At 37.5% G+C, this 72,089-nt stretch overlaps 1 protein-coding gene and 3 long non-coding RNA genes across 10 annotated transcripts; 2 read left to right on the top strand and 2 right to left on the bottom strand.

Moving 5' to 3' along the window:
- Window positions 1-3,173: 3,173 nt before the first annotated feature.
- Window positions 3,174-5,000, bottom strand: LOC136258161 (uncharacterized). Of its 5 annotated transcripts, XM_066051473.1 has the most exons (8): window positions 4,884-5,000; window positions 4,772-4,835; window positions 4,449-4,553; window positions 4,130-4,194; window positions 4,041-4,069; window positions 3,858-3,950; window positions 3,386-3,450; window positions 3,174-3,326 (listed from the first exon to the last, which is right to left on the bottom strand). In XM_066051473.1, the coding sequence occupies exons 3-8, from the start codon at window positions 4,457-4,459 to the stop codon at window positions 3,251-3,253; spliced, it is 339 nt and encodes a 112-aa protein (XP_065907545.1). In that variant the 5' UTR covers window positions 4,460-4,553; window positions 4,772-4,835; window positions 4,884-5,000; the 3' UTR covers window positions 3,174-3,250. The 5 variants fall into 5 exon arrangements, with proteins under 5 accessions (XP_065907545.1, XP_065907547.1, XP_065907548.1 ...); XM_066051475.1 differs by lacking the exon at window positions 4,772-4,835 and having other exon boundaries at window positions 4,884-4,999; XM_066051476.1 differs by having other exon boundaries at window positions 3,858-3,990; window positions 4,772-4,998.
- A 16,855-nt stretch (window positions 5,001-21,855) lies between these two features.
- On the top strand, window positions 21,856-24,573 carry LOC136257802 (uncharacterized). Its single transcript, XR_010702168.1, has 2 exons — window positions 21,856-21,971; window positions 23,749-24,573. It is a non-coding gene; the product is annotated as an uncharacterized lncRNA (long non-coding RNA).
- A 221-nt stretch (window positions 24,574-24,794) lies between these two features.
- LOC136258089 (uncharacterized) lies at window positions 24,795-30,229 on the top strand. Of its 2 annotated transcripts, none has more exons than XR_010702571.1 (5): window positions 24,795-25,072; window positions 26,370-27,362; window positions 29,449-29,487; window positions 29,939-30,039; window positions 30,090-30,229. It is a non-coding gene; the product is annotated as an uncharacterized lncRNA (long non-coding RNA). The 2 variants fall into 2 exon arrangements; XR_010702570.1 differs by having other exon boundaries at window positions 24,813-25,072; window positions 27,316-27,362.
- Window positions 30,230-35,402: 5,173 nt separating this feature from the next.
- LOC136257972 (uncharacterized) lies at window positions 35,403-39,783 on the bottom strand. Of its 2 annotated transcripts, XR_010702476.1 has the most exons (4): window positions 39,510-39,783; window positions 37,313-37,359; window positions 35,593-35,693; window positions 35,403-35,542 (listed from the first exon to the last, which is right to left on the bottom strand). It is a non-coding gene; the product is annotated as an uncharacterized lncRNA (long non-coding RNA). The 2 variants fall into 2 exon arrangements; XR_010702477.1 differs by lacking the exon at window positions 37,313-37,359 and having other exon boundaries at window positions 39,510-39,778.
- Between the last annotated feature and the right edge of the window lie 32,306 nt (window positions 39,784-72,089).

Genomic DNA, 72,089 nt, shown 5'->3' with positions numbered 1-72,089 from the left:
CACTACTTTATGCAGACAAATAAGGTAGAGAAAGGAACGCCCATTAATTTTTACAATGGTATTTGTGGTGGGCCACCTAGACTAGCAAATAGGGATGGCTAGGAGGTTGCTTCTCATTACTTGTTTTTTACTTTTCATGCATCATGTTGGAGCTAAAAAGACAGTGAAGCCAACAAAATATCCTGATATCAATTGAACAGTACAGTTTTACACATGGAAGGTACTTGTTTACGAACTTCTGTGCTTTAACACTAGTGCGTTTCTTGCAGAAACATAAAATCTACTAGTGGGCATGGCTAAATAAATATGGGAGTTGGAAAATACTGCCAAAATTGTAAGGTTCATATATACTCCCTCAATGCTAAAGATATCGAAATCATTTTGGTCAACAGCTACATATGGCAGAATTTCATCACCGACAGTACTGTAACAGTTGTTTAAGCTATAAGTTTGTTCTTGGTTTATTTGCTATTATGTACACTCAGGTTTTGTGCTGTGTATGTAGAACTTTGTGGTCTTTGGGTGTCCATAACCTGCACCTGTGATACATGGTATAGGATCCTAGTTCTGCCCCCAGGAGGGAAGCACTTAAAAATTTTAGTCGATGCATCATTCTAGTCTAAGAAGTGAGTTACTGTATTTTCTCTGATCATGAAGCAAGTTACACTTAATGGAAGGTAGCTAGTTATGGAAGGTTTAGTTTTAGAAAAAATTTTGTGCATTTAAACTTCACAGATCAGTTATGAGATGATGAAAGACAGCACAATGTTGATTACATCCAATAAAACACATTGATAAAGTATACCAAGTACACATTCCACACACTGTTCACTTTATATTGCATTGAATTGAGAGCTCACATTAACTTTTCATATAGCAAGATGAAGTTCATGATAATACACGTAAAAGCCACAGATTGCTTGGTACATACACCAATTTACAATATAACCAAGCCCAATATGATGCTAATGAAATTTTCTACTGACTGATTGCCTCAGTGCCTGCCTGATGATCGATAACGGCTAAAGCTTGATTTTTTCACTGTTCAATATCACTTTAGCCCAACAGGTGCCTTGTGGCATATGGCATGCAGTACTTACAATGCATGTATCATGGACTTGCCTTTGTCCTCATTTATCCCATTTCTTTTTGCTGACATGTACAGCCCTATGTTTGTAAATGGGAATTTTCCATATTTTCCATGGTGACTGGCAGAGGCACTTCTACTGTTCTTCATTTGTAGCGCTGTGTAATGGGCTGAACAAGAAAGCGAGGCGAAATGGTCACTTCACAGTCAGTAGTTGATAGTTGGGTCATGTGTTCAGACGAAAACATCAACTCTGATGACATCTTTTCTTTCGATGTGGTATGTGTGGGTTCACCAGTCATAAAAAAAAGTAAACAAGCAATTATAATGAATTTTAAACTAAAGTAGAAATTAACTGTCCACTAGTATATCTGCAGGTGTAGACAGCCTCTCTTGTTCCCTACTTTTTTATGTGATCCCTAATTGAATTTCAAATTCCTTATACTTGTAGAAATGTATTACCATTAACAACATTGTAGCCATTTCATGGCCGCCACCTTTGATTTCACAACTTTTTTCACCCAGACCTTTAAAGGCCGCACCCTTTTATACAGCTTGGCTGTTTTTACATGGATATAATTATACACTTCAATTGCTTCTGAATGTAAGGCACGACCTCGCCAAAAAGAATTGATTTCACAAAGAATTGGTTTAACAGAATGTTTCATTCCATGCATGATTCTCAGGTAATGGTTAACTTATATACACATTTTGTTGTGTATGATTGCTGGCTATAAGTAGTTACAATATTGAAGCAAAAATCAATGAAGTATTTACATATGTTATAGGTCAATGCCAACTACATTGTGACCGGTTTAGTTGTGATAACAAATACTACTGTTGAGTAAATATAGTATGTATGCGTTGAGCTGGATCCTTTAATAACTCATGGATGGAAATTACACAAATTTGGCACACTTGTAGTACTGCTTGACCTGCTAATAATATTTCAAAATCAGTTTGTTCAAATGTCTGACATAATATTTACGGCCAATCAAAATCTTCACCATACATTTTCTATGGGAAGCCATAAAAATATAGTGTCTATTACAATGCTTTCCAAAACTTGTAATGGACCCAAACTGTACATGTCTGTTGTTGACAACTTTACTATCACCATTAATCATCTGATTGCCTAAATGTTTACTCTCTAGAGAAAAAAATCTACTTGTAATTTTAGCTGTTTTTCAGGATCCAGCTCAACTTGTACATACTATAAAAGTGTTTAATGGAGATGATCAGATTATTGCAATTAATTGTTGAGAATTATGTTCTAAATTTTAACAGAATTGGACAATAGATCAGTAGCATAATACTTCACAGTAACAATTCTAAGAGAAGCAAATCTGTTAATTGAGAAATTTTGATTGGAAGATTTAAGCCCACTAGTTTTCAAGTATATCCTGAGTTTGCGGAGAAAACTTGTATTGAAAAAGTTTTCCAAGTGCACATTTTTCCAGTCGTGCATGGCTCAGTGACACTTGAGAGATCTTTTATGTTCTTATCATAATGTAGTGATGTTTAATAGTAGATGTTAACTATGTGTGTATCTCCACCAAAGGATGCAATAAAGTTTTTAAATTAGCAGTTGTTAAGCACATGTTATTATCACTGGCTCATTGATGATGACTAAAATTAATGTGTCACAACAGAGTTCACAAACTTTGTGGTATAAACTCTTGATTCAGTTGTGATGTAAAGAGTTTGTGTACTCTTACCAGGAATGAAGCCATATCAAGACTCACGGTAGTGAGTCGCGCGGCCAAGAAACTACAAAGTGCACGCCCAATTAAAAGACGCGCGGCCACTACTGTGAGTTATTTACGTGTAGGGCCGGTTTTGCAATATTAGTCCTAGATTATGCAACATCTCTCAATAGATTTGTATTGCGTTACGTGATAAAAAAATCTTTAGGAGTCGTCATCATCATCATAGTTTTCTTGCGACCTCGCTAACATAAAAAAGTAACCATCGCAAAATAAAAAATAGGCGTATTTCACTTTTATTCTCTACCTTATGTTACAACTACTGTCACGTTATACCAGTCAACATAGCCGTGTTTGTATAGTCCACCTTGCACACAATATTCAAATTTCATGATGGCCATGAAAATTTCTTGCCATATGGTAAACATACAACAATGTGTAACAACGTTAATCAACATCACATCAAGACTTGACTAAAAATAGTTCCAACAGTAGTGATGATTTCTTGTATGTCAGCATGACGATGCTGAGACCTGTAAAAGAATAAGCAGGCACTGAAGTTAACCTTAAATTAAACACTCATGCAACTGACCTGGAACATCGGTCACAACACCAAAAACACTTGTTTCGATATCTGATGACACAATCCAGCAGGCACTGAATTAAAAGAGAATGTACAAAAAATCAATATGCCGGGCTGTATCAATAATAGCATATAATCAAAATGAACAAAAATTATATCCCAGGCTAAGTGAATGAATAACATAACTGTTGGGTAAGCATGTCAAACCTGAACATTAGGACATTAGTCAAACAAAAGTACGCTATCACAACTTTGTCATAATACAATGTTTGTACCACTGGACTTCACACTGGTTTCCCAAAAATTGTGCCATTCCGGGACAACAGCACAATTATGAAACAAATAGTTACTACAACACAGAAGGCTTACTGTTGCACTGTCCACACTGATATACCATAATTTAAAAACGGGCATTAAATGCAATACACTTAACATCTGGGTAATAGGAAAAAATCACTAACATCACAACATGTAAACTGACCTGGAAATTAACACCCTTGATGCCACTACAGTCTACACTGGATATTTGTTTGAACCCATCAACACTATGCCCGATACATCTGAGTAGACTGACCTGCAAATTCACATCACTAGTATACAGTGATAATTGATAACTACAAAAACAACAATTGCAATAATACAATTCTTCTGTACGTCAACTGACCTGAAATTCATGACACTCGATACTGAGACCTGTACAAGAATAAGCAGGCACTGAAGTCAACCTTAAATTAAACACACATGCAAACTGACCTGGAACATCGGTCACAACACCAAAGACACCTGTTTCGATATCTGAAGAAACAATCCAGCAGGCACTGAATTAAAAAGAGAATGTGCAAAAAATCAATATGCCAGGCTGTACCAATAAAGGATGGATAATCAAAATGAACTTAAAAAAATATATCACATATGCAGGTTAAGTGAGCAACATAACTGTTGAGTAAGCATGTAAACCAGAACATTAGGTCATTAGTCAAACAAAAGTATGCTATCACAAACTGGTCACTGATAAGTGATAACTACAAAAAGAACAATTGCAATAATACAATTCCTCTGAACGTCAACTGACCTGAAATTCATGACACCTGTATCTTTGTTCCTGCATGGTCTCAACTTACATATGTACCATGATCACATTCAACTGCTAGTGGATAAACCAGTATGACCAGATGGCCTGCAAAAACCAACAAGCAGGTGTTAAATACAATACACCTAAAGCCTGGAATGTGAAAAACATTATATAAGCATTATTCCACACTGATATAGTAATAGATTATAGGATGTTGTGGAACTTGCCCAAACGTTTAAACTTGAACATGAGGACAACTGCATAATCTGGACACTTGGAATTGTCCAATACCTGATGAACAAGTTGGTAGTAATGACATTCACTTCAACATTTTATCCCAGCTGGGTGAATCTCTTGTAACTGAGTAAAAAGGTGTTTATTTTCCACCTGCAACCAAAGTTCTACATTTCTGTGGTTGAGTGTACATAAACTGACCTGGAAAATCAGTATGCCATAGGGGTATGGAAATGGTTCCTTTCCTTCTGTTGTGACATTACTTACAGCTGACTGGTAAATGATCATCGATGTCCCCGTGGGCCCCAACAATGAGTATATCAATAACTGCACAAGTTGGAATGAATTTCCTTTCAACATGTGGTGTTCCTTTCAATATCTGGTGGACAGGTCCAAAAACCCTATCGCACAAACATGGTGAATCAGTGTGTGGTGATGTGACACGTTGCACAAACTTCACTCCTTGTTTCGTTAGCCTTCAAGACCAGCATATATCATAGAGTACCTCAGTATTCTTGACTCTTACTTCTGTGTTCAAGCGTTGCTCAAGCAATGTAGTTTCTCACGAGGGGCTTGAGTTTCTCATTAAAGTCGAGCCGATTAAAGTACGCCTCACCATCCAGTTATGTTCTTAAACCATTCAATTTAAAACCACGTATCACAAGTGTCCGCTTAAGGTAATTAGGGATTTTCCACGAGATTTCCCCTAAATAGATCACGTGTTAGTTGTCAATCCGGTGGATTCTGGTGGCATACATGGTTCAACAATGCGGTAAGTGTACTTTAATATAGTATAAGCTGTCAATAATTGTTTGTGCACTGCTAAACTAAGTTATTTTTGTGTAATAAGCATGCTTGAGGAAGGGTCTGGGGGACGAGACTAATGTTTTGACAGCAGTTGATGATGGCCAGGCAAAGAACTGCGAGAAGAACTACTGTGATAGTGTGATAGTAGGGAAAAATTCCCACCCCTATAGCTCTGCCTAGGGGCATCAACTAGCATTATCTACAGCTACTGTATTATGTTGCTGATATGTACATCCGGGCCAAGAATAAAGGTGAAAATGGTAGTAAGGCTCAATCCCATATTTTCTGCTGAACAGGCAAGGGAGTCTGGGACTCTGGGGGCATGCTCTCTCAGGAAAGTATAAGTACTACTACTTTTTTGTTTTAATTGCTTCATCAAGTATAAAAATTTCAGTAAACAGGTGATGATTGAGGCTCTGGTCTTATGCACTGGTTGCAGTAGTTGTATCGATACTGCACTGTGACATCCTTGAGGGGTTAGTGCTGGCATTGTCCATGGCAATTCTATTCCATCTCCCTGAGTCTTGATGATTGAGTCCTCCATTCCTTTCTCTGCTGCTCCAATCCTGAAGTTGTAACCACAATCAAAAGGTGACGATCGAGGCTCTGGTCTTGCATCTATACTGTACTGCAACACCCTTGAGGGGTTAGTACCGGCATTGTCCATTGCAATACTGTTCCATCTCCCATATGCAAGTCTTGATGGTTGAGTCCTCTATTCCTTTCTCTGCTGCTCTAATCCTGAAGTTGTGACCAAAATATTAAAAAATGGTTATAGCATGATAAATGATTATGATGATAACAATTACAAATGTATTTATAGCTGTGTAGCAACTGTGAACTAAGTAGGCACTTGCAAGTTTAATTAGGTGTCTGAAGCATTTAACATGCACAGATATGAGATATATTCGTCACATGCAGGCAGCAAAGATAGATTTACTCTAATAGAACAGTTATACTACACCGTAAATTCATACTTCCGAATTTACAGTGTTATGAAACAATCATTATTATGTATGGATTTTACTGACTCTCCAAGATAATATTCTGCATTAATGTTAATTGCTCATTTCCAAAAAAAATTACCTTTCAAACCAAATGTAGAGTCTATCACTGACAAAATGAGTGATATCCACCCCAAAAACACCTTCGCTGTAAAAAAGGCTCACCCAAGAAACTACAAGTACCTGGAACCCAATGTAAAAAATAAAAAGAAAAAACAGCTCAGCTGAAGTGAAAAGTAACTGGTAACTTAAAGAGCTGATATCTGAAGCGGCCAAGAATACAATTACTAAAGTTTAATCCATGCAAGAACACCTTGGCTATAAAACAGGTGTGTACATGAAAATAACTGGCAACTGAAATGGCTGATATCTGAAGCGGCCAAGAATGAATGATCATATACAACTAATTCAAAAATTTAACACTGAACCTTTATAATTCAGCTGTGTTCTATATTCACTCTTGCTGCATCGTAAAGTAATTTCTTTTAACTCTAATTGGCTGGTAATTTGGCCGCCTTTTTTTGCTCTATTATACTACCTAAAGGCGGCCAAATTACCAGCCAATTAGAGTTAAAAGAAATTACTTTACGATGCAGCAAGAGTAAATATAGAACACAGCTGAATTATAAAGGTTTAGTGTTAAATTTTTGAATTAGTTGTATATGATCATTCATTCTTGGCCGCTTCAGATATCAGCCATTTCAGTTGCCAGTTACTTTCATGTACACACTTGTTTTATAGCCAAGGTGTTCTTGCATGGATTAAACTTTAGTAATTGTATTCTTGGCTGCTTCAGATATCAGCTCTTTAAGTTACCAGTTACTTTTCACTTCAGCTGAGCTGTTTTTTCTTTTTATTTTTTACATTGAGTTCCAGGTACTTGTAGTTTCTTGGGTACGCCTTTTTTACAGCGAAGGTGTTTTTGGGGTATATATATACTGAAAGTACTATGCATACTTTGACCATGTTTTGTCTGGGTCAATGGAGTATACTCACTGTAGCTGAAATCAGCAGGTGTTAAGTACTAAAGTTTAGTATAATATTTCAAGTATTTAACACAGATGTTCATGTATTTTCACTGCTCATGAAGCAAGTTATGTACACTTAATGGAAGGTAGCTAGTTATAGAAGGTATAGCTTTAGAAAAAGTTTTGTGCATTTAAACTTCACAGATCAGTTATGAGATTATGAAAGACAGCACAATGTTGATTACATCCAATAAAAGAACACATTGATACTGAGTACATCATTCCACACTGCCCACTATTGCATTAATTGGTTCAAGAACTCACATTAACTTTTGCTTGGTGCATACACCAACTTTCAAATCCCTATTTTTATAGTTGTAGTATCAAACAACTGGATAGCCTAGTAATCCGGTACTTCTTGTTTTGTGCTTCTTTAGCAATCTTTATCCACTTCTTTAAATATGTGCATTTGTTTTAATGCAGTATACGTATATGCATGCAGGTTTGATGTTTACCAAGTTAGTGGGCTCAATGTCACATTTGGTCATCATCATAACACATGGTTCACAAACTGACCACTATCTAAACAATGATTATGACATAAGTACATTATATGATTTATGTGCGTCACTGAACTATAATAACTTGTGGTTGTTCTTAAGACTATAAAATAATCTTCATGTCATGTGCCATACACAACTGAGAAAATAGTGGACTTGAATTGAAGACTTTCATCTAGTGACTGGAAACTTTTCTTCTTGACAGCTGTGGTGTGGCTTAGCCACTCAAGCTTTGCCAGGAATATTGGTGTACAGATATCTGTGCACTGAGGTGCAGACGATTTGCTCCAGTTGTGAAAACCTCTTTAACTACACTCGTAAGCTGCTCTAATAGCGACGAAAATATTGGAAAGAAGGCTATAGAATTCAAGATACCTGCTCAAAGGACAGTGCTGGTGATTTGCTCCAGTTGTGAACCCAATTTGCCAGACGTTTTGACTATAATATAAGCTGATCAAGTTGTGACAGGCGTATTCAAGAAAAGCTGTGTTGTATAAGTATCAAATCTGCTCAAAGAATTGATATAGAATGTGATAGCTTACACATATTGATACTCAAGAGTATAGTTAATCAAGTGAATGTTACATACATGATCTTAACACATGTACATGTAATATAGTGGAATCTTTTTGCAATATCAGTATGAAGTTAAAAATGACTCTAATGTTATATATAGCGTATGCATGTAAAGCTAACCTATGTGGCTATATAAAAATTTTCAGTGCGAGGTAAAATTAGAGTATACACTCATCATGTTAATATTTTGCTTTTATAGACTGTTGCAATTGGGAGCTGTGAAGAGCTATGCAGATCAAACATGAATTCATGGTGCACTGTCAATCTGTGTTTGTTGTATAAGAATGAGCATAACGCAATACTTGTGATTCTTTCCCAAGTTTTAAACCAAATCCTATAGGCATCAGGAATGCATCTGTGTGCTGAGCATGTTAGCTAAAGGTGGCAGCTATAAAAGTGGCCATGTACTTATAGTTCTACATAATGCATAAGTGCATGCACCCTTTAGGTTTTATTTTTTTGCACCCTGATTTGTGGGTGATGCTAGTATGGTTAATGCTATAATCATATCATATGCCATACACAACTAAACTAAAGTTTATAATAGTGGACCTCAATTCAACTTGGTTGGCAACTGTTTGCTTCTTGCATTGACAGCTGTGGTATATAGCTGGGCCAACTTTGCCTTGGTAATTGGCTTTGGTATTGTATTGGTAAATATTTTTATTTGTATTGGTAGAGAACTGGTTTGTCTTATATCATTATCATTGTATCTGCCCTGGTATAGATAAGAACAATGGCTTGTGTAAAAACAAGCCTCTAAGTCAGTTTCATGGTGGTTGGCTTTGGGATATTTAAAATACAAAAAGAAGTGCAATCCATGCAAAAACAGCAGTGAAAAAGGGCCCAGCCTTTAAAGCACCCTGGGTGAAAAAAAGTTGTGAAATCAAAAGTGGCCTGGCAACAATGATATGGGCTTATCATATAGCATGGTAGTATTTATTTATTATTATTATTATTATTAGCGCTTTACAGTGACCAGCACTGAAGGTCTGACAGCACCATGTGCTGCAGCCTTAGGATTACCTAACCTACAAGGACTTAGACCTAGTGACTTGACTTACTGACTGAATAAGGTGTAACAGAAAAAGTATTGTAAACGACATCTCTACCAAATGATATATAAAGGTTTAGCAGTTCACTACAGTCATGTTATTATCATTAGTGACAACAACAATTAATGTGTCACAGTAGAGAGTTCACAAACTTTGTGGTATAAACTCTTGATTCAGTTCTGATATAAAGAGCTCTTACCAAAAAATGGAGCCATATATATATTTGAGTACTATAAAGTATATATAATGTACTTTAGTCATGTTTTGTCTGGGTCAACGGAGTACAAGTACTGTATTTTTTATATTTTCACTGACCACTGATAACATATAGCTTTATAGAAAAAAGTTTTGTGCATTGCAGATCAGTTATGAGATTATGAATAGCAATGTTGATTACATCCAATAAAACACACATTTACAAAGTATACTGTGTACGCATCCACACACTGTTCACTTTATATTGCATTGAATCGAGAACTCACATTAACTTTTCAAATAGTGAACTTCTTGAACATCCACATAAACATCATAGATTGCTTGCATGGTGCATACATCAGTTCCTTATTTTAAGTTGAAAGAAACTAGGTGCAGTACCAACCAACTGGACAGCCTAGTAATTCAGCACTTCTTGTTTTGTGGTTTCTTTAGCTATCTTTATTCACTTCTTTAAATGTGCAGTTTTTTTTAATGCAGTATAGATCTCTATTGAAAATAATTGCCTAGTCTAATGTAGTCTGGTAACCTATGTAGTTAAACTAACTAGTTGTAGATCACATCTGCTGCAAACTAAAATCGATGTGTTATAGCATAATACATTCAAGCTGTTGTTACTATAGTAAACACATGCATGAACCATTTATATCAGAACTGAAATGAAGAGTTCATGACACATTTACCAAGTTTGTAAACTCAATGACACATTTAGTCATCATCATAACACATGGTTCACAAACTGACCACTATCTAAACAATGATTATGACATAAGTACATTATATAGTTTATGTGTGTCACTGAACAATAATAACTTGTGGTCATTCTTAAGACTATAAAATAACCTTGATGTTATATGCCATGTACAACTGAGAAAATAGTGGACTTGAATTGAAGACTTTCATCTAGTGACTGGCAACTTTTCTTCTTGACAGCTGTGGTGTGGCTTAGCCACTCAAGCTTTGCCAGGAATATTGGTGTACAGATATCTGTGCACTAAGGTGCTGACGATTTGCTCCAGTTGTGAAACCCTCTTTAGTTACATCTGTAAGCTGCTCAAATTGTGACAGAAATATTGGAATATCAAAAAGAAAGTGTCTATTAAAAATATCAAGATATCTGCTCAGAGTGCTGGTCAGTTGTGAAACCTTTTGACTATATATATAAAAGCTGATCAAGGTCTGGTGTGGTAGGAATATTCAAGAAAAGCTGTGTTGTATAAGTATCAAGATCTCTGCTCAAAGACTTGTTACACATATCAATACTCAAGAGTATAGTTTATCAGTCAACAAGTGAATTTGACATTGACATACATGACCTACTAACTATACTAAAATGCACATGTAATACTATAGTGGAATATAATTTTCTTGTTGCAATACCATTATGAAGTTATAATGACCTTATGAGATTATAAACAGGGTATGTATGTCAGTAGAGCTAAGCTACGTGGCTATATAAAAATTTTCAGTGTGAGGTAAAATTTGAGTATACACAGAGTGGGACAATTAGAGAAATGTATATGCACAGTGACTATCAATAATAGCATCATGCACTGTGTCTATTGTAGTAATCTGCACACATGCTATGTATTACTGTAGCTTGTCATAATCTGCTATAGCTTTACAATTATACCAACCAATTCCACAAGCATCTGTCCATAACTATTTGGATGTTATTAATTTTTTTCTATGATAACTGACCTTACAATACACTGAATTTACCAATTCTGTTGTTAAAAAGGTCAAACACATGTTATCCTCACATAGGTTAATTAGTCAGCTACATAAAATGTTTAAAGATTCACAAAAACACATTTCAATAGTTAGTTATATAGTCATCATGGTGTTCATAATTGACTAACAAATAATATACTTAATTGGCCACACTAGTCCAGCGCCTAAGCCAAATATTCGTTCACTTTTTGATAAAAGCACCAATTTTTTTACAGAGTATATGGAGCGTGCACTAAGTGTTTTAAGAAGGGGAGGCACGTAAAAAGTCCTCAGGAACACCCTTTTTTGCACCCTGACAAGAAAACTATTTGTTACTATTAAAAATCAATCATGTTTCTATCAAGTTAACTGCTGGGCCTAGTATCATAGTAGTACAAAGTATACAGCTGGAACATAATAGCCTATCAGTAATCTATAAAAAAAACAAATAGTTTTCTCACCTAGGCAGTAAACAAAATCACTAAAATTTCCATTTGCAGGGATTCTGTTAAAGTTTTGGACCTTCAATGCTGACGATTGTGTAGTACTATGTACAAGGATCATCCTGATGTGTATTGTTTCTTTATTGAAGGGGTATAACAAAAGTTATTTAATGCTAAAGTCACAGGTGGATAGCTCAACAAAAAACCATGAACTACAGCAGTTCAATTATCAAGTACAGAGCTTGAAGAAAAGGTCTCTTGTCCTTATACTGGGCACCATATGAAAGGTAATTAAATTTCTAGTTTAATGAAGGCAGTTGCAAGTTGTTTCAACATCTTGTTCTCAAGTTACAGCGTTTTCAATTCAGTGTAATATAGCATAAGCAAGAAAAGCACATGGATGCGTCAATAGGTACTTCTTAGTGCTCAAAATCTCACTTCATTGGAACCCAGCTCCTTTATACTTATTTTGAGCGTTATCACAGCACTAAGAAATACCTTAATACTCATCTGTGTGCTTTTCTTGCTTATGCTATATTACACTGAATTGAAAGCGCTGTAACTTGAGAACAAGATGTTGAAACAACTTGCAACTGCCTTCATTAAACTAGAAATTTAATTACCTTTCATATGGTGCCCAGTATAAGGACAAGGGACCTTTTGTTCAAGCTCTGTGCTTGATAATTGAACTGCTGTAGTTCATGGTTTTTTGTTGAGCTATCCACCTGTGACTTTAGCATTAAATAACTTTTGTTATACCCCTTCAATAAAGAAATGATACACATCAGGATGATCCTTGTACATAGTACTACACAATCGTCAGCATTGAAGGTCCAAAACTTTAACAGAATCCCTGCAAATGGAAATTTTAGTGATTTTGTTTACTGCCTAGGTGAGAAAACTATTTGTTTTTTTATAGATTACTAATAGACTATTATGTTCCAGCTGTATGCTTTGTACTACTATGATACTAGGCCCAGCAGTTAACTTGATAGAAACATGATTGATTTTTAATAGTAACAAATAGTTTTCTTGTCAGGGTGCAAAAAGGGGTGTTCCTGAGGACTTTTTACGTGCCTCCCCTTCTTAAAACACTTAGTGCACGCTCCATATACCCTGTAAAAAAATTGGTGCTTTTATCAAAAAGTGAACAATTATGTCAATTTTTTTAAGGGCTTATGTACTGCACTACACTCACCTCACTTTTCACATTATATGTTTCACTCATAATGTTAATATTTTGCTTTTATGGACTGTTGCAATTGGGAGCTGTGAAGAGTTATGCAGGTCAAACATGGACTCAGGGTGCACTGTCAATCTGTGTTTGTGTTTGTTGTGTACATATGAATTAGTATAAAGCAAATTTTAGACTTTTAGATGCTTGTAATTCTTTCCCAAGTATTACAAACCCAATCCTATAGGCATCAGGGAGTACACAAAACATCTGTGTGCTGAGTACGATAAAGGTGGCAGCTATATGGTCATACTTATAGTTCTACTATGTAATGCATAGGTGTATACCCTTCAGTTTAAATTTAGTCATTGGTACACCCTGTACTTTTTTTTGTTTAAACTGTCAATACTGCTTTGCAGAGAAAGTGGTGCTAGTATGGTTGTTTTTAAGACCATAAAAGATCTCTGGATCCGTTCTTGTCATATGCCATACACAACTTACCTAAATAATAGTGGACCTCAGGTTGGCAACTCTTTGCTTCTTGCATTGACATCTGTACTTTAGTTGAGGCACTAAAGCTTTGCCGTGGTAATTGGCTTTGGTATCGGATTGGTAGATCTTTTTCTGTATTGGTGGAGCACTATAGTTTGTCTTATATCATCGCCATTGTATCTGTAGATTAGAAGAACAATAATTTGCATAAAAGTAAGCCTCAACTGAAGCCAGTTTATGGTTGGCTTTGGATTATTTAAATACAATAAGAAGTGAAATCCATGCACATACAGCAAAAAAGATGTGGCCTTTAAAAGCAGCCTGGGTGAAAAAGTTGTGAAATCAAAGGTAGCAGCCATGAAATGGCTGCAATGATGTAATGTTATCATACAGCATGTTAGTACTGTATATTAGGGATCATGGAAATTTAGGTTTCTCTGGCCAAAAATATCAGTTTCACAATACCATCCTGGTGTCTTGGCAGTATTGGTTACAAGCCCAAAAGTGCTTTCAGTAGGCTCTAAATGCTTCCCATAGATTGCTACAAAAATTTTTTACATAGTGGCTATTCATCCAGTTCCGGACGCCGATTTCACCTGGTTATTCGTCCGGTTCGGATCACGTGGTCCTGTTCGTCCCACAGTGTCACCCATAACTCGAGTATCAAACACAATAGTTGTATGAAGGTAAGTTTTTGGGTGAGTTTGAGGCGAGCTGGGGTTGGAGGGGTATCACTCTTTTCACCCTATTTCATAACCCTACAGAACTTAGACAAAAAACGGTGAACCAAAAAGGCGAAAAAAAAGTGCAGTATTGAAGGGGGATCGAACCCAGGATCTCAGTGTGATGGTCCAGTGTGCTACCAATTATGCTACCGCTGCTAGCTCCATTGATTCCCTTCTTTTGTATCTTATAAATGTGACTAACGAAATAAGCTGTATATAGTAAGAAGAACCTAACCCTAAAGGTGAAGAAGAAACCAAAGCTGAACTCTAACCCTAACGCTAACACTACTAGACGCTTCCCCTAAAGTCTACTACCCGCGGCAACTACTGGACGCATCCCCTAAAGTCGACTACTCGCGGCAACTACTAGATGCGTGCCCTAAAGTCGAAGAGAGAGAGCAACAACTACAGTAGGAAGTCTGGATGCTTTTGAGCTTAATATTACGTAAGGGTTATGAAAGGTGGGGACTATTCTACGGAACGGAACGGAATGATGGACTAAACCACGGAACGGAACGCTTTCTCAAATTGAAGCTTGCAACTTACCATTGCTGAAACTTCCCTTATAAGTTAGCAGTGGCATCTCCAGTGGGTGATTAAACATAAGACAAAAAGAATTAACGGATCGATTGTGGGTTTTTGTTGGTTGTCATTAGTAACGAAGTATTATTGTGGGATGAGCTGTATCAGTGATGTTCATCCATACGGAAGGGAACTTTATGTGAGCTGTTTTTATTATTTAGACTTTAGAAAACAGTCTGGGCCGATCTTTCAAGTCATAAGTCAGTGTATAAATAAAGCAAGCAGGAAGATAATGGTAACAGGAAAGAGCCAGCTGAATTAAAACTTGAAGAATTTTGTGCAGTGTGTGAGGAGCAAATATTTTGGCAGACCGCAAGGAGGGTATATTCTGCAAACATCACTGAAGTGTATGCATGGAGTTATTTATATATTAACAGCTGGTGCAGTGGACTAATGTCGTATTCAATAGTGAGCTGATTTTATCTGTTGCACAATTCAAGGATGTGTCTGACTGCTACTGAGCCTTGAATTAGGCTAAATGCCAAAACTCCAAGATTAGCCAAATCTCTATTATAAGCCGCATGTGAAACCATGCCCGTAGCCACCAGGCAAACGTGATTTGGACCAGGATGTGTGTGTAATTTCAGTGTATCTGGTCAGACCTGAAATGGAGCACACATTAAGTACATACCACCTAAGAATCCTAGGTGTAACAGTTCACATTCTTCACTTCAAACAAAACAGATTAAATTTGTTCGTCTATTTTCAAGTGATTGCCAGTCCAGCTGGTCTATGAAATTACAATGGGATCACATGTATTTGTTACAGTGCGGGTTGTCCTGTGTTGGATCTACTCTAGAGTTGAGATTTCAAGGTAGACTCACTGCCAATGTACTGACACTAGTACTGTTGTAGCATGTTTAAGTGGAGGACAAATGAAATAGTAATGCTAGATTATTTATGTATACAAATTTTTCATAATGAAATTGATATTCCATTTTGATTTGTACTTCCACTTTGTAACATATTCAAGAACAAGAAGCTACCACACTTAATCTCCAACCACTGTCATTAATTAACCAAGATCTCACTAGTCTGTAATTCACCTTACTGTAGTGATTTTATTGATTCATATGTATGTTTTCTTCATTTTCCCTTGAAGTTGTACCAAGAGTTCATAATAAGGTGGAGAGTGTCTAACTTGAATGCATTCACCAAACACCCTGCTTAAAGTAACACCTCGGCCTTATTTCAGAACAAAGGCTTTACCTTCTTCAGCAACACTAATCAACAGTATTCTACCCCCCCCCAGTAAAGGTGTTGATTTGATGAAAGGTGAACTTTACGCAGGGTGTTTGTACAGGCCATACTGAGAGTTAGACACTCTCCCCATACAAATCAGTATTACGAACTCCTGGTTGTACAGTATAGGTAAACAAAGATAAGTTTCTCTCCCATCTTATTCTAGGATTTCTATTGACAAGGAAAATTCAATTATTTGTATACAGGCTCAAAATTGAGAAAATATAAAGAAAGTGAATTAATATTATACAGTCAGTTTGCTTTTGGATATTTAATGTCTCCAACCACAACAAAAATTCGATGAATCCATGCATCTCATCACTGTCGTCTGAACATTCTGAAAGTGATACCTCACTCAATCAACCATATATTCTGTTTATTAGACTGAATAAAGTCATGATTACCTAAACAATCACTTAATTAACGTTTTATAATTATCCTATTCCATTTTCCTGGAGGTTCCACTGATAAAATGCAATTTCAGCAATGAGAGCAGCTAGCCAAGCTGTAAGTTGATTCAGAAAGCATTCCATTCTGTAAAATAGACCCCATCCAGAATTCAACTCAGTACTCAGGCTGAGATATCTGACAATAGTCCACTACTCTGTTAATGAATCATTGATGTTCACACAATATAGCCTCCTTGAGGTATCTGAATGTTTGCTCCTCACACACTGCACAAAATTCCTTTAGATTCTGCTTAGACTGAGTTGATTCAGCTTGTCACCATACTTGTTTCCTTTGTAGTGTAGCTATACACATACTGATTTATGCCGATTAGAAAGGCTGGGCCTCAGACTGTACATTCTAAAGTCAAGTAAGTAAAAATAACTCACATACTAGTAAAAACAAGTCATGCATTAAGTTCCCTACTTGGTATATCCGAAGATGAACACACTGAGTCAGCTATTCCCACAATTAGTACTTCGTTACTAATGACAACCAACAAGAACCCACAATCGATCCTTAAATTCGTTTTATCTTTCTTGGGGTACGTTTGATTACCTGCTGGAAGTGCCACTGATAACTTGTACAGCAATGGTAAGCTGCAAGCTTCAATCTGAGAAAGCATTCCGTTCCGCAGTTTCCGTTCCGTTCCGTTCCGTTCCGTTCCGTAGAATAGACCCCACCGTTATGAAAGGTGGTGAAAAGAGTAAAACCCAGGGTGGGTTGGGTTGGAGCGAGCGAAGCAAGCGTTCCGGCGAAGCCGGGCCAACCCTAAACTCACCCAAAAACTTACCTTCATACAGACAGTGAAAGTCATCATTGTGCGTAACAGGCAAACATCACGTTAATGTTAGGGTTAGGGTCGGGTTCAGATTTGGTTTCTTCTTTACTGGGATTTCTTCTTATATAGTCTCTTCTTAGTGACGTATATAAGGTAGAAACTAAAAGAGCTTGATAGTTGGGAGCCAAATAGCACAGTGGTTACGATCCTTGCCTCACACACTGGAGGTCCCGGGTTCGATTACCAGACAGGTCATGTTTTTTTTTTCGTTTGAGAACCCTTTTGTCTAAGTTTTTATTCACGTGGACCAAGCCGGACAAATAGTTTGGTAAAATTGGCCGGCGTCCGGAACCGGACGAATAGCCTCTACCTTTTTTAAAACTTTAACATGATTTTCTACTGACTCAGCTGTCTGGCAGATGATTAATGTTTGGCTAAGTGCTTAATTTTTTCTCTGTTCAAAGTTGCTTCAGCCCAATAGGTGCCTTTTGGTATATGTAGCTACCACAGTATGCATGTACAATGCACACATCATGGACTTACCCTTGTCCTTCTTTGTCGGTGTCCCTTTTTTGCTGACAGTCTTACGTTTGTAAATGTGAAACATCTGTATTTTCAGATTGATTGCAGAGGTACTTCTTCTACTGTTCTTCATTTGTAGTGCTGTGTAACTATGGGCTGAACATAGTTGAAAGCGAACTGTAATGGCCACTTCACAGTCTTCCAAAACCACATTTTTTCAGTATGACTTGGTGACACTTGTTTTAGTGATGTTTAATAGTAGATGTTAACTATATCTCTACAAAGGATGTAATAAAGTTTACTAGCAGTTTGTTAACCACACGTTATTATCATTGGTGATATGTACTAAAATTAATGTGTCACAACAGAGAGTTCACTGACTTTGTGGTATAAACCCTTGATTCAGTTGTGATGTAAAGAGTTTGTGTACTCTTACCAGGAATGGAACCATATATAGTTGAAAGTACTATAAGGTATAATGTAGTTTGGCCATGTTTTGTCTGGGTTAATGGAGTACAAGTACTGTAGTTGAAATCAACAAGTATTAAGTACTAAAGTTTAGTACAATTAGATTTGATTAACTATTTAACAGAAATACTGTACTATCACTGATCATGAAGCAAGTTTAAGTCTTTGTATATAGCTTTAGAATACGTTTTGTGCACAGATCAGTTATGAGATTATGAAAGACAGCACAATACATCCACATTGATAAAGTGTAAATACCGTAAATTGTTTGGTGCATATTTTAAGTTTTTTTTTAAAAAAAGCTACGTAATTGCATTACAACTAACTGGACAGCCTAGTAATCACTTCTTGTTTTGTAGCTTCCTTTGCAACCTTCATTCGCTTCTTTAAAAGTGCAATGCAATTTTAGGAAACCTTAGTTATAATAGTTTTTAACAAGTTGTAAATCATATCTGCAGCAAACTAAAAATTAATATGCCTTATAGGTACTTCATAGCATAATAGGTACTTCATAGCATAATAACACATTCATGTTGTTGGTAGCTATATAAATTCAAGAGTTCATAACATGTTTACAAAGTTAGTGAACTCAATGACACATTTAGTCATCATAACACATGGTTCACAAACTGACCACTATCTAAACAATGATTATGACATAATAACAATGATTATGACATAAGTGCGTTATATGGTTTATGTGCGTCACTGAACTATAATAATTTGTGGTTGTTCTTAAGACTATAAAATAACCTTCATGTCATATGCCATACACAACTGAGAAAATAGTGGACTTGGATTGAAGACTTTCATCTAGTGACTGGTAACTTTTCTTCTTGACAGCTGTGGTGTGGCTTAGCCACTCAAACTTTGCCAGGAATATTGGTGTACAGATATCTGTGCTAAAAGGTGCTGACGATTTGCTCCAGTTGTGAAACCCTTTTTGACTACACTCGTAAGCTGCTCAGAAATATTGGAAAGAAATAGAATAAAGGTGTATATAAATATAAAGATATCTGCTCAAAGGACAGTGCCGATGATTTGCTCCAGTTGTGAAACCCAATTTGACATTTTGACTATAATATAAGCTGATCAAGTTCTGGTGTGGCAGGAATATTCAAGAAAAGCTGTGTTATATCAGTATCAAGATATCTGGACAATGAATTGATATAGAATGTGATCGCTTACACATATTGACACACAAGAGTAGTATACCAGTCAACAAGTGAATTTGACATTGACATACATAACCTACTAACTATATGAATAAGGCAAATGCACTTGTAACACTATAGTGGAATGATATCATTTTCTTAATTGTTACAATATCAGTATTAAGTTATAATAAAAGGTTATATACAGGGTATGCATGTAGAGTTTAGCTATGCTGGTACATAGCTACTATTTCAGTGTTAGGTAATTATAATATTAGAGCATATACATGATTAAAGAGAAATGTACACATGCATGGGTATCAATAATAACATCCAAGTCATCAATGCATTATAGCTATATATACCTATTATATACAGTCTACCAACCGATTACACAAGCACCTATCCTTAACTATGTGGATGTTATTTCTAAGGTTGTTAATAACTATCCCCAGGCCTTACAAAACACACTATACTGATCATGAATTTATTGTCAATCCCGTATAGTGTTAGCAAGATCACACACATGCATATCCTCACTTATCAGAGTGGTTAATTTGTCAGGTGTATATGTGACTGAATTTGACAAAACCAGGCTTCGACGCGCAAAGCTTCGTTAGGAGATATGGCAATTTTAAGTAATCATTGTGTAATAACTTTTGAGTGCCTACAGCTGTGCAAACAAAATTTGCACCAAGTATTCATCTATTTACTAGCTATCACTGAGTGGGTGTATACATTTCTGATACCCAAAATTAGCCCTGTTTTGGGCAGCTTTTCTCGAGTGCAGTGGCGGATCCAGGATGGGGCATTTGGGGCAAATGCCCCCCCCCCTTCAAGAAATTGCATACAAGATCGATATACTCTAATAGAGCAGTCAATTACTCTAATAAAGCAGTCACAATGTTCATGAGGCAGTGTAGCTTACCTATGAAGCTACAAATAGGATTTTATTTTACATAACAGACGTGATATAGTAGGTAAGGATAACTAGCTATTATTGTTGTGACCTTTTTTTTTTTTTTTTTTTTTGGTCTTCAACTGGTTTTCAGCAAGTTTTTTGGTCTTCAACTGTTTTTCAGAAAGGTGCCCCCCCTCTTTCGAAACTCTGGATCCGCCCCTGGAGTGGGTAGTAATAGGGTGGTGGGAGGGTGGCGGGTGGGCTCAATATAGCTACGGGTATAAAATGAAGCAAGAAGACGATTGGAATCCAGAGGCCAAGTTTGGGCCCTCAATGGCCATACATGGCCATCCATGGCCCTCAAATCACTCCAAATTGACTGAGAACACTATTGGCGAGCTCTCTGTGAAGTCCCAGCTCACTACACACTATTATCACAAAGCCATGGCCATTCAATGGCGCCAATCTCCCACTCGTGGCTTTGACAGGGTCGGAAGAAAGCTGCCACAGAAACCAGACTTGCCAGTCCTGAATGAAGTACAGTGTGGAATATGATAGTGTATTAGGCCAGCAATCCATTTCTGGTAAAGACGTAAGTTTGATTTTGTGTGTGTGGAAGCCTTGTTATGTGAAATCCGGTCACATATATTGTTTTAAGATTCACAAAAACACATTTCAATAATTAATTAGTCATTATGGTGTTTGTGGTTTACAACTTACAAATGACAGACTTAATTGGCCACACTCACCTCATTTTTCACATTATAAGTTTCACCCATCATGTTAATATTTTGCTTTTATGGACTGTTGCAATTGGGAGCTGTGAAGAGCTATATGCAGGGCAAACATGGACTCAGGGTGCACTGTCAATCTATGTTTGTGTTTGTTGTATAAGAATGAGCATAAAGCAAGTTTCAGATACTTGTAATTCTTTCACAAGTCTTGCAAACTAAATCCTATAGGCATCAGAAAGTGTACAATGTGTGCTGAGCAGTTCTGGTGCTGAGTATATGCATGCATGATAAAGGTGGCAGCTAGTGGCCATACTTGTAGTTCTACTATGTAATGAATATGTGTATACCCTTCAGCTTTAATTTAGTCATTGTATTTTTTTGTTTAAACTGTTTATGGCCGATGTGCAGAGAGTGGTGCTATATAGCTAGTATGGTTGATGTTAAAGACTATAATCCCTTCATGTCAAATACCATATATAGTCACATGTAAACTAAATAGTGGACTTTAATTCAATTTGGTTGCAACTGTTTGATGCTTGCATTGACAGCTGTGGTATATTTCAAGCTTTTCCTTGGTAATGAGCCTTATCCACAATGACGATTTATGACAATACGAGAATAAAGATGGCCGCGATAGTTGGGGGACTGTTATACAGGCGCCTATGGAGAAAAATTTTTAATTGCTCATATTTCAGCCAGAAAAGAAGATATCGAGTTCTAAACAACAGGTACAGTCGGTTTTATATAAGACATTACGATAAACGAGTATTGTCGCATTTCAAAATTTTTTTAAATTGCGTACGTTTACAATAGCTTTTGTTACTTCATAACCATACCTGTCGGTTAATGGTCGATATCTCCATACCTAACTGAAATATGAGTGATCGAAAATTTATCTCCATAGGCGCCTGTATAACAGTCCCCCAACTATCGTGGCCATTTTTATTCTCCTGATGTCATAAAACGTCATTGTGGATAAGGCTCTTACTGTGAAAAATGAGGGATATAAGGTGGTATTTCCAGTGGCTTATTGAATACAAAAAAGCTTGATATAACCTGTAGTATACTAACTATCTCATGTAAGGCTTTAGTTAATGTGTTAAACATACTGAAACCACATATGTGATTGTATAGTGTGGGAATTATATTAGATATAAGCTGTTTCAGGTAATGTGGTAAATAAACTGAAACCATATATGCAATAGTATAGTATGGATTATACTAAAGTATAAGATAAGTATAATACAGGCTTATTTGTATTCAATAAGCCTCTGGAAATACCATATTATATCCCACCTTTTCCACAGTGTCAGTGCTTTGGTATCAGATCAGTAGATATTTTTCTGTACTGGTCAAGTGCTAGTATGATGTAGTATCTCTAATATCATCGTCATTGTATCTGTAGATAAGAAGAACAATAGAAACAAGCCTCAAAGCCATTGGCTTTGGGCTACAAGAAGTGAAGTCGATGTGAAAACAGCCAAGCTGTAAAAAAAGGGCACTGCCTTCAAAAGCTGCCTGGGTGAAAAAGTTGTGAAATCAAAGATGGCATGCAGCCATTTTTCACAGTGATGTTAATGGCTTTGTGCAGTATCATACTGTATGCTAGTACTATAAGGATCATAGAGGTTTGGAGTTTTCTACCAATTTGACAATACCATCCTGGTGCCTAATTGGCAGTATTGGGTAGCCGAAAAGTGCCTTTAATATGACTCTAAATACTTCCAACATATTGCTATGAAAAAATTTTTTTAAGGAATTTTCTACTGACTAACTGCCTGTCTGCCTGATCATTGATAAAGGCTACTGGCTTGATTTTTCACTGTTTGACGTCACTTCAGCCCAATAAGTGCCTTTTGGCATACCACAGTATGCCAAAAGGCACCTAATGTAGTAATGCATGCACCATGGACTTACTATTGTCCTCCTTTGTCAGTGTCCCATTTCTTTTTGCTGACAGCCCTATATGTTTGTAAATAGGCATCATCCGTATATTCCAATTTATTGCAGAGGCTCTTCTTCTACTGTTCTTCATTTATAGTGCTGTGTAATAGGCTGAACATAGCTGAAAGCAAAGCATAATGGTCACTTCACAATCAGTAATTGATAGTTGGGCCTCTCAGACAAAAGCATTCTGGCACCATCCTTTCTTTTGATGCGGTATGTGTGGGTATATAATAATGTTACAAACAAGTGTAAGGAATTTAAAAATGTATATGTAACAGAATTTTGGAAAATCACCCTTATTGTCGCACCTACAATTTATGAAACTAGCATGGTGCTGTTCAAAGCAGAAAAACCTTTTCTAAAATTTTCTTGTTATTCAAGGTATCTATGGTTTATTCTACCCCGGCTTAAATGGTAGGAAATAAACTTATAATGCTGTGTTTCAGAGCTAAATGTGTCGAATGTGCCCATTAGGGTGATTTTCCAAATTCAGTCACATATATACAATATTAATGTTGAAATATACTATTAATCATGAAGCGTTTGCATGTGTTATAGGTTAACTGTGATCAGCTTTGTTGTGATGACAAGTACTAGCTACTCTTGAGTATCTAAAAGTGGTGATTAGATTCTTAGTGTTAAAATTTGTTGAGAATTATGTGTACCAGTACAGTTAGACAATAGATCACTAATACATATAGCTACTTCACAATATTCCTCTGTGAGAAGCAAATCTGTTAATTGAGAAATTTTGAACAGAAGATATATCAAGTCCACTAGTTTTCAAGTAATGGAGAATATTTGTATTGAAAATGTTTTCCAAGTCCACATTGTTCAGTCGTGCATAACTCAGTGATCTTTTATGGTCTTATTATTATAATAAAGTAGTGATGTCTACATCTCTACCAAATGATATAATAAAGTTTAGTAGCAGTTTGTTAACCACATGTTATTATCATTAGTGATGACTAAAATTAATGTATCACAATAGAGAGTTCACAAACTTTGTGGTATAAACTCTTGATTCAGTTGTGATGTAAAGAGTTTGTGTACTCTTACCAGGATCAAATGGAGCCATATAGTATAATGTACTTTGTCCACGTTTTGTTTGGGTCAATGGAGTACAAGTGCAGTAGTTGATGAAATCAATAAGTATTAAGTACAATACAACTCAAAAGTACTAAAGTTTAGTACAATACTATATTAACTGTTGATAAAATATTTAATAGAGATACTGTATTTTCAATGATCATGAACAAGTTACACTTAGCTAAAGGATTCCAGAAGCTTAAGGTTTTATACATTTTTCAGTAGAAAAGGTTTTGTGCATTTAAACTTCACAGATCAGTTATGAGATTATGAAAGACAGCACAATGTTGATTACATCCAATAAAAAATAACATATTGATGACTGAAGTATACTGAGTATGCAACGTTCCATACACTGTCCACTTTATATTGCATTTAACTTTTCATGAAGTTCATATAAACGCCATAGATTGATTGGTGGATCCGTGTAATTTGGGGCCAATTACAAGTCTAATATTACAAACGGTAAAGTAAATAGGCGCTTCGCGCGCTGCGCGCGCGAAGCGCCTATTTACTTTACCGTTTGGTCACTAGGACATTAGGCAATTGGAATTCGCAAATTCCAATTGCGTAAGTTTCAATGCTCAAAGTTTAAGAATTTATAAACACTGCTGACCTGGTTTGTTACCACGTCGAGGCGTTAATTTCCTCTGTTCCTGACATGGCAAATAATTAAAATTTTAGCGTTCATTCAGTACGCACGTGATGTAGCGGTACCAGGCTCTGTCCAGAACTCAAGTCTACCCCCAAGGGGTGATCAGCACACAGAGAAAACTACTCAAACGGACTAAAGGTAAGTTGGATAAGTAGATACACACGTTGAGATTATATTGTTTTGAAAAGGCTAGTGTGGTACCAGACTACTTTCTCTAAATAAAACGCACCAGTTGGCGTGGCTATAGTAGTATTGCGTAGACCAGACAGAATTTTTCTTAGTGTGTGAGTGCGGAAAAAGTGGCCAATCAGCACCCACCATAGAGCTGGTGAAACGTTACACAGAAATTCTATGGGAAGTGTACTAGATCACTTATTCCCCACCCACACACAAAAGAAGAAAGTCGGTCTGATCTTAGCTATATTATAGTGAGTGATGTTGAAATGGGCTCCTTCACCCCATTGGTATTCCCTACTTTTCGGGGGAATGGGAGGTGTGGCTAGTATTGCTTACAAGAGGTTAGCATTTCTGCCTGCTGCTTAGAAAGTCCAGTAATGTAGTGTCCTAGATTAGATGCTCCACCAGTTTTTCTTTACTGTAACCCTGCCAGTCCAGTTACTATCGCAGCACTTGACCTTGCAATGCGTGAGGGTCAGGTGCATGCTTCCATCACATGTACTTCAATTGCTGTTTCTTGTTTATTTACTTGTTATATTTCAAAAAAATAAATCACGCAAAAAAAATAAATCCGGTGGTATTGGCTACCAGCTTTTTTTAAAATGTGGGTTGTGGAGTAAAAAGAGCAATAAATGCATTGTATACAAACTGGTTAAACCTCTACCTTACCCCATCACCATTGTATGGCATGCATATGGGTTTAAGTCTCCACAAAGGACTCAACTGTATCGTTATTAGAAGTAGACAGCATGCCTATACTACCTACTGTCAAGGAGGTGTCACTCTAATGTATCCTGTATTGTACGATCTTCATCCTTTAAACAAGGAATTTTTGGCATAGGACAGTACAAGCATCATTTCAAGTAGCACTTTTACATTCAATAATTGTAATGTGATCTTGGAAACCTACCTTTTTGGTTTATTTTCTGTTTAATAGCTTAAATGAGGTATTGGGTGCTTATCTATCTTGTGTTAAAATTTAAGTTTAGTATCCTGAGACATGGCTGGTTTACTGTCCAGTACATTACAAACTAGTGCATTAAGGTTTGTGAGTGATTAAGGGTGACAAGTGGTGTTTACTAATAATTCCATACATGGCCTGGTATAATCACCGAAGCTCCTAGGAAAAAGAACCTTTGAGTGGGAAACTTTACAGCAAGAAAGTTTAATAGTTGCTTTTATCCAAACAAATTGTTGAAATTTTCATTTAAGTTTTTGTTGTATGTAGAAGTTAAGTTTCAAGGTACACTCTTGGTAGGAAATCCAACTTCTGTGGATTGTCAACCACCCTGAGATCATAAGGCAGGCAATGTACTAGAGCAGACGCCTTATTCCTTATACAGACACCTTATAAATTTGTTTTTCATGGCCAACATCAAAGGTTGGGGTATTACTACTGTGTAGCCTAAATATTTCTTTTCAAGGTTAACCCTTAAATCTGCTTTTCGAAAATGCATGTTTACACAATATGGGCTCGCATGGTGACACTAGGTGAGATAACTTGATTCTTACAGCCTACAAACACACATAGATTTAAAAAGTGTGTCCACTGGGCTACTTGGAGGAGCACTGTAACTACAGTGGCTTACTTATTATGAAGTGATGAACATCGACAAGTCAAGTCTCCGTGTTTCATAATTCTTGCCACATGCTTACTTTTGATTGTGGGTTTACTCACGTAAATCATATATTGCCTGATACAAAAATTCACGACAAGTCCAATGGAAGTCACTGCAAGGTGATAGGAGCTACTACCATCGAGTCATCGACCATTTTATAGAGGTATGTAATAAAAAGTTTGCATGTTCCCTACCAAAAAGTTATTTTCATGGCCTCACGTTGTAATATTAGGGTAAAACTCTAGGTATCATTTTAATCCTTGTTCCATCACAAGTAGAATAATGTAAATCGCATAGCCATAGAATGGATGCTTCGAAAGTTACAGCGTTCTATGCAAGGCATGCATATTTATTAAGTTTAAATCCAGTTTTCTTGATTATGCAGGTTTAAGAGTTAATTGTTGCTAAAGGTAAATTTTTCACAAATACTACCCAAATGTCTCTATGGGAGGTCTAATATTTCAAGGATAAAATTTTTGCTGATAACCCCCCAACACTACACAATCAGCAAAAAAAAGTTTCCCCTCGAAATATTTAGGCTATACGGTATTTGCAGTGTAATGCACTTGATTTATTTTTTTGTAGCCAGATGATAGAGCGCTGGTATCATATACCCGAGAAAAATTCTAAGTGTAAGTTTAACTGTTAAATGAAAGTATGAATATACTCATTTGATAGTTGTTCTCCACGCTACATAATGCCCTTGACTTCTCTACTACTCTAGATCTTTTATGTCACAAATTCTATTTGTATATTGTATCATTGTCAAGTTTCATGGTATTGAATTATTCTTCCCTAAGATTGGCCATGCATTGTGACATGTTTAGTGCATGCTTGTAAGTTTAAAGTTCACTCTCAGTGTGCTCCAGTACAAGTCCGTCCCGTCCAGTTATTTAATGAACTTTATCCACAATTACATCATAGCACAAAAATGGCAATAAGAGTGGGGATTGTTTGTACAGATAGCCATTAGAAGGGAAATTTTCCTCGTTAAGAAAGTGAGAGAAATCTCTGGTAAGACTTGTTTGTTAACTATCTTTCTATGTAGAAACATGCACAGTTGCTCTTCTCGAACACTCCAGATCTGGTTTTGAAAATAAAACCAGAGCTAGGTAAGTATCTAAAAGTGTGAAAATGCATTCCCCAACAGAGTTTTCTCCTGCTTTCTTCATGGGAAACATCTCAAAAGCTTATCCCTTTCAATGGCTCTGTACAAAGTACCCCCACTTGTAATTGTGAATGAAACTCTTTTGGGACCTTTGAAATGTAGCCCACCTAACTGTGCTAGTGATGACGTGGTATAACAGGAAGAGTAAACTTAATGCTAGATGGCACGTTATGCACAGACGTATCTTCTAAACTGTTTTATAGTTTAACTATCATGTTTTTCTTGCCAATCCTCTCAACAAAGCCTCAAAGCTGCTCTTCATTTTCATTCACGTTCGTAAGGGATATACCCACTTTCAACTCAAAGGGATAAGCTATTCCTGGAAGTCTACAAGGCCTGCACCAATGTTTTTCAGTTATTAAATGCCTGTAAAACTTGAAGAGAAAGTAAATCAAAAAGTCTAAGGAGAATCGTGTCACCCATGTTTCAGTCTGCCAGAAAGAAACCACCTCAAAGCAAAGTTTACTCGTAACTGTTTAATACAAACTTCATTTCGCTTTTCTTACGTACAAGCTTCTATTATCATTTAACGATTTTGCTCACGTAGGTGCGTATGGACCAACATAGATAAGTAGATAGGCATGCAGACATGCACACGCACACACACACACTGCACACACACACACACACACACACGCACACACACTGCACTACATGTACACACACACACACATTCACACACACACACACACACACTGCACTACACGCACACACACACACTACACAGACACACTACACAGACACATGCACACTACACAGACACCACCACACACGCACATACACATGCTACACACTACACAGAGACACGTACACACACACACACACACACACTAATACACACATACTGCACTACACACACAAACACATGCACACTGCATACACAAATACACACATACACACGTACTACACAAATACACACTACACCACACATGCTCTACACACTACACACACATGCTACGCACTACAAAGAGACATACTGCACTACATACAGGTGCACACACTACACACACACACACACACACACACACACACACACACACACACACACACACACTGCACTCACCACACACATACTACACACAAACGTACACTGCACACACATACCTGACACACAGACTTTCTACATACTACACAAAGACACACACGCGCACACTACACTAAGGCATGCACACGAACACCACACACACACACTGCACACACACACACACTACACATATACCACACACACACATACCACACACACACACACTACACACATACCCTACACATACATGCTACACACTACACACACACACTACACACGCACACACCACGCACGCTATAGTAGTGTCATGTAGTTTAGCAACAGTAGACACATGTACACAGAGACACATGTAGTCATAATGTAATGCTGCTACATGTGTCTCTGTGTATGTGATACATGGATACACGTGTCTCTAACTACATGTTTCTCTGTGTAGTGTCATGTACTATAGTAGTGTCTATAGTTTGCATACTGCAGTTTCACACCCATCCCAGAGTCTAATTTTCATTACATCTCTTTTTTACAGACATGCTACTGGACACCCAAGAATTACATGTTACTGCTGGTGAGTGTACTTATATGCTATACACGTTTATTGGGTTTGACAAATCCGACATGAAGCAAGGCCATTTGGTCTTTAGCAGCTTTTTGGTCTCATTCGAAACTCTGTGGAAGTGAAACAATATACGATCACTGTAACGGATTGCATTTTAAAATGTATATCCTACAGTATGATAGTACTGTATAGTTCTGCAACTTCTCTCCATGAGACTCGGACAGTTCTCCTGTGGTTTATTGAAGCTCAAGCTCCTGAGTAGTGCACAGGCATCCCAGCTCTGGTTTACTGGGCGGCAATGCATTTTAGCTGTGCTTCACATGGCTCTACTTTTTTTTTGCTTTGTTAGTGTGTGCATGTGCGTGTGTGCGTGTTGGATAATGTAGTCCAAAAGTATGTATGTGCATGTGCTTTCTCCATTTTCCGTTTTGTTATATCATGTTCAACTCTAACTGTGTAGGTGTGCTATAAGAATCTGAAGATGTATGTGTTATAGAGAAGACACCAAGGAACAAGATGGTCGATTCGAACCACGCTATACACAGTGTAGTGTTTCTCAATGTAAGCTACATTCTGTTCTGTGTTGCTGCTTATTATCATGTGTACTGCAGGTCATCAATACTCTTGAGAACTGTTTCCTGATACTGCTAAAGGATATTGTGACAAAGTTGACTTTTCACATATAATGTGTGCTATGAAATAGTGTTGTATAGTCATTCAGAGCTTTGTTAAGAATTCCAATTTATACTTACGGTTTGTTACTGGGGTTTTGCATAATACAGAGCTACACCGTTCAAACTCTTGATAATGTACCCAATGATGACACTACTACCTAAGATGACACTACTAGCTACTGTTCACCATGTAGGGTGATATAAGGGTGTCGGAGTAGGTGGGGCACCACTTTTGGCTGAATTATGCAAAAAAATATTGCAAACTCAATCTTGATGAAGCAAAAGGTAGTAACATGCGACACTTGGTGTTTATTTATAATGGCAATTCAGGTTAACTTTTTCCGTATTGAGTGCCTCTAAATAATCATTGTTGTGTTTAGCTTTGTTTATGTGTCTCTAGCTACCTTGGAAACAATCCTCACAGTTTATCTCTTACTTAATAAATTTCTGCCCAGTGTCAAATAAATAAACTGATGGTAAATTTAAGTATTATGAAGGTGCTTATTGATCAGTGTCCAGTTTATCATCATTGAACACCATGCAGTCAGGTAGCTATAGCCAGCACCTTGCACACAGTATTACAGTTCTCCAAAATTAATAGTAATTTGAAACCGTAGTTTCTAATTCTTTCTGGGAGGAAGGCCTCCAGACCGGCCACTTTCATTTTTACTCTGACGCCCCTGGATCGTCAATAATAATTATAGTTACCCAACATGACACTACTAGTTACGAAACTTACGATACACACTGTAGGGTGATAATGTCACTATAGTTAGCCAACATGACATGACCAGTTACACACTGTACTGTAGGGTGGTATTGTTACCCAACACGATACTACTAGTTACACATTGTAGAGTATACAGTGGAACCTCTCTTAAAGGACTCTATACATTAATTTTAACCTCTTTAATTATTAGGTCCCTATTACCTCTGAGATAGGATAACCTCCTAGTAACAGTAAAATATCAACAAACTTGCAATTGGTTGGTCCCAAAGTGTCTGTTAAATTAATATAATATTAATTATATAGAGGTTATACTGTAATGTCACTATTGCTACCAAACATGACACCACTAGTTACATACTGTAGAATGATAATTTCACTATATAGTTAGCCAACATGACACTATTATAGTTGCACACTGTAGTGTGATAATGTCACTATAACAATAGTTACCTAACATGACACTACTAGCTATGCACTGTTTGGTAATAATGTCACTACATGACACTACTAGTTACACACTGTAGGGTGATAATGTCGCTACATGACACTACTAGTTACACACTGTAGGGTGATAATGTCACTACAAGACACTACTAGTTACACACTGTAGCATGACACTACTAGTTACACACTGTAGGGTGATAATGTCACTACAAGACACTACTAGCTACACACTGTAGCATGACACTACTAGTTACACACTGTAGGGTGATAATGTCACTACAAGACACTACTAGTTACACACTGTAGCATGACACTACTATACTTACACACTGTAGGGTGATAATGTCACTACATGACACTACTACTTACACACTGTATTGTAGGGTGATGATGTCACTACAAGACACTACTAGCTACACACTGTAGCATGACACTACTAGTTACACACTGTAGGGTGATAATGTCACTACAAGATACTACTAGCTACACACTGTAGCATAACACTACTAGTTACACACTATAGGGTGATGATGTCACTACATGACACTACTAGTTACAAACTGTAGGGTGATGATGTCACCATTTGACACTACTAGCTACACACTGTAGGGTGATAATATCACTACATGACACTACTCAGTAGTTACACACTGTAGGGTGATGATGTCACTACATGACACTAATAAGTACACACTGTAGGGTGATCATTTCACTATACTATAGTTACCCAACATGACACTACTAGCTACACACTGTAGAGTGATGATGTCAACACATGGCACTACTAGCTACACACTGTAGGGTGATGATGTCACTATAACAATAGTTACCCAACATGACACTACTAGTTATTATACACACTGCATGTAGGGTGATGATGTCACCATTTGACACTACTAGCTACACACTGTAGGGTGATAATGTCACTACATGACGCTACTCAGTAGTTATACAGACTGTAGTGTGATGATGTCACTACATGACACTACTAGTTACACACTGTAGAGTGATAATGTCACTACATGACACTACTAGTTACAAACTGTAGGGTGATGATGTAACTACACAACACCACTAGTTACACACTGTAGAGTGATGATGTCACTATACTATAGTTACCCAACGTGACACTACTATATAGCTACACAATGTAGGGTGATAATCTCACAGCATGGCAATACAGCTAATACTAGCTACACACTGTATGGTGATGTACTGTCCCAACATGCCACAATAACTAGTGTCATATATGTTGGGTACATAACTATATAGTGACATCATCACCCTACAGTGTGTAGCAAGTAGTATGTTGTAGTGACATCATCACCCTACAGTGTGTAACTATTAGTGACATGTAGTGACATCGTCACCCTACAGTGTGTAACTAGTAGTGTCATGCTACAGTGTGTAGCTAGTAGTGTCTTGTAGTGACATCATCACCCTACAATACAGTGTGTAAGTAGTAGTGTCATGTAGTGACATTATCACCCTACAGTGTGTAACTAATAGTGTCATTCTACAGTGTGTAGCTAGTAGTGTCTTGTAGTGACGTTATCACCCTACAGTGTGTAACTAATAGTGCTATGCTACAGTGTGTAGCTAGCAGTGTCTTGTAGTGACATTATCACCCTACAGTGTGTAACTAATAGTGTCATTCTACAGTGTGTAGCTAGTAGTGTCTTGTAGTGACATTATCACCCTACAGTGTGTAACTAGTAGTGTCATGCTACAGTGTGTAGCTAGTAGTGTCTTGTAGTGACATTATCACCCTTCAGTGTGTAGGTAGTAGTGTCATGTAGTGACATTATCACCCTACAGTGTGTAACTAGTAGTGTTATGCTACAGTGTGTAACTAGTAGTGTCTTGTAGCGACATTATCACCCTACAGTGTGTAGGTAGTAGTGTCATGTAGTAACATTATTACCAAACAGTGCATAGCTAGTAGTGTCATGTTAGGTAACTATTGTTATAGTGACATTATCACCCTACAGTGTGTAACTAGTAGTGTCATGCTACAGTGTGTAGCTAGTAGTGTCTTGTAGTGACATCATCACCCTTCAGTGTGTAACTAGTAGTTTCATGCTACAGTGTTTAGCTATTAGTGTTTTGTAGTGACATTATCACCCTACAGTGTGTAACTATAGTAGTGTTATGCTACATTGTGTAACTAGTAGTGTCTTGTAGTGACATTATCACCCTACAGTGTGTAAGTAGTAGTGTCATGTAGTGACATTATCACCCTACAGTGTGTAACTATAGTAGTGTTATGCTACAGTGTGTAACTAGTAGTGTCTTGTAGTGACATTATCACCCTACAGTGTGTAAGTAGTAGTGTCATGTAGTGACATTATCACCCTACAGTGTGTAACTAGTAGTGTTATGCTACAGTGTGTAACTAGTAGTGTCTTGTAGTGACATTATCACCCTACAGTGTGTAACTAGTAGTGTCTTGTAGTGACATCATCACCCTTCAGTGTGTAGGTAGTAGTGTCATGTAGTGAAATTATCACCCTACAGTGTGTAACTATAGTAGTGTTATGCTACATTGTGTAACTAGTAGTGTCTTGTAGTGACATTATCACCCTACAGTGTGTAAGTAGTAGTGTCATGTAGTGACATTATCACCCTACAGTGTGTAACTATAGTAGTGTTATGCTACAGTGTGTAACTAGTAGTGTCTTGTAGTGACATTATCACCCTACAGTGTGTAAGTAGTAGTGTCATGTAGTGACATTATCACCCTACAGTGTGTAACTATAGTAGTGTTATGCTACAGTGTGTAACTAGTAGTGTCTTGTAGTGACATTATCACCCTACAGTGTGTAAGTAGTAGTGTCATGTAGTGACATTATCACCCTACAGTGTGTAACTAGTAGTGTTATGCTACAGTGTGTAACTAGTAGTGTCTTGTAGTGACATTATCACCCTACAGTGTGTAACTAGTAGTGTCTTGTAGTGACATCATCACCCTTCAGTGTGTAGGTAGTAGTGTCATGTAGTGAAATTATCACCCTACAGTGTGTAACTAGTAGTGTTATGCTACAGTGTGTAGCTAGTAGTGTCTTGTAGTGACATTATTACCCTACAGTGTGTAACTAGTAGTGTTATGCTACAGTGTGTAACTAGTAGTGTCTTGTAGTGACATTATCACCCTACAGTGTGTAACTAGTAGTGTTACGCTACAGTGTGTAGGTAGTAGTGTCATGTAGTGACATTATCACCCTACAGTGTGTAACTATAGTAGTGTTATGCTACAGTGTGTAACTAGTAGTGTCATGCAGTGAGCTACAGTGTGTAAGTAGTAGTGTCATGTAGTGACATTATTACCAAATAGTGCATAGCTAGTAGTGTCATGTAGGTAACTATTGTTATAGTGACATTATCACACTACAGTGTGCAACTATAATAGTGTCATGTTGTCTAACTATATAGTGAAATTATCATTCTACAGTATGTAACTAGTGGTGTCATGTTTGGTAGCAATAGTGACATTACAGTATAACCTCTATATAATTAATATTATATTAATTTTAACAGACACTTTGGGACCAACCAATTGCAAGTTTGTTGATATTATACTGTTACAAGGAGGTTATCCTATTTCAGAGGTAATAGGGACCTAATACACTGATCAATAAGCACCTTCATAATACAGTTTAAGACTTAAATTTACCATCAGTTTATTTATTTGACACTGGGCAGAAATTTATTAAGTAAGAGATAAATTGTGAGGATTGTTTCCAAGGTAGCTACAGAGACACATAAACAAAGCTAAACACAACAATGATTATTTAGAGGCGCTCAATACGGAAAAAGCTAACCTGAATTGCCATTATAAATAAACACCAAGTGTCGCATGTTTCTACCTTTTGTTTCATCAAGATTGAGTTTGCAATTTTTTTTGTTGCATAATTCAGCCAAAAGTGGTGCCCCACCTACTCCGACACCCTTATATCACCCTACATGGTGTACAGTAGCTAGTAGTGTCATCTTAGGTAGTAGTGTCATCATTGGGTACATTATCAAGAGTTTGAACGGTGTAGCTCTGTATTATGCAAAACCCCAGTAACAAACCATAAGTATAAATTGGAATTCTTAACAAAGCTCTGAATGAACTATACAACACTATTTCATAGCACACATTACACTGAAAAGTTAACTTTGTCACAATATCCTTTAGCAGTATTAGGAAACAGTTCTCAAGAGTATTGATGACCTGCAGTACACATGATAATAAGCAGCAACACAGAACAGAATGTAGCTTACATTGAGAAACACTACACTGTGTCTAGCATGGTTCGAATCGACCATCTTGTTCCTTGGTGTCTTCTCTATAACACATACATCTCCAGATTCTTATAGCACACCTACAAAGTTAGAGTTGAACATGATATAACAAAACGGAAAATGGAGAAAGCACATGCACGTGTACGTGTGTGTGTAGTATGTGTGTGGTGAGTGCAGTGTGTGTGTGTGTGTGTGTGTGTGTGTGTGTGTGTGTGTGTGTGTGTGTGTGTAGTGTGTGCACCTGTATGTAGTGCAGTGTGTGTCTGTGTGTCTCTTTGTAGTGCGTAGCATGTGTGTGTAGTGTGTAGAGCGTGTGTGGTGTAGTGTGTATTTGTGTAGCGTATGTGTGTATTTGTGTATGCAGTGTGTGTGTGTTTCTGTGTGTAGTGCAGTATGTGTGTATTAGTGTGTCTGTGTGTGTGTGTGCGTGTCTCTGTGTAGTGTGTAGCATGTGTATGTGTGTGTGTGGTGGTGTGTGTGTAGTGTGCATGTGTGTGTGTGTGTGTGCGTGTGTGTGTAGTGCAGTGTGTGTGTGTGCAGTGTGTGTGGGTCACTGTGTGTGTGTGTGCATGCCTATCTACTTATCTATGTTGGTCCATACTCACCTACGTGAGCAAAATCATTAAATGATGAAAGCAGCTTGTACGTAAGAAAAGCGAAATGAAGTTTGTAATAAACAGTTACGAGTAAACTTTGCTTTGAGGTGATTTCTTTCTGGCAGGCTGAAACATGGGTGACACAACTCTCCTTAGACTTTTTGATTTACTTTCTATTCTTCAAGTTTTACAGGCATTTAATAACTGAAAAACATTGGTGCAGGCCTTGTAGACTTCCAGGAATAGCTTATCCCTTTGAGTTGAAAGTGGGTATGTCCTTTACGAACATGAATGAAAATGAAGAGCAGCTTTGTGGCTTTGTTGAGAGGATTGGCGAGAAAAAACATGATAGTTAAACTATAAAACAGTTTAGAAGATACTTCTGTGCATAACGTGCCATCTAGCATTAAGTTTACTCTTCCTGTTATACCACGTCATCACTAGCACAGTTAGGTGGGCCACATTTCAAAGGTCCCAAAAGAGTTTCATTCACAATTACAAGTGGGGGTACTTTGTACAGAGCCATTGAAAGGGATAAGCTTTTGAGATGTTTCCCATGAAGAAAGCAGGAGAAAACTCTGTTGGGGAATGCATTTTCACACTTTTAGATACTTACATAGCTCTGGTTTTATTTTCAAAACCAGATCTGGAGTGTTCGAGAAGAGCAACTGTGCATGTTTCTACATAGAAAGATAGTTAACAAACAAGTCTTACCAGAGATTTCTCTCACTTTCTTAACGAGGAAAATCTCAAAAGTTATCCCTTCTAATGGCTATCTGTACAAACAATCCCCACTCTTATTGCCATTTTTGTGCTATGATGTAATTGTGGATAAAGCTCATTAAATAACTGGACGGGACAGACTTGCACTGGAGCACACTGAGAGTGAACTTTAAACTTACAAGCATGCACTAAACATGTCACAATGCATGGCCAATCTTAGGGAAGAATAATTCACTACCATGAAACTTGACAATGATACAATATACAAATAGAATTTGTGACACAAAAGATCTAGAGTAGTAGAGAAGTCAAGGGCATTATGTAGTGTGGAGAACTATGAAATGAGTATATTCATACTTTCATTTAACAGTTAAACTTACACTTAGAATTTTTCTCGGGTATGTGATACCAGCGCTCTATCATCTGGCTACAAATAATAAATCAAGTGCATTACACTGCATATACCGTATAGCCTAAATATTTCGAAGGGAAACTTTTTTTTGCTGATTGTGTAGTGTTGGGGGGTTATCAGCAAAAATTTTATCCTTGAAATATTAGACCTCCCATAGAGAGTAACACATTTGGGTAGTATTTGTGAAAATTTTACCTTTAGCAACAATTAACTCTTAAACCTGCATAATCAAGAAAACTGGATTTAAACTTAATAAATACGCATGCCTTGCATAGAGCGCTGTAACTTTCGAAGCATCCATTCTATGGCTATGCGATTTACATTATTCTACTTGTGATGGAACAAGGATTAAAATGATACCTAGAGTTTTACCCTAATGTTACAACGTGAGGCCATGAAAATAACTTTTTGGTAGGGAACATGCAAACTTTTTATTACATACCTCTATAAAATGGTCGATGACTCAATGGTAGTTGCTCCTATCACCTTGCAGTGACTTCCATTGGACTTGTCGTGAATTTTTGTATCAGGCAATATATGATTTACGTGGGTAATCCCACAATCAAAAGTAAGCATGTGGCAAGAATTATGAAACACGGAGACTTGACTTGTCGATGTTCATCACTTCATAATAAGTAAGCCACTGTAGTTACAGTGCTCCTCCAAGTAGCCCAGTGGACACACCTTTTAAATCTATGTGTGCTTGTAGGCTGTAAGAATCAAGTTATCTCACCTAGTGTCACCATGCGAGCCCATATTGTGTAAACATGCATTTTCGAAAAGCAGATTTAAGGGTTAACCTTGAAAAGAAATATTTAGGCTATTTAGTACATTGCCTGCCTTATGATCTCAGGGTGGTTGACGATCCACAAAAGTTGGATTTCTTACCAAGAGTGTACCTTGACTCTTGACTTCTACATACAGCAAAAACTTAAATGAAAATTTCAACAATTTGTTTGGATAAAAGCAACTATTAAACTTTCGTGCTGTAAAGTTTCCCACCCAAAGCTTCGGTGATTATACCAGACTATGTATGGAATTATTAGTAAACACCACTTGTCACCCTTAATCACTCACAAACCTTAATGCACTAGTTTGTAATGTACTGGACAGTAAACCAGCCACGTCTCAGGATACTAAACTTAAATTTTAATACAAGATAGATAAGCACCCAATACCTCATTTAAGCTATTAAACAGAAAATAAACCAAAAAGGTAGGTTTCCAAGATCACGTTACAATTATTGAATGTAAAAGTGCTACTTGAAATGATGCTTGTACTGTCCTATGCCAAAAATTCCTTGTTTAAAGGATGAAGATCGTACAATACAGGATACATTAGAGTGACACCTCCTTGACAGTAGGTAGTATAGGCATGCTGTCTACTTCTAATAACGATACAGTTGAGTCCTTTGTGGAGACTTAAACCCATATGCATGCCATACAATGGTGATGGGGTAAGGTAGAGGTTTAACCAGTTTGTATACAATGCATTTATTGCTCTTTTTACTCCACAACCCACATTTTAAAAAAAGCTGGTAGCCAATACCACCAGATTTATTTTTTTTTGCGTGATTTATTTTTTTGAAATATAACAAGTAAATAAACAAGAAACAGCAATTGAAGTACATGTGATGGAAGCATGCACCTGACCCTCACGCATTGCAAGGTCAAGTGCTGCGATAGTAACTGGACTGGCAGGGTTACAGTAAAGAAAAACTGGTGGAGCATCTAATCTAGGACACTACACTACTGGACTTTCTAAGCAGCAGGCAGAAATGCTAACCTCTTGTAAGCAATACTAGCCACACCTCCCATTCCCCCGAAAAGTAGGGAATACCAATGGGGTGAAGGAGCCCATTTCAACATCACTCACTATAATATAGCTAAGATCAGACCGACTTTCTTCTTTTGTGTGTGGGTGGGGAATAAGTGATCTAGTACACTTCCCATAGAATTTCTGTGTAACGTTTCACCAGCTCTATGGTGGGTGCTGATTGGCCACTTTTTCCGCACTCACACACTAAGAAAAATTCTGTCTGGTCTACGCAATACTACTATAGCCACGCCTACTGGTGCGTTTTATTTAGAGAAAGTAGTCTGGTACCACACTAGCCTTTTCAAAACAATATAATCTCAACGTGTGTATCTACTTATCCAACTTACCTTTAGTCCGTTTGAGCAGTTTTCTCTGTGTGCTGATCACCCCTTGGGGGTAGACTTGAGTTCTGGACAGAGCCTGGTACCGCTACATCACGTGCGTACTGAATGAACGCTAAAATTTTAATTATTTGCCATGTCAGGAACAGAGGAAATTAACGCCTCGACGTGGTAACAAACCAGGTCAGCAGTGTTTATAAATTCTTAAACTTTGAGCATTGAAACTTACGCAATTGGAATTTGCGAATTCCAATTGCCTAATGTCCTAGTGACCAAACGGTAAAGTAAATAGGCGCTTCGCGCGCGCAGCGCGCGAAGCGCCTATTTACTTTACCGTTTGTAATATTAGACTTATAATTGGCCCCAAATTACACGGATCTTGGTGCATACGTGACCAGTGTACAAATCCCTATTTTATTTAATTTAGCAATTATTAATTTTACTCTTTAAATTAATGCTTGAGCAGTTTTTAAATGCAGTATAACATCATATGCATGGCTTGATCTTTACATTTGCCTATAGTCTGATGTAGTATGGTAACTTATGTAGTTATACTGTAGCTCTGAACAAGTTGTAGATCGCAAACTAATTTAATGTGTTATAGATACTACATAACATAATAATGTATTCATGTTGTTGGTTACTATAGTAAACATCATGCATGGACCTTTTATATCAGAACTGAAATGAAGAGTTCATGACATGTTTACCAAGTTAGTGGGCTCAATGTCACATTTGGTCACCATCATAACACATGGTTCACAAACTGACCACTATCTAAACAATGATTATGACATAAGTACATTATATGGTTTTGTACATCACTGAACTATAATAACTTGTGGTTGTTCTTAAGACTATAAAATAACCTTCATGTCATATGCCATGCACAACTGAGAAAATAGTGGGCTTGATCAATTGAAGACTTTCATCTAGTGACTGGAAACATTTCTTCTTGACAGCTGTGGTGTGGCTTAGCCACTCAAGCTTTGCCAAGAATATTGGTGTACAGATATCTGTGCTCTAAGGTGCTAACATTTTGCTCCAGTTGTGAAAACCTCTTTAAACATCCGTAAGCTGCTCAAATTGTGACAAAAATATTGGAAAGAAGGTGTACATAAATATCAAGATATCTGCTCAAAGGACAGTGCCAGTGATTTGCTAGCGTTCAAGTTGTGAAACACAATTAGACATTTTGATTAAAACACGCTGATCAAGTTGTGACAAGAATATATAAAAGAAAGTTTGTATTAGTGTCAAGATATCTGCCAAAAGAATTGATATAGAGTGTGATCCATATACATAGAGTGGCTTATTAATCAACAATTGAATTTGACATTGACATCCATGACCTAGCTAGCTATACTAGACTAAGGATATAGTAAATGTGTACATAACAAAAGCACATGTAATGTTATAGTGATTATTTCATTTTCTTGTTGCAATATCATTATGAAGTTATAATAAGGTGATATACAGGGTATGTATGTAGAGCTGTAGAGCTCAGCTACATAGCTAAGTAGATGTTTTGTGAGGTAAAATTAGAGCATATTATTAAGTATAGGATTAGCTACACATATGATTAATCTGATTGGGACAAGAGAAATGTACACATGACTAACAACAACATAGTTTCATGTACTGTGTCAATAATCTGCTAGTTTACTCTTTAATCTCAAATGTCGATTACTGCACAGGGCCGGAGGAGGGAAAATTGAGTTGGTCAGGCCATTGACTATAATGTTGAAATTGTTACTATATACATGCCAATGAGAGAGGAGCTGTTTTCGCACACTCTGCGAAGTGCGAAGCATGAGCATTCTAGGGGGGTCTGGGGGCATGCCCCCACAGGAAATTTTTGAAAATTAGACACTCAGATATGCAATTTTAGTGATATTTCACTGGTAGCTAGCTAGCTATATAAATATGCTCAAGCCTATCTGTTGTTCTTCAGACTTTCTATACTATGTATAATTGTAGACCTGACATACAGGGGACACAGCATGAAACTTGCTGTATGGTTAATTTAGTTATAGCTAACAATTAGAAGTTGGGGGGTCTGGGGGTGCAACACCCAGGAGCTGCAGAATTTTTGCAGTTTAAAGGCTTGAAAATGCCTTAAAATTTAAAATTGATGCTAAATTTTTAAGTAAAACTAGCTAGCAACTTTCCCCCCCAAATTTCACAGGGAACCCATGCAGCATGGCCCCCTTTAGCTAGGATATAATTACTATACAGTGAATTCACACAGCTACAATAAAAAGCTACACAGCTACAATAAAAAGCTACACAGCTACAATAAAAAGCTACACAGCTACAAAAATACAGTATAGACAGTATTGGACAGTCACGAGACCAATCAGTGGACAGTCACGAGACCAATCAGTATTCGAAAATGGCGCGATGTGGGTGAGACTGAGAGTTTGCTCAGTATCTCGACAGGACGAGTGGGTAGTTGAAGAGTTTTTTTTTTTTTTTAGCTTGATAATAAAATTAATGACATAAGATAAAACAGTACATAATAAACAAAAACAAATTATCTTACATATGGGCCCGAGGCCTCAGCGACCTGCACAGCAATCGGTGCCTCAGCAATGGGACAGCGCAAACTGGACCTGGCACCGCGAATGCACAGTTGAAGAGGAGTGATTTCTACTCAACATCTCATCCAGATGGCCACCATGTAATGTATTGGTGTACAGCTTCTTGCCGCGGAATGAGTCATCTGGTTTGTCACTGCCAGCCCTTCGCCCAGTAAAAGAAGCCAAGAGAGACAAGCCAAGGAATGCTAATGATTATTTTATGAAGATTGAATTGTGATATAAGTGTGCTGGTTTAGAATCAAAGAAGGCACCTGCCTTACACGTCAGCACACGTGATAACTGTACGTAGAACCCATAATCATTTCTGTACAAAACGATACGAATTCTACGCTGTACTGTAAGGTAATTGGAGGTACTGTACGTGTAGTTCTGTGCTTTAGTTAGGCTGAGAAACTAGGTAACTACTCGTGTCATGCATTTTCAATAACATCTGTAAAATGTACGTAGCTACATGTAGATGTGATCGTTCAAAGATTGCATGAGAGTAATGTATAGTTCGAGCTGGTCAGCTAGTTGGTTCAACTCCAGATTATTGGTCCGGCTCAGGCCTGACCAACCGGACCGTCTCCTCCGGCCTTGTAGTAGAGTAATCCATGTCTGGTTGAGAGCCATATTGACAACTAACACTTGTAGGTAAACTTTGAAACTGTTTGATGACACCATTATTACCTGAAATAGGAATATTAGTAACATTGTTTGTTCATACATGCACGCACACATGCACACACACTCGCACGCACACGTACACACACAAACACATGCACGCACGCACGCATGCACGCATGCACACACACACACAACTCACCAGGAGGTACAATATTCCACCACAGAGAATTGCTGGTATTAATCCTAGGAACATAATCTAGCAAAACCCTGAATGACCAGATCAACAGAGTGTCCTATACCATCACTGTGTTCTAACTGGTACAGCTACATAGAGACAGAGTATAATTATGTATCAATTGAAGTCCTATAATTGTCTGGTCATAACTTACAATGAGAGCCTGTGAGTAGTATTTGTGCATGATGGGGAACATGAAGAGAGCACTGGCCACTGAGTACACACAAAATCCTGACACTATCAGTAGAGCTGATGTTGTCTGAATATATACTGTACCTGTGAGAGGACAACACATTATATAATGATACAATACAGTAGTGCTGTATATTAGTGATCACAGACATTAGCACCTTTTCACAAAATCATATTGACCAGAAATCAGCCTCAAAATAGCTTCATTGTGCATTGGTAGTATTGGTTAGGTAGAATCAAGCCCAAAATTGTCTCCAGAATGGCTAAACATGCCTCAGATATGTAGGTTACTATGGAATTTTAAAATCTTTTTATTCAGTGGAATTTTCTGCCGACAGACCAACTAACTATTGCCTTCAGATAAGTGTAACTCTATAATGACTATGGCTACAAGCTTGATTTTTTTTTCACTATTCAACGTCACCTCAGCCCGACAGGTGCCTTTTGGCATACCGCAGTACATACAGTGGATTTACCTTTGTCCTCTTTCGAGTCCCATTTCTTTTTGCTGACAGCCTAAAGGGTCAATTTGTGGTAGCGTGATGGCTTCCCTACTTTGTAAACAGGAATTGTCCATAGTTTCCATGATGACTGGATTGATTGCAGAGGCACTTCTCCTACTGTTCTTCATTTGTAGTACTGTGTAATGGGCTGAACATAGCTGAAAGCGAAGTATAATGGCCACTAAATCAGTAATTGATAGTTTGGATGCATGTTTAGACAAAATATTAACTCTGGCACCATTCTTTCTTTTGATGTGGTTTATGAGTCATAATGATAGTACAAAATAAGTACACAAACAAATATAAAGACAAATTAGGAACTTAAAGTTCAATTGGGGATCATAGAAAGGTATAAGGGAACAAGGGAGGTTGTCTATACACCTGCAGATATACTAGCTAGTGAACATTCAATCCCTAATTCATTCATGGGTATAGGGATTAAATGCCCACTAGCAGAGTTGGGGCAATTACTTTTTAAAAGTAACTCTTTACTACTTTAACTTGTAGCTAAAACTAATTAGTTACAGTTACATATTACCCATAAAACAAAGTAACTATAATAATATATTACTTTTGTGTCCACAGTCTTAAGCTGTCACATGTGCAACTACCACCATATCACATGATATGATTGTGTCGTTGGAATCTTGGCTATAATTGTATTTGAGAGAAAGAAGTTGGTCAATAAGCTTCATTCATTACTTCAAGGTGGGCTTCGTTACTTATTGTGGCTATCCATTGTGGCTAGGTGTTACTCAATGGATTCGTAATGAGATTAGTGAATTTGTTACTTGTAGTAATTACTTAACATTAGACTCATTAAAGTAACTTCATTACTTAGGTGATGCATCACATTTGTAAGTAAAGTATTACTAGCATAATTTGTTATATTACTTAGTTACCACAAAAAGCAATAATATTACGTAACGACACTGCACCCTAGTATATCTGCAGGTGTAGGCAACCTCCCCCGTTTCCCTACTTTTTTCTATGATCCCTAATTGAACTTAAAATTTCTTATACTCGTGTAATTTATGTAAAGTGACAATTTCACACATGATGCCATTGGCTTGTGAAATTAATGCTGGTTATCCTGAAATTTAAAAAAAAATTAGTGTGGGATTCTATTGTTAATTGTGGGCAAAATCATTCCTATTTACATTCTATCTATTGTGCAAATGTAGAAGCTGGTTCAATTCTAGATGTATAGATATGTGCAGATAACAACTATTATAGGCTCCTCCCCATCTACTATTCATGGTTAATGGATGTAAGTTTCTTCATCCCTCAATCCATAGCTTGAAAGTTTGTATTCCTGTATGAGGTAGTCACCCAAATCTCACCAAAAATAAAAATAAAATTACTGTCATGTAAATATGAGCTTTTTCTAAGGCAAAACATATAGTAATCATGAACAGACACAGCATTTTAATGTTAATAATAATATGTAGCCAGATTTTACAAAGCCATCCAAATTACACATCAGGTAAAATCACACTAACATCACCAGTGGGTAGCTACACTACGATACTATTGGTTTTAATTTTCAACATCACTTGAGGCTGGTTCATTAAGAGCCATCCTTTCTGCATGGTGTGGTAAGCTTGAATGACAATTTCTAGTCTTGATAAGGACTTAACTTGATGAGAATCAGTGGTGCACTGGTGGATGGTTTCTGGTCAAATGTTTCTATATTAATTCTGCTTTATATTAGCCACTGAGGAGCCAGCACAGTCTTGTGACCTCATGTCAGGACTTCATTTGTGGCCTACATCCATGTATATCTGTTGCCCACACCACCATCCCTCTACCCCCTTTGTGAGCACTCATGATGTCAGATTTTCTTATGTGTTGGGAAACCCTACAAGTAGCTATGAGTACTGGGAATGCTCAGAAAGGTTATGTCTCTGTTCTCAAAACTTCTAATGTGCAATTTGGTTTTCCAAAATACGGTACATAATTATCTTCAGTATAAAGCTCAACATATCATATTCATGCATTAGAAAACGCCACTAACCTAGTAGGAATCCATAAGATAAGAAGATCACAGAAAGGTAGGCTAGTTGTGGAATAGTAGTTCTCAGTGATGCCCTAGCCTCCAGTGTTGCCATACGAGTAAAGGTGGTACCTTGATTTTGAAATACTCTGTAATAACATAATGAAATAAAGGATCATTACAGGTAGAAAACTACATTTAGAAATAATTGTCAAACTTCAGTTTTGCTTACATGTATATGATTAAAGAGTGAAACCTTCTCCAACTTTTCAAACACACCTTAAGTAGCTAAAGTCTTTGAGTAGGCTGTAGGACCAGGTGTCCTACAGACCTTCAGCACTTGTGCTGTAAAGTAATAATAAATAAATAAATAAATAAATAAAGAATTTGCATACACATCAAGATGTCACCTATAGCTTCCAAAGTTTGTTCTTACATTTTTGCAAACACACACAAACATAACTGTAATGATACATGCATTTTGAACCCTATATAGCTGGTGTTCCCCCTTCATGTTATACCTATATGTGAGCACCTGTGGTATAGCAACTTTGGTTTTAAAAATATTTAATTGCAGGAGATATTATTAGGCTGTTTCTTGTACTCCAGATGTTAAGAAAGAATGTATAATCTTAAGTTAAAGTTTTACTAGCATATCTACTAAAGTTTATCAGGGGCGGATCCAGAGTACGAAAAGAGGGGGGGGGGGGGGGGGCACCTTGCTGAAAAAAGTTGAAGAGCAAAAAAAAAAAAAAAGGTCACAACAATAATAGCTAGTTATCCTTTACCAAATATATTATATCACGTATGTTATGTAAATAAAATCCTATTTATAGCTTCATAAGTAAGCTGCACTGCCTCGTGAACATTGTGACTGCTTTTTTAGAGTAATCAATATGACTGCTCTATTAGAGTATCTCGATCTTGTATGCAATTTCTTGAAGGGGGGGGGGGCATTTACCCCAAATGCCCCATCCTGGATCCGCCATTGAGTTTATTGAGTTATTACCCGTAAAGCGCATTGTGCTGTGCCAAAAAGACAGTTTAACCACACTTGAAGAAATGTCATGACATACTCTATACAATAATATACACTGTACCATATCAATCTAATACCTCCACTTTCCAAACATGGTGTATAAGAAATCATCATCACTATCAGTGGTCTCTTCTTCCTCTTGTGACTGCTTAATAGCTTTAAATACTGCTTGTGGATCACCAGATTCTTCATAGCATTGTAATATAGCCTCCCTCATCGTACTATTGCTCAACATGAACGCCCACGCTAAAGTGGTATATTTTTAGGTAACTTCATTCAGATTATTCTTTTGAGAACAATAACATAGAATTTGTCTTACTCTAGTATGAAGCATTTCTACTAATCTTCTCTAGTGTCAACTCCTTGAGGTACCACAATGGTCTGTGTAATCTCTCCAGTAATTGTGTTCATGCTATGCATGTCTTTTTGTAACAGTGCTCAAGTAATGCTAGCTGTGTGTTCCTTACAACAATACTGATGATGTCACTCTCTCAATTAACTGCTACCATCCCATGGGTACCAGCCAAAGTTTCGAAAGTCAGTGAGTTCATTTTGTTAGAATGCATTTTTATTGTATTTGCCTTTTCCATTAGAACTTCCACAGTGTTGCTCATTTCTATAAAACTGCTGATAACTGTTTCACAGAATGTAGTAATGCAGAACCAGGAGCAGCTGTTACTACTGGTATAGATGTTGATGATTTAGTCCGTGATTCTCTTAGCAAAGCTGAAGTGTACTCTTCACCTAATCACCATCAACAATCACCACTTCTTCAGTATACATTTACAAGTACAACGGGAATGTCCCCAGTACTTGGTGATGCAGACAACAGAACGGGCCATACTAAACCAACAGGCAGCCAAAACAGATGGCATAATGATGCTGGTCATTTGATCATCATCAAAATGTTATTAGAGGAAACATGGTATCTAGAAGTGCATCAAGAGCCAAGACTCCATTGAAAGCTGTAGATGTTGACATAAGCAATACAAGTTATTCCTTGCAGACTAATGACAGGACTATGGTTAGAAAACCCTAAAACTGTCAGTGATTATGAGAGCCATGATCAATATAAGGAATATGCTAGTAGTAGTCTGCCAGGGATTATGAGACAGACAGCAGGAAATTCCAATGTTGTATCCCTTTTTGAGTGTTATGGTACCCGACAGGTATGCTTGTACTGTGCATAGACAGTTTACAGAGTTAGCATTTTCATTCAAGCCATTGTTTATGTGAATTCTGTAATGCTGGTGTTAGCATGTTTGTTTGCCTTTTAGAAGACTGTACACGAAAGTGATCAGGTACCAGCTGACAACTGTTCTAATAGAGGTATGTAAGTGTTTTGTAGTTTTAACTAGTATGTCAAGAGTATGTGTACTGTAGATGCATTCATCTTCTCTCCAAACTTGTGAAAAAGATTTTCAAGAACAAGCCTCCGTACGGATGACTTTCATTGTGCTATTGCTTGTGAATATTTTTACTTACATTGTATGAAAACAACAACATCTGTTATTTCATTTCTGTCTATAGCTATACACATTTTCTGGTATAAAGTTAGGGTGATAGTCAAAATTGGAGATATGGAATGAGAAAAAACTTTTAAACAATTTTTTTAATTTCTTTTAGCCTAGACAAATGAAATATTATAAATTGAATGCTGTAGATCTGTGTGTAGATTAGAGATGCAACAATACAGTGTGTAGATGTATTGATGTATTGCCTCTGGTGTATCACGATACAGCAGTATATTGCGCGATACAAAGTGGAGTCTAATGGTCTATGTTATTGTTTTAAAATTTTTTTTTTAAGAAACAAGTGAGGTAATTTTTCTTTTAGAAGCACTACACATTACGCAGTTTAACCACAATGTACAATAATTTGATTGTCAAACATGTTAAGCCACGATATGCGATATATCGATACAGTTTGACTTCGTATCGATACAGTGATATTGTTTTAAAACGATATGATATGGGTTATATCGCTGCATCTCTAGTGTAGATTAATTTGACGTTTCTGCGATGGTTTTGTGTTCAGGCTGTTTCTGTTATACAGTGAAACCTGTGTACTAAGGTTGTTCCCAGCATGAGGAACATCTCCATCTGTAGGATGGTTCTTGCAATTACATAGGCTAGTTCAGTATATATGTAACAGTTGGTGTAGTTAGGTGGACTCAGATATGCATGCAGTTGTTCCAGCATTTCCATTATTGGTAGCTTTCAAACTACTATTTACCTGGCACAACCATAATATAACTTCAATATTTAGTGCATCTCTTTGTCAGGGGAAGCTTCCAACAGACTGCATGGAAAATGGTTGTGTGGTGTCAGTTTATAAGAAAGGCTCTCACAGTTGCAAGTGTTAGCATTGCAACTGCTAAGATTGGTCTCAACTGCTAAGAGTGCCAGCATTGCAACTATATAATATTATTTAGTTCAAGCATTTTGCAGCAAATGTGCAAGTTATAAGAGGTGGCACTAATGTAACACTACGTGGAAAAAATTTCATTGTAGAAAGGCTTTTGCTTTACCTTTGACAGTTTTGCTATTATTGTTAGCATGTTTCTTCCAAGTTAAATGTTCGTCTATCACTACTCACAGGTATTTAGCCAATTTGTATGTTGTAACTATTTACTGACTATAGACTTGGTAACAATGCTTTATGTATAGGTCTTTTTTCTTGCCACTTCCTTTCATCAAGTAACCAGTTTTGTCCATGCCACCACAATGAAGAGGTATGAAACTGCTCAAAAGTGAGTCCTTTAGTGAGGAGATCTGCTGGATTGTCATTGGATTAACCATGCTGCCAGGTGATGTTTGGAATTGACTGGTTAATCTCTTCCACTTGATGTTTGATAAACTGAGGTAATTACCTGGCTAGATGGATTCATTTAGATGAATTGAACTTTATTTGTATTTTCCTAGTTTTCTGGAGTGAGAAGATCATTATGGTATGGCTTGTTTCTGTGAATAAGTACAATAGTGTCCATTTTTGAGCGAATATATATAAAATTAATTGGCAAGATTTTTGTTTTGCCAACCCTAAATAGCACTGCTAGCTATAGTCTGCATGATTTTTTATTTGTGTATAGCTAGAACTCATAGAAACAGTACAAACACAGTTAATTAATTTAGTCTGTAAAGAAGAGATGAGATAAATTGGCAACTAATGAATTTACATAGCTACACAATTTATTTAATAGCATAGAGTAAATCTAGTATAACTCTGTGTCCACGAGTATAGCTAAGTGTTGAAAGCATGTAGATAGCTAGCTATTATAATTATGTTGAAAGGGTAAATGAATACCGTCAACAATATAATTATATTTTTAAGCACATTCTAGTATGCATGCCGGTCTCACTCGTGTGTAAGTGTCACTGTATCAGTGGAAGTCACTGCCCTCACCACTCTAGCTATAGCTCGAGCTATAGTACCAAAAGCGAACGTGCATGAGAATAAAAGTCATGAGTGAATCAGGCATTGAACCCTGGCCATTAATTCACATATTAAAGCACTGATGCATGCTCACTATGACATAACAATCAACTACATGGTGTTACATTAAACCCTGTTTTTGTGATCATCGTACATAATTGCGTATGCGCAGCCTTATTGCGTAATCTTGCACCTCACGTGCTGATCTGAGCCCTATAAATTCGCCACCTTGACTCGACTCGCCACCAGAACACGGTAAGGTCGCTGATTCCACTTTGAGTGTAATTGGTAGCAACCGTACGCGTATTGGATAGGACCGCGCCAGGTTTGACGTTGAGTGAATCCGTTTCATGATCCGGCTGAGTGCGACGTTTCCTGAGTATTAGACTAGTCTGTGGCCAGTGGGTGAGTATCTATCTTAACTGTTGTATGTACGCGGCATGTGCAGTCCTTAAGGCCAGAATGGCTTAACAAAACCCGGCTTCTATGTCTTGTAGTCAGTCTACTCGGTCGATATGACATGGCTCAAACGCTGGACTAGCCGCACTTCATGTCAGAATCCGGCGTTAAGGTCGGCATAGAACCATGCTAGAAGGTGCATGCATGTTCAGTTCACGGCTAGATAAAGTAGTAGTCAATGCCGTCTGCCTCATGATTCAAGGTGTCTTCAGTGCCATTTATAGCAGCTCACAGCCAGTGTCATTCGGCTACTATAAGCTCAGTAGAATGTTGTATTAGCTTAAGCGGACTGCGCTGTAGCTATCAGTGAAAAATTAGCTGATGTATGCATGTTGTTTATGAAAACGTGAAAGGTCACTGTTGTTTGTTGTGACAATTGGAACGTGTTGGTTATCAACAACAATCCTTAGACATTAAGAATACTTTAGGCCACTCCAAATAAATTCTCTGTTTCCCGTCCACCGCCCGCATCTGGTTACTGTCAGCCCATTATTCCGTATTCTTCCATTATTTTCCGGTTTTTCTTACATACTGACAGGCTCAGAAAAGCCATCTTGAAACAGTGTCAGCTCACGTGTCAGCAGTGCTATCAACTTCACGTTTGTACTATTTTTGCAACTTGAAAAGGAAGGAACAAGCTTAAGCATGCTCTTATGTAGCTTTCATGGTTGTGCCAGGCAAATAATGGCTTTAAAAGCTGCCAAACTTATAATGAAATAATGGAAATGGACTGCCCGCCCACATGCAAATATGCTTGACTCCAGGACGGGAAACAGAGAATTTATTTGGAGTGGCCTTAGGGTACCCCACATCAACTCGTCAGTCTTTTGTGAACCATCATGACTATCTAGAGGTTATACTACAGTACTACGTAGATATTATAATGTGATTATATTGTTTATAGGAATGTCCAAATCCCCATCGCCCACAGGAACTGGTGCAGACGGCAGTAGCCGTGCACCTGATCCCACTGGTGAGTTAAATATATTGTGTGTGTGTGATGGTTAATTGTATTGTGGGACAAGCATATCAAGAAGTTTGCGGACATTTGCTACACTTTTGTTGATGGCAAAAATGCCAGCTGGAACAGGCATGCCCAATGCATTTCGATTGAAGAACCGTTAAAAATTAAATTTATTATCGTGTACCACCTATCTCAAGTCTGTTAGTAACTTTCCTAGCTTAATACGTGTAGAGCAACTCACGGCAAGTACAATAATGCCAAAGAAGTCCGTTTCACAGAAATTTGGCACGTAAAAATGGCCTAAACTGACCCGGTGTAGCAAATTTCCCCATAAATTTTGTGTTGGGCGTTTTGGGAGCATGCAATAAAGGGCTTATAACCTGCGACACATGATAGATACCTCCGATTCTGAACCAGATTTAGAAAGAGCAGTGAACAGTGATTAAGATGAGCTATAGCAAAAGGAATTCAGAGGAAATTTAAGCGTGTCATGTTAAGGTTAATTGAAAAGAGCTCACTTTTTCAATGGCAAATAAGTTAAGTTGTGTTCAAATTTCTTATAATATTAATTGTCATTTTTGGTAATATACGTATGTACTGTTTTACTATGTAGCCCCCACCGTGACATGTAGTGCCACAAGTAGTGGTAAGTTGATAAGCTTTGCCTATAATGTACTGCAAATATATTTTCACCATCATAGGATCGATGACGTCGTCATCAGGCAGTGGGATCCATGGTATGTTTAAATGTTTTCTCTGTCCTGTATTTGTTGTGTGTACATGTACATGTGTTTGTGAATGCATGTGTGTGTCCTTCCTTATATGTGAATGTTTAGTTATAATGTGTTGCTTTACTATGTTGTACTTTGAATGGGAAAGTCTCAAAGTGTGCTATTATTGCACTTTGGGTTATAGACATGTCCAAAGTTTAGGAATAGGGATTGCTGAATAAATCCACAAATCAAAAAGAGATGGCTGGAAAGATCAACAAGTATTGTGGTTATATCAAGTAAACCCAATATTTAACTTTGCCAGCATATGTACTTTGGTACATTTGATGACACATGATCCTTGTTGGTTTATGAATTTTTTAGTTTCGTAATTGTTACCTGCTGAGCAAAACCAGCCGTTTTCTTTTATTGCTTCTCTGTTAGCTATAGTAACAAAAGAGTGGACAACCGAAGTTTCAGCTTTTAGTGATGAATAGTTTTGCGAGTTATACTGCTAGACAGTTGGAATAGGAATAGGCTCGATTTGTACAACACAGTATGGCAAATAAATTGCAGGAACTTATTTAATTGATCATAATTAACTCAAGACTGAAACAAGCTACAAAATGGGATTTGGCTTGGTATGTTCCCCATGAACTGGCACATCGATCAAGGTATAGTGTTTTTCCTGTACATTTACGTGGAGACAAAGAAGAAGGCTGTTTCAACAAGTAAATAATGATGGTAAACTTTTTACTACCACATCATAAACAAACACCCATAACTCACACACTGTGCACTGTGTATGAGCAAGAATTAAAAATAAAGATTTTCTTACTCCCAACAAACAGGGGATTTTGGTGGCATGTAGGTTTTATTCATTTGAGCTTTGTTTCAGTGCATATAACGAAGCTATTGAAACGTGAGTAAAATTTTATGTAGCATACGTATTTTTACCCAGTTTATTTCAATGATTTTTAATAGCAAAATAGAATTTTGCAAAAACGGCAGTTTTTGCTCAGTGGTTCATAATTTCTAATATATATGACCAGATTTGTGAAAAGGGGTCTTCCACACACATACATTTCTATGAGCTTCAAAAGTCATAACTTAGTGTTTAATAAACATATAAACCTGAAATTTATCCCATTCACAAAGCAATGTTGGAGCTTACCACTGATCAAATTTTAAGTTAATAGCAGCTTTCAGTCTGAAGGTTTGAGTTGTCAAAGTTGGCATATTGGATGTGTGTGGAAGACCCCTTTTCACAAATCCAGTCACATATGTCTATTTTGTTTGCATTAATGGATAAACTTGTTAGACACTTAGCTTAGTATAGACTTCAATTTCTAATGAAAACATTAGGTTGAAGATGTGCAATTATACAAGTGCAAGAAAAAATTTGGGATTAAAGTAGGGATTAAAATGTAATCATTCAGTTGTGTTTTGTCTCAGCGGCTTGTTTCAGTGCTTTTTATTGCTGCAGTCCCTACTCATATGGAAAATTCCTATTTTTTTCTTGTACTTGTTTGTGTACTTTTTTGTAAATTTTTATTGAATAACCGTATTTAGTAATCCCCCCTCTGCAATTCTCGAAATACACAGCTAAACATTCCTAAGGATGCGGATTTTTAACAAACCACTTTAAACAACACATTACCCACAGAAGTATCTTTTCAACTGTTTTATAGCGTGTCTTCAGTATTATTTTCCACTAATTCTCTCAACAAAGCCTCAGGGCTGTTCTTACTTTTAGTTCGCGTAAGTACGGGTCACGCCCACTTTCTAGATGACCAGATACATGATACTACGGTGTTTTTCAGTTGTAGTACGCCTGAAAAGTGCTCTGGGAAAGCTACCCATAGAGTCTGTAGAGAGGCACCATATACAACCTGTTTTTAAACTCAGAAAAGAAACCACCTTCAAGCCAAAGCAAACACTCTAATCCTTACGTGTGTAGTGGCAATGTTGAACAGGGAGCAGCATATCCTGAGGTGTATCCCAACATTAAATCACGTGCTTGTGACATTATACTACACGTTTATTCCAATATGTTGGGGTGCTGTGGTGTGCGTGCTTTGATGCAAGCCGTACCCATGAGAGATGGCCATGATAAAGAAGGATCAAAGATAAAACAGTAAGACAGTAGCGCACACATCGTAGGTATTTAATATTGTGAAAGGTTTTTCTCCACAAAATTTGAAGTGTTTCCGCCAAAGAAGCAAGGCTGTAGCTGTGGGTTAACAATTTACATACCAAACTTGTCTGGTTTGCTTTTGGTAGATGGTTTTTGCAGATGGCCTGTATAACCACGTAAGACTTCTGTGTAGGTCTGGGACGTGGTGTCAAGGGCTCAAACACACTGAAAAATGAGCAGGTAGCTTGAGTGTGCATTGTGAGAGATTTCAGCTTACGGTATCTGCCTCTTGACTGGGTGTTTTGTGGTCAGGTGGTGCCTTCAATTATCATGTTGTAGTCAATCTGTTGCCCATCTTGCCCCTTATTGAGCACTCGTGATACAGCAGCACTGGTGAAAAGCTGGCTCATAAGCTCCAGTATGTACACATCATTTGCTGGTCCTCAGTAAACTCAGAGCAACAATTGCACACTATCAGCATTATGTCTGGATCATGTGATCTCACACAAGACCTATCTTGTCTATTGTATGTTAGCAAAATCATGCAACCATATCCCAAATTGAGATGACACCAGCATGAGGTTGTTGCATTATCAGGCTAATAATTCACACCAAACTTGCCTTCTGGTCTGCTCGACTTTCTATGTAACCACTCCAAATGTTTGTGCAAGACTATGAACACCAGGAATATGGTGTAGAGGATTCCAACACTCTGGAAGATGAGCAAGTAGTACCTTTTTCTATGAATCAGCACTGCAAACATGGGAAATTTTCCAAAATTAGCATCCCTGTTGTGAAATAATAGTGCAAATGTGGTGGCGTGTCAATGATTTATAGTGTACTGTCAAAATTATACATTAAATTATTTTCTGCCTCATTGTTGTATTATTGTGCTTCTATCATACAGTACAGTGGATCCTCAGTTATCCAAACAGCTTTGTTGTTATAGTTGGCCAAAGGTGTTCAGATAAGTGGAATTGTTTGGATAACTGAAGCAAGTGAAATTGTTCAAAATTAATGTTCACTGTATTGCATATTATGATAACACATTTACTTAATCAACTATTAATTATTTAAATTAATGATTATGATGTGTGTTGTGTATGTACAGCCACCACCTCAGCAGTGCCAGTCCAGCTTGTGACATCTAGTAGGGCTGGTGAGCGCCGTCTTGCGGGTACGTTCAATATTACTTTAGTAATTTTACAAGTATTGTTTGACCTATGCAAGTACAATTACATATGCATGGATTATTATATTTGTATTTATCATAACAGACTGATTCAAGTCGACTAGAGAGCTGCATAGAACACCACCTGGTACGTTTATTTACTCTTGTTAGTATGTACACAAAAGTAGGGATTTTCAACTAAAGTAGGGACCTGGAACTTTGATTTTAAAAAAAGTACCCAAGCTGGAGTGGTGCACGATATTGAATCACAGTAAGAAGTATTATTTCCCTACTGTGCTCAAGAAATGCACAGTGGGGATATAACACTTCTTATTGTTTTACTGCATTTTTCAGTACTTTTTATCAATGTACTATGGTTTCTACCAAGAGTTAATAATAAGAGAGGAGAGTGTCTAATGTTGTATAGTGCTGTAATAGATGATTGCGCAGAAGCTAAATGGCTTCGTTTCCGTGTATCGTATAGGCTTCTAGTATTTGTTCGTTTCCTTACCGCAATTAGTTTAGCCACACCGTGATGAATCCTCGAGAATATTCGAAGACTGAACTAAAGACTGAGTTGTATGTACAGGGAACAGTGCTCCTTCTATTGAAGAATGCTCAAAGGTAGGGTAACATGGCGACGCAGTGAAAATCCAAAGTGATACTCCACTTTTGGTTCAGTGTTTATTGGTTCTCAGATGCTCTCCCCCAGAGTTATCTTGGAGGTTAACAACCGCACTTCTTTACGCAACAGAGCAATGCTCTTCGTGGTGAACTGGAACATCCGAGTTGAACACACGCCCTTGTGTCTGGGATAGCCTTTGTGGTTAAATACGAAAGTATACTAGCCAGTCTGTACATTACGTGGAAAAGAAGCCGTTTAACTTCTGCGCAAAAAATACTGCCCTCCTTTGTTCGCCTCATTCATCTTTGCTGGCAGTGAAAAGTGTAGATTTGGCAGTAGCACTTGATGGCTTTCCTTTGTAATAGAAATCATCCGACATGGGATATATGAAGATGACATTGCATGTACATGTACTGTGGTATGCCAAAAGGCACCTCTCGAGCCGAAGCGATGTCGAACAATGAAAGTTACATTTGTCTGAAGGTATTGGTCAGTTACTCAGTCAGTCAGTTACTCAGTCAGTAGAAAATCCATTTAATATCTATTCTTAAATTCTGTAGCAACTAGTTGAAAGTATTTTGGGTTAATCGAAAGCTTGTTTGGGCTTAGTTTTACCTAACCAATACTGATCACTGTCGTCAGGGAAAGTTGAGGCTGGCTTTTGGATGATGTTTTTTTATGGGTCATGCCTACTTCTTTGTGGCCTCTACCATACAGCACGATATACTATACAGTACTATCGTACTGTATGATATCCATTTTTATTGCACAAGCATTATCACCAAATTTTTAAGGCTTTTTGACAATTTGGGATCTTTTTGACAATTTGGGATATGTACCATTGTAGTGTAGACAGCATTACAAAACATTCCTTTTAATATTCTATGTCAATTTGCCATTGCACAATGTAATGTCTATATGTGGAAGGTTTGGATTTTTCTGGCCACTAAAATCACCCTACAACCGGTCTCATGCACCTTCATGGTGCCTTAGCAGTATTGGTTCGGTATAACCATAGATATACGACTCTTAATAGGGATTGGAAACGGTGTCACACACCCAGTATACCACCTGTACAATTGATGTCACTCTTTACTGTAGACTATCAGTGTAGGTTTAGCAGAATATGAAAGTTCTCTAAGGTTGAGCGATACAGGTTGCTTTGGTGGAAGTCATTAAATCGCCTTTCCCACAAAAGAACTCATCATATTGTGCCATTTGGTATTGCTTTGTACACCAAGATATGTTTCTGTTCCTATAGCAGCTGTGTACACCTTCTGGTATTGACGATACGTGGCTTTTTAGTACCTCTTTATAGTCATTAGAGTTGAACAGTATGGTTTGTAAGCCACACCTCTATTTTAAATGCTGCATATTTCCTTGGTTACAACTTGACTAGGTCTGTGGTGTTTCTGTTCTCCTAACTCTGCACAGCTGCTGTCTAGGGTAACCGTTTGTCTTTCAAGCTTTAATCTAATGCCAAATCTGTGGAACAAAGCTAGCAGGATGGTAGCACACTTCGCTCTTAGGTTCTAAATCACTCTCGCAAAACCTTTAAAACTTTATTAGGGGCTAATTAAATTAGTATATGATACAAATTATGGAAACCGCCCGTAACATTCGAAACAAGCCTATTTCTGATGCATGATGTCATTTCCACTCCCTACTAGGAGTCGTATATCTATGGCATAACCAAGCACAAAAGTACTTTCAGTATGACCTGAAATGCTTCCAATAAATAGCTACAATTTTTTAAAGAATGACTCAGTGCATAGAACCTTTAGATAAACAAACAAAACCATAATTTGATAACAGCTAAGGCTACGGGCTTGATTTTTCCACTCTTTGGTGTCACTTCACCCTGATTTGTGACCGAGTCTGGGAAAACTGGTTTTATCGCCTATTTAAATGTATTGAGAAATGCCAGTTTTAGGTATCTAGTGTGCTGTAGCTCGCCAATGGTTGAAGCTATGTATACCAAATTTTCACACGTTTTACACCAATTCCTTACTTTCCAGAACATCCACTGTGCCAGTCTAAGTTTCCAGCCATTTTAGATAGTTTTTGAACTGAGGTTGACTGTAGCAGAAGAGCTCCAAAAGGGGAGGGAGGTGGGGGCCCGGCCGGAAGGCAAGAGGCTGTTCAATGAATTGAGAAAAGGAAGGCGTAGGGATGAACTAGGTCAAGTTATGGGCCATTCAGGTCTCAAAACTGGCTAAAATAAAAGGAAATTCACAGCAGAGGTATTTATTCAACACCACGGATCTATACAGCCATCCCCAGGCTGACCAGAGCTCCACTAAGGTCCTATACCACACGTAGTGATCACCACTGGGCTTGGGAAAAGCAGCCAGCAAAACCGGACCACTTACATCTAGCTGATTTTGATTGAAATTAGATAGTTTGTTCATGTAGCTCTGTGTTCTGAGTGAAAAATCGAATCTGCTGACATGGGTGATAAGACCAGTTTCCCAGACTGGGCCACATTTATGGATTTACTCAATGTAGCCACGATCCTTCTTGGTTTACTCCAGTGATCCCTTAATTTTATTTTATTTTACTTACATTTTAGAGCCCATTAAGGATAAACTTGCTCACTTAGCTTAGTAGTTGTCTATAGACTTTAATTTCTATTGAAGTCATCTACAAGATGTTATAGATACAAGCCGTGCAATTACATAATGGTGTTCAAGCAGGCATGCAGTCAGCTGTTTACCACCATATACTAGCTCTTCAAACCAACTAAGTGATGTTTTCTGACTAGTGTAACTTTTTTATGGATGATACTAGGGGCTTACTTTAATTGTCCTAAAATTTATTTTTGCAAGGTGCATGCATGTTAACAGCTAGATAAGATAGTGAATGCCATCTGCTTGATGATTCAAGGATTTATAGCAGCTCAGCCAATGTCATCCTGCTACAAAGCTCACTTAGACTACTGTATCAGTGAATAATTAGCTGATGCTTGCATATTGTTTATGAAAACATGAAAGGTCACCTCAGTGTTTGTGACAATTTGAACATGTTGGTTAACAACAACAACAACAACTGAGCAATCCTTTGACATTACGAACTTTAGGGGAAAATTTTACCTTGCATCAATCAACTCTTCAGTTTGTTGTGAACCAACATGGCCATCTAGAGGTTACTACAGTAGCTACTACATATTATAATGTGATATATTACTTGTAGGAGCCACCACTGGTACAGACGGCAGGAGCCATGCACCTGATCCCACTGGTGAGTTAAATACTAATGTGTGTAGTAGTTAGTTGTATTATAATTTTTGAACCACATTTAAGCAATCAGTAGCAACATACTTTTAAACTTGTGCCCAAAGCTAAGTTGTGTTCAGATTTCTTTTGTTATAGCCTTACTATTGTACTTATAATGTTAATTATTATTTATGTACTGTTTTATTATGTAGCCCCCACCGTGACATGTAGTGCCACAAGTAGTGGTAAGTTGATAAGCTTTGCCTATAATGTACTGCAAATATATTTTCACCATCATAGGATCGATGACGTCGTCATCAGGCAGTGGGATCCATGGTATGTTTAAATGTTTTCTCTGTCCTGTATTTGTTGTGTGTACATGTACATGTGTTTGTGTATGCATGTGTGTGTGTCCCTTCCTTATATGTGAATGTTTATATATAATGTGTTATACTATGTTGTACTTTAAATGGGACAAGTCCCAAAGTGTGCTATTATTACACTTCAGGTTATAGAGATGTCAAAAGTTTGATCTGACAAGTGTGACTTATGACTTATTTGCGACTTCATGAATTTTGAAAATCTCCCATATGTTTACATCATTGATTCATAGAAAAAGTTAATGTTTTAACTCACCAGTCCTGTTTGATCCACCTTGCATTAATACATTATTTACATCAACTATTAATCATTTAGATTAATCATCATTATCGTGATGTGATCATGATGTGACTTGTGACAATTTGAACATGTTGGTTAACAACAACAACAGCAACTGAGCAATCCTTTAACATTACGAATACTTTAGGGGAAAATTTTACCTTGCATCAATCAACTCTTCAGTTTGTTGTGAACCAACATGGCCATCTAGAGGTTACTACAGTAGCTACTACATATTATAATGTGATATATTGTTTATAGGAGCCACCACTGGTGCAGATGGCAGGAGCCATGCACCCGATCCCACTGGTGAGTTAAATCTAATGTGTGTAGTAGTTAATTGTATTGTAATTTTTTGAACCACAATCAGTAGCAACATACTTTTAAACTTGTGCCCAAAGCTAAGTTGTGTTCAGATTTCTTTTGTTATAGCCTTACTATTGTACTTATAATGTTAATTATTATTTATGTACTGTTTTACTATGTAGCCCCCACCGTGACATGTAGTGCCACAAGTAGTGGTAAGTTGATAAGCTTTGCCTATAATGTACTGTAAATATATTTTCACCATCATAGGATCGATGACGTCGTCATCAGGCAGTGGGATCCGTGGTATGTTTAAATGTTTTCTCTGTCCTGTATTTGTTGTGTGTACATGTACATGTGTTTGTGAATGCATGTGTGTGTCCTTCCTTATATGTGGATGTTTATATATAATGTGTTGTACTATGTTGTACTTTAAATGGGAAAAGTCCCAAAGTGTGCTATTATAACACTTTAGGTTATAGATATGTCAAAAGTTTGATCTGACAAGTGTGACTTATGATTTATTTGCGACTTCATGAATTTTGAAAAATCTCCCATACATATGTTTACATCATTGATTCATAGAAAAATTAATGTTTTAACTCACTGGTCCTGTTTGATCCGCCTTGCATTAATACATTATTTACATCAATTATTAATCATTTAGATTAATGATCATGATGTGTTTCCTATAGGTATACCAATGATTCAAGCAGCCAGGTTCATTTATTCTGGTGGGAGCCGTTTGGCAGGTACGTTTAGTATTACTTTTTTATTTAGTAGTTGCACAATGAGTACTGCATTGGGTAAAAAGCTGTTCATATGGGTAGAAAAGATTATTAATGACTTGGTCAAAGGGTGATTTCCCTATTACAATCTCTTGTGAATCTTCAGGCCTGAATTAGGTGTCGTTATAATTACTACAAAGGTGGCCTTAATGGTAGCTATGAGCCATGTAAAAGGTACTTGTTTATGTGGAGCAGTAATTTTATATTGGCCTTTGCAAGTACAATTACATATTATATTGTACTTTGCGTGGGAGGATCAAAGCAATGCCGCATATCGTATTGTCCATATGGTACTAATCAACTGCATAACTGTACTGTATGAGTCATACAGTACAGCTATGCAACTAATTGGGCAAATACAGCACACTTTGGCAAATACAGTACAGCTATGCAGAGAATTTATTTAAGGAATTTTATGTAAACAACACACTGTAAATCGTCAAAACCAGACAAACTAATCCTATGGTTTGTTCTATGGCTAGGAATAGATTGTATAAACACTTACTGATCGTCTGATCACGAAGCTTTTTAAACACTAAGACAGCATGATTGATCACGTGCATGATGTTGTAAATTGCTAAAACTAGCCAAATTAATCCTATTAGTTTGTTCTACAGCTAGAAATAGAGTAGTTAAACACTTACTGATATCCTGATCACCGAAAATTTCAGCAGTTTGAGTACTAGAGAAAGTCACTCCAAGCCAGATGACCAGGAAGTACAACATAGCAGTTAAAGCACCGCTTAAACTTGTGTGCAAGAAAAATACAGCACTTGGGGGTACAAATACAGCACTTGGGGGTGCAAATACAGCACTTGGGGGTGCAAATACAGCACTTGGGGGTGCAAATACAGCACTTGGGGGTACAAATACAGCACTTGGGGGTGCAAATACAGCACTCGGCTTCGTCTCGTGCTGTATTAGCCTCTCAACTAGCCCCCTCGTGTTGTAATTTCCATACACTTATGTGGCGGTTCTTTGACTATAAGTATCAATCTTTGTATTTGTATTTTTCATGACAGATTGCTTTATCTCACAACACGAGCTGTAAAGGACACCTGTTACAGGTATGTTAGTATGTATATACAATTATGCAATATCCGTTAGTACTAGTATGTATGTAACAGTTGTATCATGTACCCGAGTGATCTGCCTGATGGCCCTTGAGCTTGGGTGTACATATTAGGCAAATCACGAGGGGATGTGATACAACTGATATGTACCATGCCAATGCAGGCGCCTGCAGGCGACCCAAACCAATATGAAACCAACCACTAAATTCATTAGACCAACTTGTGAAATTGTATTATGGGACAGCAGAAGCTAACGTTGTGACTATATTTGTTAACATGAAGGGGGAAAATCATATATAACAGTATCACCGAAATTTTCAATTGAGCGATTTTACAAGTATTTTAAACTCACTGCATGATTTTACAGATTACTACATTTACTAGGGGTAAGCTTTGCTGTAGAGTGTTTATCTCGTGTTACTTGAAAAGTGGGCCTCTCTGTATTCAAAATGTGGCAAATCACTTATGAATATGCTAAAGTACTAGTTCTCACTTTAAACCAACGTTTTTCAACTCATAGGATGGCAAGTGTGACAAATCACTTCCATTTGAGTGCTGTAGGATGCAAAATCGAAAGCATGGTTTTCATCACATGACCAATAATAAATTCCTACAATTAATTTTGGCTTGAGTTCACAAAGAATTTGGTGGTACTGCTCAAGGCCATGGTACATGTAAAATATACCATCGCCAGCCATGGTTTACAAGAGATGTATCCTGAAATTTGCCTTTGAAGGTAGGTGGCTTCATGGTACATAGCAATGATAAGAGTTGTACACACTAGTTTAACAATAGCCTTTTGTGCTTCAATATATCATTGTTTTTACATATGTCTAGGTATTGCAACAACCGTTGCAACAACCTATGCTGATGCAGTGAGAGGCATATCCGGTAAGCATACATGTATTGTTATAAATTTATTGATTACATGTGAAATATATGAGTACATACACCCCTGCACAGGGAGTGTATAAGACTAATCATGCATGCATGCATTGTACAAGAGTATAATCATATAATATTTACAAGGTATACTGTATGCCTGTAGTACTAAATAGTAGAAATTACAAAGATTTATGTTTCTCTCCCCACAAAAAAAAAAGGAGCCAACTTCATGGCATGTAGAGCATATCCAGCTAAGGTGGTTTCTGGACTGTGTAGTGAGTGCAGGTTTGTAGTAGATATGCCACGATAGTCGGGATGCCACGATAGTCGGGACATACAGCATGTCATGACATAAAGTTCCATGGTGTGATAGGACATTGGCTTCTTTATTTTGTGGCACAATTGTCTCCTAATAATACACACTTTTCCATTCATTTTGATCAAATTTGATGCAATAAATATGAGGAAATTTGACAAATAAATATGAGCAATTGTTGGTTGTTGATGTCATATCATACTTAATATTACTGATGTTTAAGTTCATATTTTTTGCATGTTTAATAAAAATAAATTATATAAGTAACAGCTTCAGTTTTGAAACTTAAGAAATGCTTATGTCGTGACATACGACATGTGACATAAACATTTCTATGCCATGGCATCCCTAGTGTGTAGCCGGGGCATCCACAGCAGTTAAGATAGTAAAATTTGAGAGGGTTCTGGAACTTCTCAATGAGATATTTTATAGATGTAGTTGTAACATGGGAACGACTGATTTGCTTGATATGTGTGCCCAAATCCCAAGGGCTGTGGGTATACATGTCAGGCAAATCAGGAGTGCCCATGATTCAGCTATCATGAACCACGATAGTGGGTTCATAATATCATGAACCACAATAGTGGGTTCATAATAGGAATCGCAGAAGAATTTTGAAAATCCTAATAGAGCAGTCACCTAAAACCAGCCTTAGAAAGCAGACTCGAGCATAAAACAACACTTAGATGGCTTATTATCAAACACTGAACTCAGACAAATGGTGATATAGCAGTAAAAATGGCCTAGACGAAATTTGGAGACATTCAAAAATTGCAAATTTTACGTGAACTGTTCATATTATTATTCATAATATTATTATTATTATTCCTAGGACCGTGTCACATACAACCAAGTATATACCCCAACACGACAGCCCCCCGGTGAGGCTATTAGGTGGTGAAGGCATGATCCCCAAATCATCTCAATACGTATGTCACAGTAGTGACAGATATAACACAATAGTGGCATCGTAACTAAAGGCCACCAGTAACTAAGTGCCAGTACATCATTGGTGTGGGAATGGCACAGTGATGTGTACAAAGTATAATTATTGCAGTATTGTATGCAGCAATGCATTATAGGCAACATCACCAGATCAGTAAAAATTATTAGCCAATATATAGCACAGTATATCAACTAGAGCTACATAGGGTTCATCAGTGGTATAGCAATGGCACAGTGATGGGTGACACACTATAATTATGCATACACAACTTGCAGGAGATAGCTACACAATACTGTAGGAGTATGCAAGCCAGATGAACCAGATAAAGGAAGACAACCAAGCCAGCTATAACCTAGTAGCTAAGCCAGGTGAAGGCAAAAAGGATTAAAGGGACAATGTGCTGTTTACAACATCTGATTATTTTGGGGCCCAATAAAATCAGGTGATGCTTGTACTTTACCACCTGCAACATGAACTTGACAAGATAACAATGCAACCAGTTGGTCTTGGACAAGGGTTGAGTGGCTTAGCTTCTATACATCAAAACATAATACAGCATGTAAACAGCTCATTGCCCCTTTAAGCATGTATTTAATTGCCTGACACCAACACAAAGGAAGCTTGCCATGCCAGCTGCACAAGACAAGATTGTTTACTTGTATTTCATACTGTAAAGAACGTGGCATGTGTTTTAATGTTTTCTTGTATTGTTAATTAATTAGCTAAATATTTTATGTGACTGGCAGCTGGCATGGAGACTTGAGATGTTACAAACAGAAAAACTTACTTGTAATCTTCTTGTTTATGTGTAAAGTGGCCTCACCCTCTCCTGAAATCGTTTCACAGACATTCGCTAATCTTCTCCTTCGTGCATTCTGTAATTAAGCAAGGGTGTAGTACTGGGCGTTATATAGAATTACACGTATGGTCAAGTCATCAGCACGAACAGGCGCAATGATTATACGTTTGTGCCTTCATTCACAGGTGAATGGATCCCCAGTTAGTTCATGTCTCTAGGCCTCGTAGTTTTCTCAAACATTAATTATTTATTTATTTAGGACGTAATTTTAACCACGTTTCATATTATTCTTAGTACTTGGTTGTATAATTATTTTGTTTCACTCGTGTACAGCCCAAGGCTTCCATTTTTCGCGATAAAAACTACACAGCCTTACTCACTGAGTCCTTCCGTGTGTACATGACCCATTAATTAACCCGTACTCCACAGATCGCTAACCGGCCTCCACCTCGATAAATTTCTAAGTTCTTTGCCATTGCCTGCTGTTCCATATACGGAAGAAGCCGTAGAAGAACAAAATTACAGGATCTTGTGTGCTCTGGGATGCATATTGTTCAACTATAGTCTTTATAATGTTAATAGATGGCAGATCGAAGTTGTGCAGCACTCTTTTACCTTACAAGATTGCCATAATAGGGTCTCTAGTGAGCTGCCCGTCTTTGCTACGAGAAGCCGTTCAAGTGTGCATGCAAGGCATCCAATCCAGTTTATTCTTCTTCCTGGCCATCACAGTGAGTGCTTTGTTTGTCCATTATAGGTGGAAGATAAATGGTAGTGCTGATATCATGGCTACTTTTCACACGCAAAAAAGGTTGGGTGGGGTGTTTATTACAACCCTACCACTTAAAAATATTTTGTGGTCTAACCACATATCATCAACAACCCTCCTATATGGTACCGTATAGCCTAAATATTTTGAGGGGGAAAATTTTCGATGATTTCACGGTTTTGGGGGTTATCAGCAAAAATTTTAGCCTTGAAATATTTAGACCTCCATATAGTCTAATACTTTTTGGGAGCATTTGCAAATCCATGAAAATTTTATTCTTAGCAACACTGCTCAACCTCGAAATATTTGCCCCTTGAAATATTTAGGCTATACGGTACATGGCAAAGCAGTCCATCTTGTAGAAAAATAGCTGCATGGTCACCAACACCATTTCAACTGTAAATAACAAATAAACGTAAAATTGAACAAGTCGAATAATACAGTATTTGTTTGCAGCCCTACTTGTACAGTAATTTAACTCGGTGGGTAATTATAACTTCCATTTTAAAACAAGTACCAATTAAGCTTTTATGCATGCTTTGTGCTTTTCATTCAGTAGTTCCGCTGACCACAAGTGCAATTGCTCCATCAACATTGCCTGATGTTGGTTTTATGAAATGTACAGTAGATATATTTGTAAAATTGATATTTTTATTAATTTAGTCCCATTATTATATAGTTATACAACGGCCACGAGTGCTCTGCCTGATATAAACGCACGAGCCTGAGGGCCGTCAGGCCCGGAGGCAAGTGCGTTTATACAGTCAGAGCACGAGTGCATGTTGTATAACTGTTATATACCACTCACCTAATAGGTGGGGAGAGTCTCACAAGACAGCTGTAACACTTATAAAGGCCAGGTTTCTAACATCGATTGTGGGTAACCAAGCCGGACGTTGCAATGACGTTCCCCCTGCAGTACTGCAGCCACCTGAGATATTGAAAGCTAGTACGCTATGGGTTATATCACTAACCTGCATTCGCTGTTCGACTCTCATCATGTAGTGCTCAGCATGCCAGCGTGCCATATAGACTAAGCACCAGACTAATCGCCATAGTGATTATCTCGAGCGAAAAAAAGCAGCCAAATAGACGGTTTAAGTAAACCAAACCTGACTACTAAACGATACTAGTCTAATTCTTACTATTCACACCGGCTAAACTCGAATCTGGTGGCATGACAAAACTGGTTACCACAATTGAACGTAAAGGTTAGTATTATTTAGAATATATTTGTTTTATTGAGTCATTGTCGAAGTGGACTACGGTTTAATCTGGGCTAAGATGGCACCAGACTAGTAAGGTGTATAAGTACGTTTATATATATGTAGACTAGAGTTGTGGCCACCTGCGTTGGCTTTTTCGATCGCCATTGGCCGCTGCTTGTAAACATTATACGTATTGGTGATGTTATGGCCCACAATCAACCTTTACATGTCAGGCTATAAAAGAATTCGAGTGATCTGTGAAGTGTCTTTCCACCTATTAGGTGAGGTGTCATGGTGGTCTTCGCCACCGGCACTTGTGCTATGCTGCGCAAAACCGCAGCCAGTGCAATATCTGTATATTGCACTGCAGTCGGTGCATTACGCTCGTTTTGGTCTACAAAACCGCAACCAGTGCTTTATAAGTTATAATGCACTCGCTGAGGTCTGCAGCAGTGCAATATACAAATTATGGCACTGGCGGTGCCTTTGAACTGCCCACGCAGAGTGGTACATATATATATACCACTTTGACATCTCAGATCAAAGAAAACCACAGGGTTATATATCACATATTGCCCTGACCACAACTGCCTTTGATGCTGAGGCAGCTACAAAGCATCAGTTCCCTTTGATTATTTATATAGAAATGCTTAATGTTTTGCATTGTGGGTTTGAATTAGAGCTGCTTAAAGTTTTGCATTGTGGGTTTGAGTTAAACATGTAGATTTAGTTAGGAGCATTGTGAAGTAAAAGAATTGAGTGAGTCAGCATTGCATAGTTCAGTTACTAAGCATCACTAAATAATCATTTTTGCAATGTGGGGATTGTTTTTCTACAGAGTACATTTCAACTGCATGAAAAGATGCCTCAAACATACACAACCTATATGTCTAAGTGTTTATTTTAGCACCTTAGGTAACTTTATTCATCCACATAGTGGTTATTTGGTTTAAAATTGTATCACTACAACCAGTGAAACCCACAATCATTTCTTTTTTGTGCCCACAATTTAAACCCACAATCACTTCTTTTTTGTGCCCACAATTTAAACCCACAATCAATTTTTGCAAACCTCTGTATAAAAGTAATGTGGTGAATGCAGGTTTGTCTTCCTTCACCTATTAGGTGAGCATGCCAGAGTGGTATATATATTACTTAAACCCCAGTGCGTGGGAGTATCAAAGCGCCGCGCTGGGTTATAACCACCATACAGCTAGACAGAGCAGCGCTGCTACTGTACGATATATTAGTCAGTCTTTTTCGTGACATCATAATAACCGCGAATGGCATTGTTTACCGATGGAACAAAGAGCCAAATAAGGAAATATTGATACAAAACACACCAATACAGCACTTAAAACTACCTAAATCTTACAAGAAAACTGTTAATCCTTTACACAATAACACTACAAGTTACCAATACGATAGTTTAACAAATGTCAAGAATAGTACGTGACGATTTTCGCTCCAGCAATCACTCCCAACAGTCACTATGGTGAAGAACTAACTTCCTCTAGCTTCATCGTTCTATCTTGGACTATGGTAGCCACTTGTTGGTCTTTATTTTTCTCTTGCACACCACACGACACCACTATACCAATTTCTGACGAAGGCGAATCATACCTGGAACCGCTGCTTCATAACACCGCCCTTCGCTACAGTTTAGTAGGCAGTATGTAAGGTCTCTCTTGTGGTTACGAAGTAGAATCTCCACACAATTCGGACGAAATCTTGAGCACAGTGACAGGAACTCAAACCGGAACTTAATTTACTACCCGTAAACTTCTGCGCACTCCCGCGCACTGGGATATAAAACAGTTATATCCCGTATACTCGGATGATATCATTGTTATTACACTCGCCCTCGGCTCCGCCTTGGACTCGTGTAATAACAATGATATCACCCTCGTACCGGGATATAACTATAACTGATACTATACCATGGCCACTTGGGATTTGCCTGATATGTATGCCCTTGCCCAATCCCCTTGGGCTTGGGCATATATATCAGGCAAATCCCTTGTGGCCATGGCATAACTATTAAACGTATACCTGTATACTAAGAACAAATTTAAAATTTTGCTGGGCAGAATCCCAAGTGTTAGCATCAAGTTTGGGAAGCAGTTTGACATCTCCTAGTCAAAGATTGTTCTCTTCAGCCAAGTTCAGACTGTCTTACTGATTTGTTAACCTGTAAATTATTAAGTATGTTCTTGGATCTCATTATTTTGTACAGTGTAGTTTGTTGCCATGTTTCTGTTTGATTTACATAATTTTGATGTTTCCCGAAATCTTTCCCTTGCAGTAATTTCATAGAATAGGCATGCATTCACTACCGACTTTCAGGTTTATTTACTTACATTTATATTACAGGTCTGCCAGTGTTACCATCATTGGCTGTACACCACTCTCCTGGTAAGGTTTACAATAACTGTTATGTTTTCGATACCATCTGTGGCTGCTATGCCACCTGCAGTGTTTACAACAACAACAACAACAACAACAAGGGCATCATCCAGGATGTCACCTAGGACGTTGCCGAGATCCACCAGGGGTTCTCCTTATAGTGGTAAGCTAATCTGTAGTAACCATAACGTGAACCGGGGTGATTTATTTAATGCAAGGTGATTTATATGAATGCCAGTCTAGTGGTGGGCAACTAAGATACGTACCTTGGAATTGACGAAGTTATCCACATAATACTCTTATACTGTAATTTACACTTTGTAGTACTAAAGCATCTGCTAGTCAATACCTATGCCATCCCACTGCCATGAATCAGCACTTTGGGCTGTCAGCAAAAAGGAGTGGGACACAAAAGAGAATACATGCATTGTACATATTGCGGTATGCCAAAAGGCATATCTCAGGATGAAGCAATGCCAAACAGTGAAAAATCATAACCATAGCGTATATTTGAGTTATGCTTGTCTGCAGGCATCAGTCAGACAATCCATGAGTCAGGCAGTAGAATATTACACCGATTAATTGTGGTTGCCGGATTTTTTTTTTAAATTCTGTAGCAAGTTTTTGGAAGCATTTCAGGTTATACTTAAGGCACTTTTTGGCTTAGTTATGCCTACCAAGGCACCATGAAGCTGGTTTTAAGGTGATGCTTTTGGTCAGAAAAGCCCAAACCTTCATGATCCCTAGTATACAGTACACTGTAGATTGGCTTTCTATATTGTACAGTGTTTACTATTGTATTTGTCTCTAGGCGGTAGTCCACTTAGGACATCTGATGGTGTCCCAAGGAGTTCCCCTGGTAAGTACAATGAATCATGGTTGCAAGCTCAAGTACCCAACTGCAAAATAAAATACCCAATTTGACCTTTGAGTAGCTTGAGCATATGTTATTAATGCATGTAACTTCACCTTCTTCATACAGTATAGTTCTAATTAAATAGCCTATAATAATTTAGTCTTCTGATGGTGTAAATGTGCTGACTCTGATTTGGCTGCTTACAGTTTGGATTAAACTGATTCCCATACCCTTTGTCTCATACTTCTCTACTTGTATACTTGCCAATAGGACATAAGCTTCTGATCTTTTAATTGTTATATATTTTTTGCATTAGGTGGTGTGCCATCTGCGGCAACGCCTAGGTCCTCAAGGAGGCTTCCTAGTGGTAGGTAACTGTGTAGTACAATGGAACCGTCTTTAAGAGGACATCCCCTGGATTGTAGACAACCTCTTTATAATTGACATTTTTTTGTCCAGGTACCAAATAAACAGTACTAGTAATTTGTACATAGACACTTCTTTATAAAGATCAGAAATTATTCCTTATAGAGGTCAGATATTAATTCCCTAATCATGTCCATCTTAGAGGGGTTCCACTGTAATTGTAATATGAGCCAGGGTGCACACTGTATGTACTATGCACCTTGTATGTACAGTGTATATGTAATATGCAACCTTCTATTGCTGGCTAATAGCCAGTGTTGAGTGACCAATCACCTAATGCAACTGTAACCATTGCATAAGGACATGTCTTAAATATTCCTAATAAATGTTCAGTTTAGTGATTTCACAAGTACATGTTTTAACAACAGGTTGGTCTGCCCTTTTGTGAAGGGTATGTGCCTCTTTGAAGTCAACTAGTAATAATAGCTTAATTTTGCCACTTTTTGAAACTTTTTTTTGATATTAGTATTCTAATAGATTTGTGCTACCATTACAGCTACATAATGCAGTTAGATTACTACAATTGATTGTGTATGCATTATACATGTAGTTTAGTTCAGTTTCCTACAATGTCCATGTTGCCAATTTTTGTCTATACAAATTGTTAACCTTCTAAGCTGCTAAGAAAGCTACTGAAGCTTCATGCTTTGTTAACCTTCTCACTGCCACTTAGATTGTAAACGCCTGTAGCATTACATTCTAAACACTAACTTTAGTTGAGCATTTTAGTAGCCACTGTCCTTATCCTGTAGTGGGCACGCCCTTAAGTGAACAGGAACAGGTATAACCAGTCTCTTGTGCACTATGACGTGGTTAGATGATGCAATCGCATACTTTCGGAATGTTGATAACAAGCATTGCAGAGAATTCTTTAAAGACTACTAATAAAGAGAAACAGTAAGGAGAGGGATTATATAGGTTGGAGTGGCGTGTTAAGCAGCGTTAGCCTGTAAAGTTGTGAAAATTCATGTTTAGTTTCACTTAGATCAATTTTTACATTTTATAGTTATATAATGGCTTTGTGGTTGCTCCTGTAATTAGCAACTCAATAATTGAATTCCTTGTTCTATAGCAAGTAATTTGATATATAGGTTTATAGGATTATATGGTATGGTAAGTTACAGCAGTTTAGAAGCAGTAGATTGGAGCCTCTACAAATTTGATGGTGAGGGGTTTTAATTAATTATGTTATGTATTAGTAATTACTTTGACACAACCGTACAACTGCATACATGAATGAATCAAAATTTACCAAGGT

This window comes from Dysidea avara, chromosome 6, assembly GCF_963678975.1.
Source record: "Dysidea avara chromosome 6, odDysAvar1.4, whole genome shotgun sequence".
Lineage (NCBI taxonomy): Eukaryota > Metazoa > Porifera > Demospongiae > Dictyoceratida > Dysideidae > Dysidea > Dysidea avara.
Note: the sequence above shows the minus strand (reverse complement) of the source record. Positions and strands in the feature narration are given on the sequence as shown.

Excerpts from the sequence above, each read along its gene's own strand:
- LOC136258161 (XM_066051473.1), bottom strand. Across the intron at positions 4,070-4,129 it reads TGTTGTGACCGATGTTCCAG|GTCTCAGTATCGAGTGTCAT; the intron begins GTCAGTTTGCAT and ends ATTCTTGTACAG. Across the intron at positions 3,951-4,040 it reads TCGAGTGTCATGAATTTCAG|GTCAGTCTACTCAGATGTAT; the intron begins GTCAGTTGACGT and ends GTGAATTTGCAG.